The sequence below is a fragment of the Suricata suricatta genome, chromosome 10, assembly GCF_006229205.1.
Source record: "Suricata suricatta isolate VVHF042 chromosome 10, meerkat_22Aug2017_6uvM2_HiC, whole genome shotgun sequence".
Taxonomy (NCBI): Eukaryota; Metazoa; Chordata; class Mammalia; order Carnivora; family Herpestidae; genus Suricata; species Suricata suricatta.
In genome coordinates this window covers 97,923,563-97,983,142 of record NC_043709.1, presented here as the reverse complement: position 1 = coordinate 97,983,142, position 59,580 = coordinate 97,923,563, and the positions used below count along the sequence as shown (strand labels likewise).

The window sequence follows — 59,580 nt, the reverse complement described above, 5'->3', positions numbered from 1 at the left end:
AGGGGATGATGGAATTGGCCATTATGGATGAAGAGAGAAGAACAGAGACCCCTTCCCATCACATGTCACACACACCCCCACAGCAGCACCGAGTGATCACAAAGGCACTGGACTCCAAGTCAAGGTGACATGGGTTCTAGCCCCAGCCCTGCCATATGACGCCGTGTGTGGCAGGGAGATAGGGTGCGTCATAGCAGGAGACCTGGCTGGGTCTGTAAGAATCATGAACTTGGGCAAGTCACGTCACTTGCTAACCTACTCTATAAGGAAAAGGAAGCAACCCAGAGCCTTTCTTCTCTGACACCAATTCTAACTCCTAAACCTTGGGGTCCAGGAACATGTATATAGATAGGGGATGGAGATAAGGAAACTCCACCATGGTTAGTAGGGATATGGGGGACAGAGGAGCTGATTGCCGTCATTCATAATGGAGCCAGCTTCATCCTCCAGAGGAGAGGGGCTGGGGAGGGGGAGGGGCAAGGCCCAGGCTGGACTGTAGCAGAGAGCAGAAAAGAGGGCTCAGACAGTGGAGACTACTGTGACACCACTATTTTCCCCTCATCAGCTTGAGTCTAGGAAAGGGAAGTCAGAAGTCCTCGCGTCAGTTCTTGGTCACAACCTTTCCTACCTCTCCACTCCCTTTACCATCTCCCTCTCTTTCCTCAAGGTTCCTGTGGCCCCTCAGGACAGGGAGATTGTAACTGAGCAGTAAGACCAAGGCAGCAAGGGAAATGTCCCCAAAGATAACGAGGAAGAGTGAATTCCAGATTCCAGGTTTGATGTTAGAGAAAGGAACGAGTGTTCTAAAAACTGGGGTTCTACTCACACATCTATCAGTTTATCAATATTAAAAGCAGGAGGAATTCCTGCTGCTGCTCTCTTGGCAATGACGAAAGAATAGAACATAGCAGGATTTGAGGTTCCAGAAGAAACTGACCTGAGGCTCATCCTCCCATGCCACCTCCACTACCAGGCAGTTGATGAGAAGGTGGGCAGGTGAAGGTGTTAGCTTACAGCTGAGTGGAAGGTGGCACTCAGCGATCACAGAGGAGGATTACTGATGATGGTAAGTAAAGTTGGGGAGAAAAGGAAGTCCAGACAGTGGATGAGGGTGAGTCATCACAAGCACTGCCCAGTAGGTCTCCCAAGGAGAGTAGCACCATTACTTTGCCCTAACATGGTGATGGGCACCTAGCACATGCTCCGCAATGCCCATGGAGGAGTTGGCAGCAAGGTTTGTCTCTACCAGTGCCCCTGAAGAATGGACCCTTCTATAGTGAAGCCAAGGGGTCTGGAATTCTGGGGCCTGGGCAGTGACCCAGGGTCTTGCATCCACTCCCTACCCCCACACAGCCCTCCAGACATTCTTTATGCAACAAACATTTATTGAGCACCTGCCTACTTGCTCCAAGCGGGACACTGGGCTAGACCCTGAGGATACATAAATGAACAAGACTCAGTTCCTGACCACAAGGAGCTCACAGTCTAGCTGGGGAGGCAGACACAAATGAACAAGAAGGTATAATGCAACATTGGCACCCCAAGAAACATTGTGTTGTGCTATGGGAGCCCAGGGGAGAGGGAAGTGATCAAATCTGGGGCAGACAAGAAGGGTCAGAAGGCTTCCCAGAAGTAGTGGTGTCTGAGTAGGGTCCTAAGTGTTACACAGGAGTTCTCCAGATGGTGTGGAAAGCTTCCAGGCCAAGGAAATAGCTTGAGCAAATATGCATGGGAGGCATTGGGATATGACTCCATGGAGGGCACAAGCTAGATGAAGTTGGAAGAGGCCTGGAGCCATCTAGGAATGGCTACGCCTTTACTACATTGGTCTGCTCCAGCTCTTGCCCTGGGAAGGGGAATTGCCCAAGAACTAACAAAGGGGGCTTTTGGGTGGGGTTCCCCACTCAAGTTCAAGAAGAGGAGCAAATGCCTGTGTCACTGGAAAGCAGTGTGGCCAAGCTTAGGGTTGGCTTCAGTCATCTTTGGGTAGGAAACCTGTGCATGCCTTTGTGTGCCCTTGCTTGTGTTTTGTTTCCGGTCGCCAGTGGTTTCCTAGGAAGATTCCTTGTCTGAGCTCCAAGTTTGGCTTGGCTTATCCCAGGGAAAAGGAGACTTGTTGGCACTTGGGTAAGGAAATCTGAGTCTTCTAGAGGCAGGACCAGAAGGTACAGGACAGAAGCCAGGGCAATGCTGGGCAGGTTCCCTGGTGCCTGTTTCCTAGGCAATTTCTATAGCCCCTTCTCCATCCTGCTTCCCTCCCCCACACCAAAGGCAGTTAGGCAGCTCTGAGAGGAAGTCCCAAGACTTTCTTCAATCCTGCCAAGCCTGGTCTCCTCCCACAAGGGGAAGCGCCTGCCTTGGGAGGGGAGGGCACTTTCCTCAGGGCTCCCCCAGAGTATAGGCAGAGGGGCTGGCCCCCACCAAGTTGGATGGAGATGGGCAGGGACTTAGAGTGGCATAGGCAGGCGGAGGGGCCATCAAGGCTGGGGAGGTAGCAGGGACTGGTGGGGATGCTGAGTGGGGGCAAAAATGGGAGGGGAGAGAGGAAGCTGGAGTGGAAGCCACCTCCTGGGCACCCCTGCCCCCTCGGCCTGGAGACCAGTATCGGCTTCGGAACCTCCGGAGCAGCATGAGGAATGTGATGACCAGGAGGTCAAAGATGAGCTCAGCCATCTCCACCACAGACAGCACCGAGGAGCCGAACCACAGGCTCCACTGGCTGCCCAGGTTGGACAGGAGGGTGACCATCTGTGAGGGAGAAAGGCACACTGACCCCTGGGGCAGAGGGCCCTAGTGGGCTCCAGAAGAAGAGCCCTGTCCCTCCACCCCCGAGGTGTTCACCCACCCCTTTCAGCCTCCTGGTGGCCCCCTGGACCCCTTCTGTCCTAGTCCTACCCATCTGACGCACCCTTCCCTCCCCCCACACCCAGAGACTTCATCCATCAGCCAAGTTACCCTTCTTCCAACTTTTGCAACCTTACCTTTGCCCCCCACTTTCCTTGGTCCCCTGACTTCAAGGCCCGGACCCTCTGGCCCCACAGAGGCACCGCCTTGTTTTCGCTGACAGACACCCGCTAAGATCTCCAAGAGAATTGCAGGCTCAGAAAGGACTTACCGTCACAGAGGGAGACTCAGAATTGGTTTTGTACTTCAGCTCCTTGAAGAAGATGTTGAGTTTGGCAACCCCATTTCTTTGGAGATGGGGAGAAAGGAGAAAGAAATGGCAATGGGTTCACTTCTCAGACCCTTACAAACATCCTCCTCTGATCACATCCTCTTACCAGATCAGGTTTTCCCTCCCAAGGATTCCTCTCCCCAGCTGGATCAGGGTGGGACTGACCTTTTGTTGTTGATAGTATAATTGTTCTGTTGGGATAGCATCTGGAAGATCCAGTCCTGGAAAAGAATGGGGGGTGTCAATGGGATCACCTTATACTCTTCAAACTTATAGTTTTGGGGGTGGGATCGAACACATGCATACACATATACCCAGAAAAGACCACAGTGTTACACACACACCCCCACACACACATATGCACATGCACCTACCCCCTCTCCCTCCTATCCCTCCCCTTCCACATTACCTGGGATGTCACTGAGGGCCATCGTGAGTAACCAGCAGAGAGCTGATAGCTGGTCACACTGGGGATGGAGAAAGGAACTCAGTGATGGGAGTGGGGCTTTTCTACCCAGCCAAGTGGCTGCCCAAACAGTGTCCCAGGGGAAGGGGACACTCACCTGCAGGGCTTCCGGCACTTGGTGAAACACCCTAGGCGGTCTGAGGAAAAGGCATCCTGGAGCTTATAGTAACAGTAACCTGTGGGTGCAGAGAGATGTCAATTTTTCTAGGGCACTTCAACCTTCTCCACCCCAGACCCAAGAGGTCTCCCAAAATATGTGAGTTCCCACATCACAAGTAGCATTACAGTGATGTCTCCTGAGTGGCAACGCCAAAAAATGTTTAAAAATTTAAGCTAAGCAGGCGTGCCTGGGTGGCTCAGTTGGTTAAACATCCAACTTTGGCTCGGTTATAACCTTGTGGTTTGTGAGTTCGAGCCCCGCATTGGGCTCTGTGCTGACAGCTCAGAGCCTGGAGCCTCCTTCAGATTCTGTGTCTCCCCCTCTCTCTGCCCCTCCTATGCTCATGCTCTTTCTTCCTCTGTCTCTCAATAATAAATAAAAACGTTGAAAAAAAAATTTTAATTAAGGTAGGTAAGGAAAAAACCCAAAAATGACCCAGGACTCATCTATGTAAAAATGAGCAGGATATGGGCAAAAATCTAAAATTCAAAAAGAGAGGTACCTGAGTGGCCAGTCCGTTGAACATCCAGTTCTTGATTGATGGCCCAGGCCATGATCCCAGGGTCGTAGGATTGAACCCCTCCTAGGATTCTCCCTCTCTCCTTCTGCCCCCTCCCCCACTCATACTCTCTTTCATACTCTTTCTCTCTCAAATGAAAAATAAAAGTCAAAAAGAAAACTGGGAACAACTGTTATGTAAGAACAAGGAGATTGCACTTCACACCCACCAGGATGGCTATTAAAAATTAAATAAATAAATAAGTATTGGTGAGGAGGTGAAGAAACTAGGATGCTCTTGTATTGCTGCTAGGAACATAAAATGGTGTGGCCACTTCAGAAGAGTCTGGGAGTTCCTCAAAATGTTGAGAACAGAGTTACAATATGACGCAGAAACTCCACTCATAGGTATATACCCAAGAGAACTGAAAACAAACATTAAGACACAAAATGGAAACAGGAAATAGAAACAACCCAAGTGTCCATGAACTGATGAATGGATAAACATGTGTAACATATCTGTACAATGGAATATTATTCAGCCATAAAAATGAAGTACTGATCAACGCTACACATTTCAAAGCACAGCTTTGAAAATGCTGTGCTAAATACAAGAAGTCAGTCACAAAGGACCACATATGATATGATTCCATTTATATGAAATGCCCAGAATAGGCAAATCTGTAGAGTCAGAAAGTAGATTAGTAGTTTCTGGGGGTGAAGTGGGGGGCTGCGGGCGCAGGGGATGTGGAGCTCAGACAGTGCTAATGGGTAAGAAGTTTCTTTTTGGAGTGGTGGAAACATTCTAAACTTGACTGTGGCCATTGCTACACAGCTCCATGATTATACTGAAAATTAAAACTATACTGAATAGGATAGAAAGATCTCAATAAAGTTGTTACCTAAAAAGAGGGGGTGGGGCGGGGAATGAGTCTATACACCTCCCTTCTCCTCTATTTGCCAAGTTCGAAGGAAGTAAATTCTATTGCGTCATTCTTGCTACTTTTAGTTGTCCAGTCCAGAAGTCCTTCTCCATTTCTGACCCAAATCCCTCCATCTATCAGGGCTGGGGGTCTGGAACAGTGAACTGTGGGGGGCAGCCAGGCCCTTCCCTCTGAGAGTAGGCAGTCCTTGGGAAAGAGCAGACTGTTCCTCTCCCCATCCCCATGGCTTCTCAGCAATCAGCACTGTTATTTTTCTCTCAGGGATCCTCAAACTCACAAGCACTTAGAAGACATTGTTTGGGGGCAGCAGGGAGCAGGGGGCAGGGAATCCCTGCTCTGCACACCAGTCCTTGTCCTTGGACATGACATCACATCTTCCCCCTGGGCCCCTGAGTTTCCCTCCAGCTCTGATGCACTCTGACCTAAGGTGGGAGAGATAGGAACCAAGCACAGGGCAGGGGAGAGAGCTGTGTGGAGCCGACCCAGGGAAGGGAGAAGGCAGAAGATCCACTGGGACACAACCCAGAGTGGCAGACACTAACCTCTGGGGTCTGCCCCCTCCCTTCAGAGGTGCAGAGGCTCATCTCCTCCAGCAATGGCCACCAGTAGGGGGAGAGCTGGGCCCAGGGGAGCCTGGATAGGAGGACCCTCAGGAGGACCAGTCACCCACACCAGTTAAGAGCCTGTGCACCAGGATTGCCAACCCTGTACTTTCTAGTTTCTCATTTGGGATTTCCTTTCTCCCTCAGCCTCCTAGCACAGAGCCTCCAGGTGGCATAACTCAGTTATAGTGGAAAGGAACAGGGATTTGTCTATTTCTAATCCAGGATTAAAAAGGAAATCTCTGTGCTCTCCAAACTTTTTTGATTGTGCCCTCCTGTAGGTAAAAAGGTCTTAAATAAGCAATTCCAACATATGTATTTGACTTATAAATTCCATACTTGCTACTATAGAACTGATCCATTAGGCATGTTATAAAACATATATAAAATGGAAAATGTTAGGAAAAGAGATAGATATATATACCTTCTAGTATTTTCCTTCTGCACCTGGTGAGCTGTGTGTGAGACAGGGAAGCTACAGGCAGGGTGGACAGGGCATCTCAGCAGGCAGAGCGTGGAGCGAGCAAGCAAACTGAGCGAGCGAGCAAGGGAGATATTCCTCACGTGCTCTTCCTTCCTTTTGCTGCAAGTTATTTTTAAATGGGGCCATTCTCTATAAACACACAGAAGCCAAAGCCCAGAGAGAGAAGCTGCAAGGGAGGAGAGACAGGGTGAGAGGAAATGGAGAGGTGAGTCTAAGGGCTGGAGCGCAGGACAGAGGGAGAATGAGGGTCACAGAGGGTCTGAGAGGGGAGTGCTCCTGCTCCGGGAGAGTCCAGCCAGGAGCTCCCTGTGGTCTCACCCCAGGAATTATGCTTCCTGTAGTCACAGAACTCTGCGTTCTTGGGCAAAGGGTAGAAGATGTAGGCACAGCCACACTTTTTGATCATGCTCTCCTGGAAGCAGGAGTGGATACACACCTGGGGAAGAAGGGAAAGGGGCTTCAGGCCTGCCCTCACACAGCCAGGAAGAGGCAGGAATGGGGAGGACAAACAATGCTCTTCACCATGCATGCACCCCTCTTTCCACCTGTCCCCTCACCTACACACATATCCCTCCAACTTGGACTGACCAAGAGTACAGCCATGGGAGATGGTTGCTATAGAAACAGGCTGGCCTCACCTGCTGTGTATACTTGGTAAGATAAAGGTTCTCCACAGGGACGTCGCTGCCATTCTTGGTACAGTCACCATAGTTGCCCCCAAGTCTGTCCAGGGCTTCCTGCAAGCCCCCCACACACAAATAAGTCAGAGGTCAGAGGTCAGAGCAAGTGGCCTCTTCCTGAATTCTCTATCTATCCTCGCGTCCAGGTGGTTTGTTATTTTGCACCCTGCCAGCCTCTCCTCTCTGCCTCACCATTTCAAAACATGCCCCCAGCAGCCCCCAATGCCAATCTGGGTGCTACTTTCAAGGACGCTGGCTCCAGAGCACCCCCAGAACCCCAAGCACATCCTGAACCCTCCTTAACACGCTCACACAAAGTCCCTCCTCAGGTCCCTACTTCTGTCAGCCCTTCCCTTAACTCCACTCCTGAAGACCGCCACCTGCTTCAGACCCACCCCACATGATCTCCCTCTACAGTCTTCTGGCTGCTGAGTCACCTCCCCTGCCGTCTTCCAGGCCCTCTCCAACCTGCGGCTCTCCTCCCAGGCCTCCCAGGCAGCTCCCTTGCCTTCCTCATGCTGATGGAGGTCTCCACACCAGGCCTCAAGTTAAAGCCGCCATCGTCCATGAAGGCAGGCTCATCCTGCCCATGCACCATTACCCTGGCCCCAGTCACTGTGGACAGCAGCGGGATGAAGTCATTCTGCTCCGTGCGCAGAGTCAGGGACAGACCTGGGGGTGCAGAGGGAGCAGAGTGGGGGAGGTCTTGGAGAAATGTTAAGGGATAGAACCCCACCGCTTCCACCCTTCTAGTTTCTAATGCTCCACAGAAGGCAAAGCCAGGAAGACCTACACAGGGATTTGGTAGCCCCCGGGCTGGATTCAGGGACAGACAGGAAGAATTGGGACAAGATTCCTATAACACCTGGAGAGGACTTTGTAGTGCCCATGGGGGACAAAGAACAGAGAAGACTCCTCTCAGGATGGAGATGGGCATGTTGTGGGATGGCCCAGAGGCACACAGCATCTCTAGGACACGAGCACAGGCTGGGTAAATGTGGGTGGGCAGGGCCGCGAGAAGTACTGATGCACAGGGATTACAGAAATGAGGACTTGCTCACCATTTTTGATCCCAGGCATGGAAGACATCCAGAGGTTAGAGTTGTTCTTGCCATTGAAAGTGTAGCAGTTCCCATATATTGGGTGGTGAAAGTGGGAGTAATTCCTATCCAGGAGAGAGAAAAAGTAGGGTCAGAAAGGAAAGTGGGGGTGGGGTGGGGGTCAGAGAGGGCAGGACTTTGTTTCAGTGACCATTGTTTCCTGATCATCTACTATGTGCTAGAAGCTTTCCCCACGTTCCCTCAGCCACTCCAACCAACAGCCCATGAGGCCATCATCCCCACGTCACAGAAGAGGAAGCTAGAGCTCAGAGAGGTCAAGTAGCTGCCCATGGTCACACCAACAGTGATGACAAACTTGAGACTCAAACACAGGTCATTTACCTTCTAGTACAGTCTCCTCCCCACCAGGCCACCTGACCTCACTGGCCTTGTGAACTCTCTTGTGTCACTGTGTTGCATTATGAAAACTTTGGCAGTGTCCTAGCTTCTCACGTATCTAAATCTTAGTTCCCCATTTGGACTGTGATCTCTTCGAGGACAGGGGTCACATTGCCTTCACCTCTGTACCATCTCTGGGTTAACTGCACAGTTCTTGACATATAGGCCCTACAGAAGATCGTTAATAAACAGTGGTTGGATGGAGAAATGGAAGGGAACGGAGTTAGAGGAGACAGTGAGAGCAGTGGAGAGCCCAGAGCTGATTGGAGGGAGGTCAGATCCCAGGACAGGTATGAGTGGGAGCAGGGTTCTGGTGGGGTGGCCTTGAGCAAGTCATTTTTTCTAAGCTTATTCTCATCTGTAAAATGAGGAGGCTAGATGATCTGGAATATTCTATTGGCCTTGAAGAACAAAGGCCTAGAGATATGAAATATTGGTGCACATTCTGGGAAGTGCTAGGAAGCCAGCATTTCCAGAGGTAAGGCTGGATTCAGGGAAGGCTGGAAGAAGAGGCTACAGAAGTGAACAGAGGCCAGTCCTGAAGGGCCTGTAAGCCCTGCTCAGGGGGAGGCGACAGCCAGGTACAATGTGATGGATGCATACCACAGACGCAATGCAGCAGGTAGAATCAAGCAATTAGATGCAACAACATGGATGGATCTTAAAAATAGAGCTTAGGGAAAAAAGAGGCAAAATGAGACACGACCACTTATGTATCCATGGCAGAATCTATGAGAATGAATATAACATGATGGTTAAGAGCACAGACTCCAGAACAAAACTACCCATACTTGAGCCCTAGCTTTAACAAGTATTAGCTGTGGGATCAACCTTGTTGCTTAATCTCTTCTTGCTGTAGTTTCCTCGTCTGTAAAATGGGGATAAGAACAGGACTTACCTCACAGGGGTTTCTTGAGGATGAAATTACACTTGGAACAGTGCCTAGCATTTAGTAAGAGCTGTATACATTTGCTATTAAGGTTACAGACATCCGTTAAGATGGCTAAAGTGAAAAAGACAGTAACCAGTGGAGGGTGGGGAGAATTTAGAACCCTCATACACAGCCGGGGGATGTAAAATGGCACAGCTACTTGGAAAACCGTCTGACAGTTGCTCAAAATATAGAATTACCACATGACCCAGCAATTCCACTCCCAGGTATATACCTAAGAATAATAAAAACATACATCCCTACAAAAATTTGTATGGGAATATTCTTAACATTATTTGTAATAGCCAAGAAGTGGAAACAACCCAAATGTCTATCAACTGAGGAACAGATAAATCAAATGTGGGATATCCATATAATGGAATATCATCCCACCATAAAAAGAATGCAGTTCTGATACATGCTGCAACATGGATGAGCCTTGAAAACATGATGCTAAGTGAAAGAAGCCAGGAACAAATGCCATAGTCCATTTGCATGAATTGCCAGCAACAGGCAACCCATATAGATGGAAAATAGACTCTTGGTTTCCAGGAAAATGTCCTAAAATGAGATAAGGATTGCATAATTCTGTGAATATACTAAAAATCACTGAATGGTATACATGTAAAGGGTGACTTTTGTGGTGTGGGACTTGTATCTCAATCAAGCTGTTATTGGAGAAAAGATCACAAAAAGAAGGAGAAAGAGTGACATGGGAGAGGAGAGGGATGAGAGAGCCATGGTAAGGAGCTTCAACTTGGTCCTGGAGGCCACGGGAGATGGTGGAGGATTTTAAGGAGGACTAACCAGAAGGGATGCAGAATAACAAGAGGCTCTGGCAGCAGAAAGAAAATGGGAGGTGAAGGGGTTATAATTACCCGGGTGAGAAATGATGAGGCTCTGAGCTAAGGAAGTGACCTAATCGTCAAGACTGAGATGAACTTGTGGACTTTCCGTTGATGGGGAGGTATGAGCACGGGGCTGGCAGAGCAAGAGGACTGGTGGGAAGGTGACAACTCGAGATACTCAGTGGCAGGGTGAGGTCACTGGGGCTCAAGGGCACTGCTACTGGCTCACTTCTCAGCTGGTAGCTCCTGTCTTCAAACAAACAAGAAGACTGGAGACAAGAACAAAATCCTGTGCTGACCCAAGTGTGTGCACCAGGTGAGGGCGGGGCAGAAGCAGGTGACACCTGGCCCTGCTGCCGTTCTGCAGCGACATGGGAGGAAAGAGCCCCGAGAGAGTGGGGAGGCTGCCTCAGTACCCTTCCTCAGCAGAGGCAGGGAGATGGTGCCCAAAAAGCTGAACACCAAGGAGCATAAGTAGGAGGGGAAGGACAATGTAGGAGGGGTCAGAGGCTACAGCCTCAGAGAACTGCCAGCTGCCAAGACCTCCTTGCAAGGGGCAGGGCAGCTGAGCGGGAAAGATCCTTAGCTAGGGCTGGCCTGGTGGCCTAGAGCAAGTCGCATTCGCCTGTCTGCGTTCGGAAGAGCAAGGAGACCCATTTTTCACTGCAGTTTACACAATGCCCTCACGTTTATACCATGAGCTTGAAGGTAGGTGTTATCAACATCTCCATCACTTGAGTATAAGTGCCAGGAGGGCACAGATTATCTATATTGCCCTGTTTTATGTGTCCCAAGTGCCTAGAACAGTGACTGGCACACAGCCCAGACACTAAAAAGTGTTTGTCTGAATGCACATTGAATGAATCTCATTTTCCCCAATTTTACAAAGCAACAGGCTCTGAAGAGTTATATGAAATGCCTAGAGTCACCTGGCTAGAATATTCCAGAGTCAGAGCAGGGGCTCAGTCAGATTCACTCCCCTCATTCAACCCAGGCTATTTCCTCCAAGCCACTGCTGTCCACCTCATCTGAGAAGATGACCTTCCAGGCACTTTTGAGTTTGGTGCTAGTGACAAAGGGACCTTCAAAAGATGGAGAACCATGCTTCCACCCATTGGATTCTCAAAGCCAGACCTCAACTCCAGCCTGGTTCCCAAGGCATCGTGCCAGGTGGCCTCACTCAGACCCAGCCCTGCAGGTTAATCCACAGGGCAGAAGTTGGGACCTGAGGTCAGTGCTTCCCCTCCTCCCTGCAGGCACATATGTGTCCAAAAGCATTTCCTCAGCGCTGCCCTTACGAGCCTCAGGCTGGCTTCAGAAAGGCGACCCTGTGGAGAGCAAGGAGCCAGGCAGGAGGGACTCACGCCTGATTGCAGGAGGCCTGATTGAAGCGGCAGGCGAAGATGAAGTTGTCCAGCATGTCCTCCTCCGAGGCTGGAGAAGTGTCCCGCAGCCGGGAAAGAATGTTGATGTAGTGGAAACGGTACCACTCCCTCACCGCATCCACCCCTGACGAGTATGTCTGGTAAAAGCAGTCCGATTTGTTCTGGTTGCACTAAACACAGAGACCACAGAGTGTCAGAGGGTCAGCAGCAGGGGACAGGCTGCAGGACAGGTTAAGGTCAAAGAATGAGTGGTCTGGGGTCCTGAGGACTGAGAGGGGTGGGGAGCCAGGAGTGGGGAAGAACAGAAGGCAGAAGTTGAAGCCCAGAGGAGAGTGGATCAGGAGAGCCTAGGCTTAAGGCAGTGGTTGGCCAAGGAGATCAGGAGCTATACACACCTTGAGAGTCATTTCTACAGCCTCTGCGAAACGGTGGAGCAAGGATTCGGCTCCCCACTTTACCGATGGGAAGAAGGCGGAATCCAGAGGTTTGCCCTAGCGACTGAGCTAGGACTGGAACCCAGGTCTCCTGGTTGTGCCGTCCGCTCTCACCAAAGGAGGCCTCTCTTTCTTCTTTCCTCTGCTCCTCTCCCACTTCCACTTCCTCTCCCTTTTGTTTTTTATTAAAGCAATTTTTTAAGTCTCTCATTTTACTGATTCTTTATTCTCTGTCTCAGGCAGGCAGAGCCCCAAGTCACTACCATACAGGAGGGTCCCAACGGAGTCCCCACCAGTTGGGGACAGAGGACTCACTAAGGTGCTTTTTCCACAACAGATTTGACTTCCGGACGCTTAAAATTTCCCACAGAGGCCCCAGCGAGGAGACCCCCACAAGCTGGCGTTTCAGAGAGATGTTATTTAGTTATTTATTTTGCCAGCAAGCCGATGAGGTCCCGCCTCCCGTCGCTAAGCAACAGAGGCGGGGTCCGGAAATGGGGGTTCAGTCCGGAGCGTGGGCGGAACACGAGGGCAGGGGGCGGAGCCTCTGGGGCGGGGCCTTACCAACTGGAAGCCAATCTTCCAGTCCTTCCTGTTCACTTGGGGGTTGTTGTCCCGCATGCTGGAGGCGGCGCTGCGGACTCCACGGCCCCCGGAGGGCGGGGCCGGGGCCCACAGGCGCTGCAGGGGGTGTGGCCAGGTCTCCTGTAGGTCGCGACGACCGCGGGGGTGGGTCCCCAGGGTGGTAGAGGAGTTGTATTTGTACAGGTCGTAGAGCGTCTGCTCTGTGATGCGGTCCAACTCCTCCAGCTCCTCTTTAATTTGCGTGTACCTGGAGAGGGCGATGGGAAGAGGGTCGGACTTGTGGGGGCGGCCTCGCGCGAGTCCCTGACTTTTCGGGGCCTCAGTTTCCTCGCCCGAAACCGGGGAGGTCGGTTTATCCTTGAAAAGCCTGCAGGGAATAGCTCTGGCGTCTCCAGGGCTCTCTCGGAGGGATGGGGACGTGAGAGTGTAGACAGGTGTTCCTTGGGGGTAGTGGAGGCGACTGTGAGTCCCGGCGGTGACGGCATTTATTACGGCCGGTTTATCAGAAGGGAGAGGCGGAGGCGCCCGTCGGTAAGGCGCTCTCCTCCCACTCACCCTGGCCGCGAAAGGAACCCGGAACTCGTCTGCCCTTTTCCGAGACGGGAGAGGGTGTGGCCGCGGCCTTCGCCCACAATCTCCTTCCAACCCGGCGTGCAAGTCAGCCCACCCAGGCCTCCTCTGGCTAGGGTGGCCTTTGGCTCTGTCTGCTGCCTAGCACCTTCTAAATTAGGGGTGCTTAACTGCACTTCTAGAATTTCCCCAGTAACTTTACAGATGCTGCACATGGCTCCTCCCCATCAAAGACTCAGCTTCAATGAGATGGGTGGGGCCCAAACACCATAAGTTAAACGCTGGCCAGTATAAGTCATCACATTCCATCTCAGCACAGGGCCTGTTACCATCTCCGTCATGAAAGTCCATGGTAGCAGCGCCTTAGGGATAGAATCTACCGAAACAAAACAAACACACCTAGAACTAATAAATACAAGGTTGTAGCATACAAAACCAATGTACAAAAATTAATTGTATTTCTACATAATAGCAACAAAAGGATGGAAAATTAAATAGCAAAAAAAACACCATATTAAACATCATAAACAACATCAAATACCAGGAATACACTTAATGAAAAAGAGGCAGGAGCTTTACACTGAAAATCATGCTGAGAGAACTCAAAGACCAAAATAGAGAGTTACATGAGTTCCTGGGTCAGGAACTCTGTATAGTTAAGATGTATTCCAAGTTGGTCTTTGGATTCAACACAATCCCTATCAGCATTTCAGCAGACATTTTGAAGAAACTGATGGGCTGATATAAGATATATGTGGAAATGTAAAGAATGTAGAGTGGTCAAAGCAATTTTGTTTTTACCTTTGTTTATTTTTAAGTAATCTCTATGCCCAACATGGGGCTTGAACTGATGACCCTAAGATCAAGAGTCACATGTTCTTCTGACTGAGCCAACCAGGTGCCCCTCAAAATAATTATGGAAAAGAGAAAATTTGAAGTACTTAGTTCTATCTGCTTTCAAATTCACTATAAATCCACAGTTATCAAAACAGTGAAGTGCTTAGGTAAGGATAGACAGTAAATTGATGGAACAGAATAAAGTCCAGATATAAACTTACATGTATACAGTCAACTGAGTTTTGACCAAGACACCTATGGGGAAAATAAATTTTAAACAGAGTATGCTGTATTGAGAAAGGAGAAAAAAAAAAAGGAAACTCAACCTCCACCCCAGTTTCTACACAAAAAGTCAATTTGGATCACAGACCTAAACATAAAATTCAGAACCAGAAAGATTCTAGAGGAAAACATCAAAGATATCTTCATGACCTTGAGGTAGGCAAACATTTTTTGCAATAAAAACTATCTAAAAAAGAACTTATCCTGAAATATAAAGACTTCTTACAAATTGGCAATAAAAAGACAGGTTGTTTAGGGGCGCCTGGGTGGCTCAGTTGGGGTTAAGCGACTGCTTCTTGGTTTTGGCTCAGGTCATGATCCCAGGGTCATGAACTCAAGCCCTGAGTCAGCCCCATGTCGGCCTTCTCCCAGCCCTCCCCTCCGTGTGGAGCTCAGAGCCTGGTTAGGATTCTCTATCTCCCTCCCTCTGCCCTCTCCCCTCCTCCTGCTCTCTCTCTCAAGTAAAATGAAACCAAACAAAACTAAAAAAACCCAAGACAGTTTGTTTTTAAATGAACCAGAAACAAAACAACAAAAAACAACAAAAGTTTAAAAAATGCACCAAAAGACACTAAACAAAGAAAAAGGTGCTCAGCATAATTAGTTTTCAGGGAAATGCAAATTAAAACCATAATGATCAATTCACTGTGGTATATACCTGAAACTAATAGAATATTATACATCAACTCTACTTCAACAACAACAACAAAAATACAGTTTAAAAAAAGGCAAACTTCTAAAAAAAGATAATGAGGTTACCACTTAACATCCACTAGAAAGGCCAAATAAGGGGCGCCTAGGTGGCTCAGTTGGATAAGCGTCCAGCTTCAGCTCAGGTCATGATCCCACTCAGGGGTTCAAGCCCCGCATCAGGCTCTGTGCTGACAGCTAGCTCAGAGCCTGGAGCCTGCTTCAGATTCTTTGTCTCCCTCTCTCTCTGCCCCTCCCCTGCTCACGCTGTCTCTCTCTCTCAAAAATAAATTAAAAGAGATACAGAAATGCTGATGTATAGGAGCACATGTACCCGAATGTTCATAGCAGCAATGTCAACAATAGCCAAAACATGGAAAGAGCCTAAATGCCCATCACCTGATGAGTGGATCAAGAAGAAGTGGTATATCTATACAATGGAGTACTATATGGCAATGAGAAAGAATGACATATGGCCATTTGTAGGAAAGTGGATGGACCTTGAGGGTGTCATGCTAAGCGAAATAAGTCAGGCAGAGAAGGACAGAAACCGTATGTTTGCACTCATAGGTCTAACAGGAAAACAGGAGAAACCTAATGGAGGACCAGGGGGAGGAGAAGAGGGAAACAGGGAGAGAGAGGGATGCAAAACTTGAGAGACTACTGAATGCTGAAAATGAACTGAGGGTTGAAGGGAAAGGGGGAGGGAGTAAAAGAGGTGGTGGTGATGGAGGAGGGCACTTGTGGGGAAGAGTACTGGGTGTTGTGTGGAAATCAATTTGACAATAAAATATTTTTTTTTTAATTTTAAAACAATTTTTAGAAAAAAAGGCCAAATAAGTAAGACATTTGACAGTGTCAAATGGTGAGAATGGAGAACAGCTGGGGTTACAGCTGGTGGGAGAGTTAAATGGCACAGCAGATTTGGAGGGCCATTTGGTAGCTTCTCATAAAGTTAAACATGCATCTACCTTATGACCCAGCAATTTCACTTCTGGGTATTTTACCCAAGTCCACTCCTAACTCTTTACAAAAGCACAATGAAAACATGAAGACTTGTATGTGAATGTTCACAGCACTTTTATTCATAATTGCCAAAAAGTTTGAAACAACCCATATGTCCATCAATACCATTCAGCAATGAAAGGGGGCTGATACAGGCAAAAAGCATGGGAGAATTTCAGAAACATTTAGTTCAGTAAAATGAGTAAGTTGAGCCAGAAACATACAAAAAAAAATTTTTTTTCACATTGTATGATTTCCTTGATGTGAAGTCTGAGAACAGGTCAAACTAATTGATGGTGATAGAAGTCAGAGAATGACCGTGGAGTGGGCGGAGAGAGAGAGAGAGGAATGGGCTGCAGAGAGCCACCATGTAGTGGAAATGCTCAGTATCTTGATTATTAAACTTCAGTGAGGGCTTAAGTAAGATTTGTGCATTTTAGGGGCGTCTGGGTGGTTCAGTCAGTTAAGCGTCTGACTTCAGCTCAAGCCATGATCTCACAGTTCATGGGTTCGAGCCCCGCATTGGGCTCTGTGCTGACTGCTCAGAGCCTGGAGCCTGCTTCAGATTCTATGTCTCTCTTGCTCTCTGCCCTTTCCCACTCCAGCTCTGTCTCTCTCAAAAATAAGCGTTAAATAAAAAGAGGTTTGTGCATTTTATTATATGTAAATTATACCTCAAAGAAAGTCACATACTTGAAGGGGGGGCATGGCACCTGCCAGAGATTGGTGTTTACTGGGAACATTGGTGGGCCCAAACAAGGTTGTTTTACAAGAACCCCAGGGGCCCTGATGTGCAGCTACATTAACTGTCTACTCCACTTGGCTCTGTTTCTTTTCTTTTTCTTTTTTTTTTCCCCTCTTTCTTTCATAAAGTCTGGCTGGCTAGGCCACAGGGATCAGCTCCAGCTGCCCCTCATGCCCTCAGAAAATGTAGCCCAGGTCCAAGGTGTGTGTTTGAAGTTCCAAGAAACTTGCTTGTGATTGGTAATTAAAAGAATGGCAGTGAGGGGTGCCTGGGTGGCTCAGTTGGTTAAGCGTCCAACTTTGGCTCAGGTCATGATCTCACAGTCCGTGGGTTCAAGCCCACATCAGGCTCTGTGCTGACAGCTCAGAGCCTGGAGCCTGCTTCAGATTCTGTGTCTCCTTCTCTCTCTGCCCATCCCCTGTTCACTCTCTGTCTCTCTCTCTCAAAATAAAATAAAGACATAAAAATAAAATTTTAAAGAATGGCAGTGAGAGCTAGTATTTATTGAGCACTTACTATATAGACAGGCCCTGTGGTATTAGAATGAACATTCATTTCATCTTCAGTGTAATTCAGAAAACTATTGGCCACTGTTAGCTAATACTTTTTACAGGTGAAAAACCTGAAGTAGGTGACCTGCTCTAGGTCACACAGCCAGGAACCAGGTCAGAAAGCACTGTATCCATCATACTGTTCCCTGCTCTGTCCCTACTAGCTGTGGCCATCTCAGGAGGTTGGCAAGCTGCTCCAGCAAGAGCACCAGAGCTAGAATTAACTGAAAGAGGGTTCTGGCATTCCAGCCACACACTTCTAGCTGGGGAATGTTGGTAAGTAATTCAACCTTCCTGAATCCAGCCTAGGTTTCCAATCTGTAAAATGGGCACAACACTAGATCTGCACACCATGTGAAGCTCTTAGAGGGTTAAATGAGAAAATAGTGTCACGAAATGAAGAGACTATTGAATATCAGGAAGACATGGACAGGAGCCCAAAGCCCAAGAAACTCAACTTGGTCACATAGGAAGAATCCAGGTCTCCCACCTTGGCTGGAGTGCTTTCCACCTGAGCCACCACATCTCTGCCTAAGTCTCCCTTTGCATACCCCCCTAAGCTGTCTCAAGTCCATCTGTACCCCCTGTTGCCTTGTACACCTCCCTCATCCTCGTCATAGACTCAGAGCTGTCTGTCACCTTCTCTAGCCACACGGCTCTGCCACACAGAGCCTGCTTCAGATTTTCTGTTTCCCTCTCTCTCTGCCTGTCCCTCGTTTGCACACACACACTGTTTCTCACTCAAAAATAAAATAAATATTTAAAAAATTGATGGCTTGCCATGTAGAAATTACTTATCCTCTGTGTCTCTGCTTCATTGTCTGTAAAATGGGACTATTAATAAATAGTCCTTGCAGGGGCTCCTGGCTGACTCGGAGGAGTGTGTGATTCTTGATCTTGGGATTGTGAGTTTGAGCTTCATGTTGGGTGTAGAGATTACTTACATAAATCTATCTTTTATAAATAGTCCTTGTGGCATAGGGTTGTTATGGGAGTGAAATGAGTTGATACAGGAAGAGTACTGAGAAAAATACCTGGCAGAGTAGATGCCATACAATTACTGCTATTGTGCTATCATCAGTACTGATATTGGAGAAAAGCAGGCTGGGGAGACACAGGAGCACCGCCACTTATCTGCCACTTATCTGCCATGTGACTTTGTGGTCTTAAAAATGTAGAACTTAAGACCAGATTCCAATTCGAACTCCTCCACATAACAGCTGGGTGACCTTTACAAAGCCTGGAGGTTCTCAGAGGCTTTTCTCATCTGACTCAGGGGAGTATCTCCTTCCTTATCTAACAGGCTCCTTAGGAGGACCCGAATTCGATGATGGATTTTGGAAGTTACACCGCAGATGCTGCTGTCATCAGTGCACCTGAACTGGTGGCCGGTGGGTGAAGAAGGACATGTCTTTAGGGTTGTGTCAAAGACACAGAACTTCTATAACCATTATAGAAGTTATAATGAGGTCGGCTGCAGCTTTACCTAAGGAAGGACTGCCTTTTTTTTTTTTTTAGTTTTTATTTATTTTGAGAGACAGACAGACAGACAGAGCAAGGAGGGGAGGGGAAGAGAGAGAATCCGGAGCAGGCTCTGCACCGTCAGCATGGAGCCCAATGTGGGGCTCGGACCCATGAACCACGAGACCAGGACCCGAGCCAAAATTGAGTCAGATGTTTAGCCGCCTGAGCCACCCAGGTGCCCCGAGGAAGGACTTTCTAACAACAGCAGCTACAGAGTTAGAGAGGGTCCTGAAAGGAGAGGGAGCCCAGCACTGGTGGCCAAGGAGGGCAGTGCTTAGAGTCTGGGCTTTCTGTCCCTGCCAGGCCTGCCACCGCAGAGCCTGCTTTCCCCACCTTGCAGAGTTAGGCTCAGGGGCACCTGGGTGGCTCAGTAAGATGAACGTGTGACTCTTGATTCTGGCTCAGGTCATGATCCCAGAGTCTTGGGATAGAGTCCCATGTCGGACTCCGTGCTGAGCGTGGAGCCTGCTTAAGATTCTCTCTCTCTCCCTCTGCCTCTCCCCTCTCCCCCACTCATGCGCTCTCACTCTCTCTCTCTTTCTCTCTCAAATTAAAAAAAAAAAGTCCCTGCAGCTTCTCTCTTTAGAGAATTGCCCCCCTTCTCCTCTGACTCCTGTGCCATGCCTCTGCTCTGCCATCTTGGGAAGGGATTCCATGACCTCCTTTGATGTTTCAGCATCTTGAGCTCTTCCTTAGGTCCAGCCTCAGTCCCTCCCAGGACTAGATGAAAACTATGTTCTTGGGCTCTGTTTTCTGTGGATGTGGGTAAGACTGGCCCTCTCTCCTGGGTGAAAAAAGCCCTTGATTGACCACAAATAAAGGGACTGCCATGGCTGACCCTTCACAGTGGATTCTTAGCGCTTCCTTGCTTAGTGTGGCCCCTGCAGCCTCTCTTAGAAGTTTCCAAGCAGCCCAGAATGCCTCCGCCTCTACTGGCTGCGGACATCGGCTGCCAGCCCTGGGCATCCCTGGTCTGACTTTGCCTCACTCCTGTTATCTCACCAGCTTGTCTATCCTGTCCACTGATTTCCACCTCCTCCCTGCTGCTTGGGTAGAAATCACTCATCTGGCCCATCTCCGGCACCTGCCGCAAGCCAGCCCCTGTGATTCACCCTCATGTCACCACCTACCAGGCTGTGTTAACCTGTCCACCCACCCTTGCCTCTCTCCTTGAATAGGAGTCAAGAACCCTGCATCCCTCTCTCCTCCACTCCTGAGAAGTACCCCTCATCTTATTGCTGCTCTCCCCGCATAACCCCCACCATCAGCCGGCAACCCTATGGCGCCTTCTTAAAGGGTAGAGGGAGAAAGGACTTTGAAACCAAACACACTTGGTTTGTGACTCAGCTGCTAACCTGAGAAGCACTGGCTGCTAGGTGGGGTGGGTTGGTGACTTTTGAATCCCAGTTTCACCACCTGTGTGGTGGTGTGAACTTGGACAGGTTATTTAACCTCTCTGGGCCTCAGTCTCCTCTTCCATAAAACGGGAGTAATACTGGTACCTACTTCAGAAGTCTTTTGTGAGAATTAAATAACTTCATATAGAATGTAATGTATCTGGGGCACATTAAGGACTATAGAAGTGTTTGCTATTATTGCTGCTATTTCTTTCTTTTTTTATGTTTATTTATTTTTGAGACAGAGAGAGACAGAGTGCAAACAAGGGAGGGTCAGAGAGAGAGGGAGACACAGAATCTGAAACCGGCTCCAGGCTCCAAGCTAGCTGTCAGCACAGAACCTGATGCAGGGCTCGAACCCACAAACCGTGAGATCATGACCTGAGCCGAAGTAAGCTGCTTAACTGACTAAGCCACCCAGGTGCCCCTATTGTTGCTATTTCTTTATTATTTGCTGTGTGAACTTGCTCAAATTATTTCACCTCCACTTCCAAATCGAAATAACAACTATGTCCACCTCCATGGACTTGTCAAGATTAAATGAGATATTCCTTATAAAGCACCCAGCACAGGGGTGAGCATGTAGCAGGTGTTGGACACCATTCCCTGACCCCCCTCCCTTCCTGGGGGCTCTCTCCCCACTAAGCCCTGTGGCCGCCGGTCATGCAGGAGAGATTCTTTCTGTGGACGTCTGTGGACACCTGTCGCCCAGCCTGCAGGACTCAGGGGCAGGGGCTCTGGTTTCATTCCCTGGGGCTTTTTCCTAGACTGTCCATGGTCCTGCCCTCAGCAGGCCTCAACAGATTTAGCCCTTTGCTCTCCATCTCCCACCCATGTCTTTCAAGCACAAATATTTATTGATAGCCTACTACCCAGCCTATTGTCCTTCCTGCCTACCCGCCATCCCCACCCTGCTGACTCAGCGCCCTCTACCATGGCCCAGGGGGTGAAGAGAAATAAGTGGGGGAAAGATCAGGGTAGGGAAGCAGCAGAGGGTCAAGCCCACAGGAACCAAGGAAGAGAAATGAGGCTGAGCGAGAAAAGGAGAGCTGGGAAATGAGACGTAGCCATCTGATTACAAACTTCACTTATTCCATGCCCCACACCTTGGATATTAAGAAGAGGCAGGGGTTTGCAATCAGACAGAGGGTGAGCCACAGCTCTGTCACTATCTCTGTGACCTTGTGCCTAGGTCTCCAACATGTAAAACAGGAATTACAATAGTCCTTGCCTCATGGGGTTGCTGGAAGAATTAGGGGTGCCACAGAGTACTTAGCAGTGGCTGGTGCATGAAGCAGCTTCTTAGGAAACGGGCCCTTAGCCCAGACAGCATATGGAGGCTAATTCATGAAACGGCCGGCGGTGTTTTCTCTGCAGCACGAGACGTCCCAACCCTTTTTAGCCCACGACACATCTTTGGACATGATAGAACACATGGAAGGCCTCCATCCCCAGTATGTGACCAATCTCCATCGTCCATAATCACACCTATGTTTGCGCACTCACACACACACACACACACACTCTCTCTCTCTCTCTCATGCAATCACACCTGTAGGCACTCACAAATCCTATACTCCCTGAAGGCAGAGACTGACTCTCAAAGCCACATTGTCCTGCTGTTATCTGTGCCACTTGTCTCCTCCATCTTATTTTATTTTTCTGTCCCCAGAACCTAGCAAAGTGCCTGGCCTTCAGTGAAGGTTGGATGGATCATTAATGAACCCATTTGCCAGGTGCCCAGCACAGTGTCGGGCACACTCCAGGTGTTCCCAACGTGTTGCATGACTGAGTAAATACAAATAAGAAGTGCATATAAACACCTGGCTGTGCCCTCCTTTATTCTCCATGGTTACCATCCCCACTGGCTTCTAGAAGAAAAGCGGGCAAAGAGCAATGATGAAACCCAAAACTTCAGGACACACCCGAGCACTTAAAAGTCAGGCACCTGGGCTGGTGAACTGTACAGCCCAGCAGGGGTCACCTGGGTCTTGGGGGGAAGAGCTGGATGGGGGAAGGGGTTGGCTGTTTTCTATCTTGTCTTGGTCTCCTTCTGACTCTACTCTCAGCCTCAGGACTCTTGGACTGCTTTGCCACCAGCCCCCACTTGGGTTTCTCCAACACAGAGTCCCCTTCTACACGGAGACCAACATACCAGGGCCCAGCCCCGCCGGCTTTCACCACCTACTGCCACAGCACCTGCCAAGGGCTTCACCTCTCCATTAGATTCTCTCTAGGTGGAGGAGGCTTGTTCTTCGCTCTCCTCTTGCTCCAGGGAAGGGATGGGAATGATCTCTCTACCCTGCTCTTTGGAGTTACCTGCATCTCACTTCCCTCCCACTTGTGGGAGGAGGAAGGGAAGTCCAACAACCACACTCTGGATAAGCCGTGGGTGCTTGGAGGGCCCCCTCGGCAGAGCCCATCAAGTCGGGGGCTCCCGATCTTGCCCAAAGGGAGGTCTACCTAGGGACAGGAGTACCACCTCCTACCCCTGAGTCTGCAGGTCTGCCTCTGCACCCCCTGTCCCACCCTTCCAGGTGCCCAGGAGGTGACGGAAGAAGGGTCGACTGACCTGTAGGGATTGAGGGTGCAGATGGTGACGGCGGGGAAGACGAGCTTGTCCGAGTTGAGGTTGATGTTGAGGCTGACAGGGTAGCTGAAGTACTCCCCGAACAGCTGGCCGAACTGCCAGTACATCATGCCAAAGGCACAGAGCCAGAGCACAGCCCAGAAGGCCGTCTTCATGCGGTTGTGCCGGGAGCACACCAGGCGGATGGCACCGTGGATGGTGGTGTTGTTGCAGAAGAACTGGAAGAGGTCTCGGTAGGAGCGGTGGAACTCAATCAGGGCCTCCTCCTCCTCTTTAGGCTGCGGGGGGGCCGCAGGCTCGGGGCCTGGCCCCTGCTCCTCGCGCTGCTCTCCTTTCATGAGCCTTGGGGGGTTGTGGAAGGCCAAGGTCAGGGCTGAGATCTGGGCTCTGGTGCCTCACTCCTTGACCCCAAGTGAGGCTGCTTCTGTCCAGGCCCACATCCCGCCCTGCCCTGAGCCCACTCTTTTCTGCCCCTCCCTCCCTCCACCATCCCAGGACCCAGCTGACCTGCTGGAGTCCGGGCCAGGAGACCTGCAGCTGGGCTTGCCTGAGAAGCCACCCTTTGGGGTTCTGTTCCAGCACCTCCCTTTCTGTCTCCTCAGCTGTCAGTCTGCCCTGCTTAGTCAGTCTATCTTTAGTCTCCTTCCTCCAGGACCTCTCTGTCCCAGCTCCTCTCTCTCTCTTTCTGCTTTCTGCTTCTCTTTGAGTCTTTTCTCAGCTCTCGTCTTCCTTGCCTGTCTCCTGTCTGTGTGCCAGGCTCTCTGGTCCTGCCTCTCTTCCTCTTCCTCCCCGCCTTGCTCCCTCTAGAACTAAGTGGGTTCTCTCCCTCGTCTCTGGCCCTGGCCCTGGGCTGTGTCCGTCCCAGGGACTGCAGGGCTCCAGGAGGTTTGGACTGCCTCCTGCTCCCAGCTCCCAGGTTGTGGCTGGACTGGTACTGGTTCCTTTCCAGTTGAATCTGGCAGCTGAGCCTCTCCTCCCCCTCACCTGACAGGTGCAGCGGCCAGGCCAGGGAGCCCGCCCAGCAGGCTGGGATGGAAGTGACAGAAGCCTCATTAGCATCTCAATTAAAGGTTAGCAGGGCAGGGGGAGGGACCAAGGAGGAGTCAGAGCTGAGAGTTCTCTAAAGGGAGGAGGGCTCCAGAGGGCAGGTGTGGGAGTGTCAGACTGCAGGAGGTGGGAGGCCCCCCCAAAAGAGTAACCGCCCCGGGGGTCTGACATGCAAGGAAATCAGAGACAGAAGGGTAGGGGAGGGCCAGAGATCTTGGACAAGGAGAGGGATCCTGAACACAAAGCCAGAAGGGCAAAACAAAGAAAAAGAACCAGCTAGGATGAGGGAGACTAAGGCAGGAGAACAGGGAAGGCAGAAAAAGGGAGAAGGATGGAAGAAGACAGGATGAAGGCCTGGGAGGAAGGGCTGAGGAGAGGCAGACAGGGGAGGATGAAGGGGACAGAGCCAGCCCTGAAGGGACTCTCCCTTCCCTGGCAGGAGATTGTGGGGAGGAAGCTCCAAGTGGGCTTCCAGGAGCTGAGTCCCCTCTCTGGGCACCCATGGTCAGCCTCACCTCCAGGTCTTTAGAAGAAAAAGGGGTGTCTACTCAGTAAAATGAGAACACCTCCTGGCTCCACTGGGCACCGGGGCGCAGAGAGGCCCTCTCTGACTCTCCCTCCAGGTCCATCCTTTTCCTTCCTGACTCCTCACTACCACCCCTTACCTTGTCCAGGCCAGGGAGAGGCCCAGGTGAGGCTGGAGATTGGGTGGGGCCCTGGGACATTCTGTTCTTTTTTACACCATTGGCTGCCAGGCCAGGAATGTGTAATGTCCCCTGTTGTGGTCACGGGGTTGCAGGAATGTGGTCACCGAGAGGCAGCACAGGGGCCAGGCAGGGCACCCGGGCACAGCCCTGGAGCCCGAGGAGCACCAGGGACAGTGGGCCCTGAGCGAAGAGGGAGCGATGTGGGCAGTGCTGGGACGGGGGGGGGGGGGGGGGGGGGGGGGGGGGGGGGGGGGGGGGGGGGGGGGGGGGGGGGCATGGAGGAAGAAGATGGGCATGGCCCAAGTCAGCACGGGCCCTGGGAAGAGGGAAAGGTGGGGGCTGTGTTTTTCCTCCAATATCTCTGCTCTGAACTTAATCCAGCAAGAGGATAAAAGTGAATTGTAAGCAGTGAGCACACAGAAAGGGAAAGGTCAGAGAGAGGGCCCAGAGATGGCCCAAGCAGGTGCAGGAGACCCAACCACACAAGCCAGGCCCCACGCCTGATGGAAGGAGATGGGCCACAGTGGACCCTCACCGGAGGCACCTCCAGGGGAGCAGGCAAGGGATGTGCAGACACAGGCCCAGCCTGAGCACTGATGGAGAGTGGTGGAAGAAGGCCTTACATAAGATAAGGACTCCAGTGGTAGAGATAAGAACTAAGTGCTGAGGGAGCCTCAGAGTGGCAAGCAGAGGCACTTACCCTGAGGAGACCCAGGAAGACTTCCTGGAAAAGGTCGCATCTCAGCTGGGTCTCAAGAAACACCAAGGAGTGTACCAGACAAGTAAGAGGGAATCGAGGTGCTCCACACTTAGGGTGCAGCTGGGCTCTGCGGCTTCCTCTTGGGGTAGAAGGTCTCCTGTGGCCTCTTAAAGTGAGAGCTGCCATCAGCCAGGATTCCAAACCCGGTCCCATCACTTCCCTTGACATCTGCTGGGGACACCTGCCTAAGAAGGGAAAGGCTGGTTTTTCCTTCATTCTTCAAGATGGAGAAACTGACACTCCACAAAGAGAAGCCAGTTTTCTGAGGGCACAGAACGAAACAGCAGCAGAGAGAAACACAAAATCAGAATTCTTTTCCTGCAGGGATATCTACTCAGGGCATTTGCCATTTATTTCCCATGACAAACCAGCCACAGACTCATGGGGAACCGGAGCTCCCCATACCTGATTTTGAAAGCTAGGAGGTTCACACACAGAGTAGTCCACGGGCTCACAGCAATCTGGGTCCTGGCTTATCTCCCCTCTGTGGAAAGCTCTCTACACTGACCCCCACATTCCCTCAGGACTCAGACAGCCCTAGAACCCGTATTCTCCCTGGAGCCAGGTTCTTAAACAAATGGAGTACACAGCACCTTGCCTGTTTGATCTCAAAGGTTAGAAGAGGCACCTCCCTGCCTTTTCTATTTGCTAGCTGGTGTCTGAAATCCAACCACAGGCTCAGAGCAGTACAGCAAATCGTTCTCATCTCAAGGGCTCTGTGAGAAGAATTGCAAGGACGGGTCTGGGCTGAGCCAGGAGCACGTGGTGTCCCCGGAAGTGCCTGTCAGGGTGCCAGGGGGGCAACGCATGCTCAGGGAAAGCGTCCTTCTAGATCTGGAATGGGCCAGAGCAAGTTCATTGTTGTGAGAAACACAGAAACCTGCACTTCTGTCACGGCTCCATTTTAAATATTATTTTTGAAAGTGCAGAAATAATGCCCAAGCACATTTGTGTCACAATGCGACTTTCCAACAAGACAAATATACAGAATAACAAAAGCTTCCCTTTGTTCCATTCCCTACCCACCTTTCAGCCCAAGGAGAGCTGTTGTAATCGGTATATCCATCTGTATCTTTTTGTGGGCTTTTATAGACTTACATGCATTTTTAAAATTATACTTTTTTTTTTAAACAGGATCATATTATAGGTATTCTGTGACTTCCATTTTTGCCTTTAAACTATGTGACTTTGGAAAAGGTACTTTACCTCTCTGTGCTCCAGTGCTCTGATCTGAAAAGTGAAATGGCAGGGAGAAGGTAGAGTGAGGCAGCCCAGATGGTCCCAAAGGCCCTTTGCAGTTGACTGTGCATTAGCTCTTGCTTAACATAAAAGAGAACTGAGGCCCAGAGGAGCAAAGCAACTTGCCCACAGTCACTCAGGAGTTAGGAATGGGGCCAGATGGATAGCTGAGCCTCTCCTTTCCACACTCAGTGCTGCTCCCCTGACTTCCAGAGAAGTGGAGTTTTGCTCCACGAGGTCCCATGGCGTTGTGGTCCTTGTTTTGGGAGCTCCCCCAGACTCTCCCAGGCCCAAGCAGTTCCTTCCCTCCTGACAATAGTCATGCACTAACCCTATGTGGCCATAAAATGTGCAAAGGCTACAGGGAAAGAAGTGAAATAGAGAGTTGCAATGGATGAGGGTCTTGAGTTCAAAAGGGCTTCCTGCCTCTTGCTCTCAGGGGAACAGAAGATGATGGAAATAATCACTTTCTCTTCCACACTGCTAAAGAGAGCCTTGTTGAGAACCTATCATGGCACTTACCACCGTATATGATCACTAGCCTGGTACGTGCGTGTGTGCAGGTGCATATACACAGATCGTACTAGGAGTTTTCTGAGAACAAGCTCTAGGCTCATTCATCTTGGTGGCCCCCCTGTCTAGTGGTCACTCTTTGTTGACCCACTCTGCAAAAGACAGCAGAATTCGTATCTTAAGACTCAAGACTGATCTTTGGCAGAGAGTGATGTGCTATGACAAAGCATCTCCATCACATCCTAATTTCCTCTGATAACTCATTTGTCATCTATTAATTTACCTAAATTTCCTTCACTTTTTCCATTTTAGTCTCTATCTTTTCTAGGGTAAAAAATGAGTCACTCACTTAAATGCACCTCTTTATTCTTACCAGTTAGAATTAAATAGCCTTTCAACACTGGGCTGCACACTGTGGAAAACAGTGGTCTTTCTATCTGCACTTATATGGGGGTAATTTCTCCTTAACCCAGAGGATTCACCAGAAATTTCTCCCATACCACTCCTACTCTAGTCACCTGGCAGGAGACTTAGAAGTTCACCATTAAAAGTTTATTCCTTTGGGTCAAGGCAGGATTTCTCCACCTCAGCACAACTGACATTGGATAATTCTTTGGGATTATTGAAAGGGATGGTTCCCACTGAAAATGCAAAGTCCCTAGAGAAGGATGACCCCCTCACCCGTGATACGTCTCTCTGTATTTACCAGACCCTTTCTGAGAGCACCAGTTGGCTAAGAAGAGTGTGGGAAAGAGAAAGACAGAAGGAGTACCCAAAAGAATCCATTCCTACCAGGCACCCTTCTTGGGATCTTCATGGACCTCTGGGAAGGAAGATCTCTCAGCGGTCCTCTTAGAAGAAAGCCAAACATTCTGGGAATCTATGGGGTACTCAGTCCAGCCCTGGTGCTGCCCAACGGAAATGAGCTTCAAGGAAGCTGGCAGAGAACACACAGAAAAGAAACCAAAACAATGCCCTGCCTACAAAGAATTCATGGATCCCCCTGTGAGTTTCCTTCACCCTCCTGGAGAAGGTTGGGTAGGCATAATAGCCATTTATTGGTAAGATTTATCAATCGTGGTCCAGCTTAGAAACAGCAAACACTCTTAAGTCTTCCAAATGGAAGGAAGTTCACCCAAGGAATCAGTACATGGTGATGAAAGAGATGAGAAGCCAACGGGGGACAACGAGGCAATCCAGAAAACAGCGAAGCAGGAGGCAGCTACATCTGTAGGGCTGAAAGGACAGCAGGGCAATTTAGCATTATAGACCCAGAGGCCTCCCGAATTATTTGGCAGGAAGTAAATAGTGGGGACTTGCCTTACAGGAGATGGGATTATGAAAGGAGGGAAGAAAGAAACACAAGCAAACACAGGTGATATCTGATGTCCGAAAGGAAACTGAGACTGAGAAATAGCCTGGCTTCTTTCCTCCTCCCACCTACCTGTCCTTCACTCACCTGTCTTCCTATTGGCTGAAACTACCCAGAAGCCTGAGGAAAAGGAGGCTGGGAAACGTAGTTCCCAGTAGTGATACAAAACAGCAGAGGAAGAGGGGAGGACAGATCTGCAAGCAAACCAGCAGTTGACTGGCAAAGACAAAAAAAAAGAAGCCCAGAGAGGGGAAGTGATGGAACCAGGATTAAACTCCAGATCTGAAGGCTCTTTGTTTAGGACGCAGCGAGTCCTTGAAGGCTGAAGTGACAGCATGAGATTGGCAGCAGAAAGAAGAATACAGTTCGGCGGCTGCGGTTAAAAAGATCTGAGATAGCGCCTACCTGTGAAGCAAGAGCCTTTTGAAGTGGAGGAAATGTTCTGGGACAGATACACAAGAATGTACAAAAGTGAAAATTCATTGATCTGATTCCGTCAGATTAGTGTCCTTCATGCATTTCATTGTTTATAAGTTATACCTCAGTTAAAAAAGAGATCTCTCTTTTTTATAAAATCCTATAATATTTTCAAATGAAATGATATATGTCTGGGATTTGCTTCAAAATAATTAAGGGGAGATTAGAAGAATGGAGGAGGGCAGTATGGAAGAAACAACACTGCAGTGAGCTGAAGCTGGAGTTCACAATATTATTTTCTCTTCGTGTGTGTGTGTGTGTGTGTGTGTGTGTGTGTGTGTGAACTTCTATAATAAAAAGGAAAAAGGAAAAAGAATCTAAGGCCACTACACGCACATACCTGTATGCATTGAAGAGCTCAGTGGTGAGCCCAGGATCAGCCTCCAATTCCCTTGACCTTGAAAGAGCATCCCCTCTGAGCAGAGTGTGCTGCTCTGATATTTCTTTCCCTTCTGGGCAGCCTTGGAACAGCCATGTAAACATTTGCCCACAGAGTACAGGTCTGAGGTCTGCACCAGGAGAGGAGAGTGAAATGTCTAAACTCAGGCAGGCCCTTTACTTTCTTATGAGCCCTCCTCCCCAGGCACTGCTGTGCCAGTACTTCCCAGCCCCTCTACCAAGAGCCTGTCCAGCCAGTCAGACCAGTCAGTGCAATGATGAGTGCTGGGCCCTGCAGGGAGAGGGACAGGACAGTGCCCAGGTGACCTCTCTCCAGAGGGCAAGTCAGCCCCTCACACCAAAGGAGACATCCCAAGTCACAAGGAGGCAGCAAGGTTGCTGGAATGAGCTTGGGATCCAGAAATCAGGAACTCTGGAGTCTAGGCTGGTCCTGCCACAGACTGGCTATGTGACGTGGACAAGGCATCATCATTTACCTTATAAATATGTACTGGACACTTGTTATGGGCCATATTCAGTCAGGCTCTGAGACCCAGTCTTAAAGATGCAGTCTAGGCCATTGCAGTGCTCACAGCCTGGTGAGACAGGAGACAATAAGCCCAGACCATGGTCTGAGTGGGGTCTGTGCAGCCTGGGGTGGGGGTGTATCCCAGAGCCCAGGTGAGCCTCAAAGACAGATTGGGAGTTCGCCAGGAGCACGGAAACTTGAAGAACAGAGAGCCTGGCATAAGGGCACATGGCAGGGGCTGGTGTTAATGGTTTGCAGGGAAATGGTGGGAAGAAAGCAGGCAGGGACTAGACCAAGCCCCCTGGAATCCTGGTCTCTATGTGGCACCACAGCTTCCGTCTTATGCTTAAGGCAAAGTGGCTGGACTGGTGGTCTCTCAACTGCCTCCAGTTCAGAAAGATTCAGAGGCTCCCTCCTGGGAGAGAAAGCTGGGCTGCCCAGCTCCAGTGCAGCCGCCCCTCAGTCTACACAGTCCTCCCCAGTTGTCAAAGGACAGGGGAGCAGTGACCGCTGTACTCTCTGCAGTGTCTTGTAGGTGACCTGTGCACACTAATGTGTGCACTGGGTTGGATCAGGGGACGGTTGGGCAGGCTGGCTGGCTTGTTATTCCTCTGCAGCTTATCTTTAAAAGTCCCACAACAGGGCAGGAACCCCCAGGAGTCCAGCTGGATGCCAACTGGGACTTCTGGTTCCCAGATGCTGCAGCTGGCTGGCTGTGGGCCTCCTCGGGTGTCTGCATTCTCTGCGTCTGCCAGTCGCAGGCCCTTCCACTTTCAGATCTGGCACCCAGCTGGACCCAGCTCCCTCTCTCCCTGTTCCAAGTCAGCTCTGCACTGCTCTCAGAGGCCCACAGCCAGCACTGTCCACTGGCCCTGCTGTCCATTCCCACCTAGTGGTCTTCCCCTCCCGGCCAGGCTTCCGAAGAAGGGAGGAGGCCTGGTTCCGGCCCTGCTGCCCTCACGTGCTTTCCCGGCCGCCCCCTCCCGCCCTGCATCGGGGCAGCCAAGCCTGTTCCTCTTCCCCGATTGCGACAGCTGCCTCTGCTCCCAGCGCTCCCTGTCCCCGCCCCGAGGCCGGCTCACTCCACTCCCACTTCCTGAGCCCGGCTCTTGGAGCCCTGGAGGCCAGGCCAGGCCGGCCGCTGGGCCCCAGGGGCACGTCAGCCGGAGCCTTGTCCCAGACCCTGGGCTGGGGGGAGGTCGCTGCCACCACTGCCGGGACAGGACGTGCAGGCCTCCCACCTACCTCCTAGGCCTCCACCCAGCTGGCCGACTGGCCGACTGGCCGCCATGCGCCTGCAGTGGGCCGCCTCCCCCTGCGGCCTGGCCTGGGGGCCACTGGTCCTGGGCCTCTGCGGTCTCCTGGCAGCATCCCAGGCCTCGCTGATGAGGAAGGGGCCCGCGCAGGTGGGTGAGGGCAGACTCGGGAGGGGAAGCGGGGTGTGGGCAGCCCTCTCTCTAGTCTCGCTGTCCTCCCCAGCTGCCCCCTGAACAATTCTCCCCCACATCCATCTCCCCTTGAAGGCGCCCCCTTACCGCACGGAGAACCAAACCTGCCAGGACCGGGAAAAGGAGTACTACGAGCCCAAGCATCGGATCTGCTGCTCCCGCTGTCCCCCAGGTGAGACAGGATGGCCACAGGACGCCTGGGATGGGAGGTGGGTTACAGGGCACTCCAGCCCGCCTCCCCGCCTCAGAGGGGAGACAGACACCATCGCCCTGGAGAAGCAGCCAAACATCCTTCATACGCAGCCCCCAAGAGGACAGGGTCACTGGACAAGCAGCAGAGATGAGAGGGGAGCCCCCCGTCCCCCCTCACCCAGGCTGCTTCACTCACATTCTAGGCACACATGTGTCAGAGGAATGCAGCCGCAGCCAGAACACCATGTGTGCCATGTGCCCCGAGAACTCCTATAATGAGCACTGGAACCATCTCTCCATCTGCCAGATGTGCCGCCCCTGTGACCAGAGTGAGTGGCTGTGTGCCCGGGGAGACTGGGATCTCCGGGAGCGCAGCCCTCCACCGAGCTCTCTCATCTGTCTCCCCATCAGTGCTGGGCTTCGAGGAGACTGTGCCTTGCACCAGCAAACAGAAAACCCAGTGCCGCTGCCAGCCAGGAATGTTCTGCGTGCACTTGGACACTGAATGTGTGCACTGCGAGCCACTCTCCGACTGCCCACCTGGCACCGAGGTGGAGTTTGAAGGTCAGAGGCCACTGTGGGCAAAAGGGAGGAGGGAGCTGGGTGCCAGTGATCTTGAATGGGGGCCAGGAGCATGTACTTCATCTGTGGGGAGCGCCCAGGTAGATACCTTTGACATCAAGAGCCTCCTCTCCCTGGACGAAAGGCCCACAGAATGGGTCTGCAGAGAAATGAAACAGGGGCAGGTTCGGGGCCTCAGAAGGAGGCTGCTCTCAGCTCAGGGAGGCTCCGGCCAGAGGGAGGTCAGGAAAGATGCTCCAAAATGAGCGGGGCAGGCAGGGAGGGCCGTCCAGTGGGAATAAAGGAAACTCACAGCGCGGAGAGACTCCCCTTACCCATTAACCCTGGCTGGCCCTGCTTTTCTCTTGCCAGATGATGTCAGGGAGGCTAAGAGAAACTGTGTTCCCTGTAAGGCAGGGCACTTCCAGAACACCTCCTCCCCCAGGGCCCGCTGCCAGCCCCACACAAGGTGAGTGCACCCCCACCTCACACCCCTGCCATCCCAGACATCCCAGCTTGCTGACCACCCTTATGCTCGCATGCAGGGGCTCGCCTCCACTTGCAGCCCTGTGCCCGCCTGAATCAGGCCTCTCTTGCCTTCACAGGTGTGAGGAGCAGGGTCTGGTGGAGGTGCTTCCAGGCACTGCCCAGTCTGACACCAGCTGCAGAAATCCACTCGAGTCCCCGGAGATGCCAGGTGAGGAGCCTGGGGCCCAGGGGCACATGGGAGGAATCCGGGAAGATACCTCAAGTTCTCCCATCTAAGAAGATGCAGAAAAGATGAATCCTTCTCTCTCTGAATTGGGGCAAGCAGAAAAGTCCCCTAAGGAAAAACTGGAGTATCCCTAGGCCAGCTTGATACACATGTTCTTTTTAAGTTATGTATTATACATACAACTTGTAAGTTACATACAATATTATGCCAAGGAACCCTCCTTCCTTGAGGTGTAAATTGGAACTGACATCACTGTCCTCATCTTGGACTTGCCACCACCATATAACCTACTTACTAGATGGAAAATCTCTTTACTAGATTACACACTTTCATTATTAGAGAGTTCATCCCACATTTGACTCTTTTTTTGTTGGCTTGTTTCTTTTCTGTGAAGTTACTGGTTTCCTAGCCTAACAGATGATTAAGGGATATTTCTAATAACTGTAAACATGATTAGCAGGGAAAGAGTTTATTAACTTTTTTTAAATTGCCAAATATTTATAATAATGGCTTTCATTTATTGAGAGCTAGTGCGACAGGCACTCTGCCAGCACTTGACAATCACTAACTCATGTAATCTTTTTAATGACCCTGTAAAGTACAGCTGACCCTTAACAACATGGGTTTCAACCGGGCAGGTCCGCTTATATGTGGCTTCTTTTTTTCAATCAATATAGAACATTACCATACATGTATTTTCTCTTCCTTATGAGTTCCTTGGTAACATTTTCTTTTGTCTAGCTTACTTTATCATGAGAACACAGTATATGATGCATAACGTACAAAATATGTGTGAATCAACTGTGTTATTGGTAAGGCTTCTGGTCGACAGTAGACTATTTGTAGTTCAGATTTTGGGAGAATCGAAAGTTAGACGTGAATTTTCGACTGCAGGGGGATCAGCGCCCACAGCCCCCATGTTGTCCAAGGGTCAACAGTAGTTCTGTAATTGTCCTTACCAAGGGGAGGAGGAAACTGAGGCTGAGAAGTTATGGGACTTGCCCCAGATCGCTCACTGGTATCTGGTATTACCAAGAGCTGTACTCAGTTCTTTCTTACTCCAGGGCCTCCGCCATAATAACATACACCATAGAAAATTAGTAAATTCAGAGAAACGGGGCCACCAGGCTGGCTCAGTCAGTTAGGCGTCTGACTCTTGGTCTCAGCTTGGGTCATGATCTCACAGTTTGTGAGTTTGAGCCCCACATCCCTGCTTCGGATTTCTCTCTCCCTCTGTCTGCTCCTCCCGACTTGCTCTCTCACTCACTCTCTCTCTCTCTCTCTCTCTCTCTCTCTCTCTCTTTCTCAAAAAATAAATAAATAAACACTAAAAATTAAATAAAAAAGAAAATTCAGGGAAATAAAACTAAAAATCACCCACAGGACCATCACTTAGCATATTGACTCAACATTTTTAATACATCCTGCCAGACATTTTTCTATGGATGTCTAGACATAGAATTGGTTTTCTACAAGTGGAGTCATTGGAATATTTTGTCACCGAGTTTTCATTCAACTATATCATAAATCTTTTCCTTTGTCCTCTTATTACTTTTTGACCATGTATCAAATACAGTGGGCACTTCAGAGCTGGAATTTTAGACAGTATGTACATAACACACCCCCCTTCACTTTATCTTTGGGGAAACTGATGCTCTATGAGGTGAAATGGCTTAAAAAAATCACCCAGCTGGACCAGGACCCAGGTGTCTCAGACTCCAGGTCCAGTGTTTTTTCCCATGCCTCCCACTCTGTGCTCCCTCAGGCCCTAGGTTTAGGTGGATCAGAAAGGGCAAGCTCCAAGTATACAAATGTCCAAGCCTTCCTGATCTTTCCCAGGCACAACTGATGGGTGCTCTAGACTCTTCTATGAAAGACAGAAATTATCCACTGCTGTATACCAAGACCTGAGAATCCCAACTCCAGCCCTCCTTTCCCTCCCCTCCTGCAGCCTGCCCTGAGCAAGGGGGCGGAGACTGTGCAACCCCCACTCTCCCACCCCTGTAAACACCCCCACAGAGGGACAGTCTCAGCTTTTGTAGCAGCCTTGCTCTAAGATGGTCTAAGGTGGCTCTACCCTGTGGCCTGAGTCTGCTTACAAACCCAAATCCCACCTTCCCTGTACTGCCTTCCACTCCCCCTTCCAGCCCTGGAAAGCCAAGGGCCCACACTCCTGTCCTCAACCACAAGACTGCTCCTGTCCCTGGTTTCTACACGGTGGCCACCATCCATGCCCCCCAGAGATCTCCACCCATGCTTGAGTCTTCTCCCGGCTGTCAGGAGGTCCTGCCCAAGTCCAACTTAGTTCCCCTTCTCTGTAACCTGGAAGTTTCTCCAATTCTGCCCTTAGGAACTGCAGTGGGTCTAGAAAGGAAAAGCTGCTGTCACCTCTTTTTCCTGAGCTATCCAGAGGACCAGAAAGCTGTTCCTTAGCTCCCCTCCCCTCTGTTTTTCCCGGGGTCATCATGGCTGTCCCCTGTCTGCTGTCCTAGCAGGAACCGTGCTGGTGCTGGCCATCCTGCTGCCTCTGGCCTCTCTCCTGTTCCTCACCACGGTCCTGGCCTGCACCTGGAAGAGTCACCCCTCTCTCTGCAGGAAGCTGGGTAGGAAGGAGCTGAATGTGGACAGGGATGCAGGCCTGGCCGGCTGTCTGTCTTCACCTCATGGGGGAGGGGGTTTGGAGGGAACAGTCAGCTTCCCCAGTGCTAACCCTTCTGCCCCTCCACATCCTTAAGACTCCCAGTGCCTGTCCCCAGCATGGACACCACCATCTCCATCCAGCACCCCCATTCTGAGGCTGGAGATAAGGGCAAAGATAGCTTGTTCCTTCTGGGACCCCAGGGTGGGGAGCCAACATGGTGGTGCGGGGGAATGGTGAAAAACAAGCCAGAGGCTCTACACCATTTTCATTTTCCATTGCAGGATCCCTGCTCAAGAGGCGTCCAGAGGTAACGGGGGAGGCTGAGAAGGCCACAGGGAGGGGCAGACGGGGATATGTGAACAGCTGGGATAGGAAGGATAAGAATGTGCAGCCTTCAACATTCATTCAACCAATCATTGACTGCGCACACCATGTGCCAGACACCATCGTGGGCACCATGGATATAGCAGTGAGCAAAACAAAGTACCTACCCTGCTGGAGTTACATGCCAGCAGAGTAAGAATAAAGTTAGACAATGGGTGTCAGGTAGTGATAATTGCTAAATAAAGTACAGTAGCGAGACAGTGAGTGACAGTGGCAAAGGATAGGGTTATATTATTTTAGAGTGGACAGAAAAGTCCTCTCTGATAAACAGATATTTGAGCAGAGAACTGAAGAAATGAGGGACCAGCCATCAGAATATCTGGGGAAAACACCCCAGGAAGAGGGACATCAAGTGCAAAGGCCCTGTGGCAGGGAGCATTAAATGGAGAGAATGATGAGCTGCCTAAGCATGGGATGGGGTTTAGGAGTTGAAGATGGCATCTGAGGCCCATGTCATTGGTTGGTTCTCTACCTCTCTTCTGCAGGGAGAGGAATCAAATACTGCTGATGGAAATTGGGAGCCTCCAAGGGTCAACCCGCATTTTCCTGACCTGGTAAAGCCACTTCTGCCCTTCTCTGGAGATTTGGCCCCCGCCTCGCCCAGGCTCCCAGTGACCCCAGGTTTGGAGGAAGAGGTGCTACAGCAGCAGAGTCCTCTAAGCCAGGCCAGGGAGCTGGAGGCTGAGCTCCCAGAGCAAGGCCAGGTGGCCCATGGTGAGCCTGGGGCAAGCAGCAGGGAGAAGAGGGGGCAGGGGAGGGTGGGGTGGGAGGGGTGGTGTGCAGGAGGAGAAGATGAGCCTGAAAGAAACAGAGCAAGACAGAGACTCCAGCAGCTAGCCATCGGCCTCTCTCACTCTGCTTCCCTCCCCACAGGTACCAACGGCATTCATGTCACTGGCGGGTCTGTGACTGTCACTGGCAACATCTACATCTACAACGGGCCAGTACTGGGGGGAGCACGGGGCCCTGGAGACCCCCCTGTTCCCCCAGAACCTCCATACCCCACCCCTGAAGAGGGTGCCCCAGGCCCCCCCGGGCTCTCTACACCCTACCAGGAGGATGGCAAAGCTTGGCACCTGGCTGAAACAGAGACACTAGGGTGTCATGCCCTCTAACAGGGCCAAGGACCCAATTTGTCACCCATGCCTCTTGGTGTCTGGGAAAAGCCAGGAGAAGGGAGGTGCAACAGCACCTTCTCCCTGTGGCTGCCCTACCCACATACCCACACAGGACAGACAAACAGCATGGGTAGGGCCCCTGAGAGGCAGACCCTAAGGGCCAGGCCTGAGACACGTCTCTGAGAGCAGGGCCGGACACTGGCTGGGTATGTGCGCACCACGAGACTCTCACCGCCTCATAAGCAGGCCTGAGACTTCATCGCAGACCCTCCTGCCCAGCGGGGCTGCACTGGCTCGACCTCAGGCATGGAGACGGCATGTGATGCTAACTGCTGCCCACTACGGCCTTCTGCACCCTAAGCAGGGCACAGGAGGACAGCTGCATGGCCACTTGCAAGGACATCAGTGGGACCTCCAGCAGATTCGTGGTGCTCATCCCCAAGCTTCAGAGGCCCTTTGAGAGCCCGCATGTCACATGGACTGAAGTGGACCCTGTATGAAGATGGAGACACATGGAGGACCGCCTCTCCCCTCTCCTCCTAGAAAGGGAGTCATTAAAAACTGCGGGCCTGGGTACAGTTACTAGGTAGAAGGGAGAGCTTTGGAAGGAGAGGAAAATGGCAAGTGTATTTATAAATTGTAACCACATGCAAATAAAGAGGAGATCGAGACCTAGATTACTCATTTTCTTGGGATTTATATAGAAACTCTATTGCTTTGGGGCAATGTCAAAGGCAATGATCAAAACATTAAAATATAATCCTACAAAGGTATTTCAGGGAGAGACTGGTGTATGTTAGTCAGGTAATAACCATCTTAGCCAGCCATCACTAACAAGCTGCCAGACGGTGTTCTGAATGTTTTACAATAGAGGCGCCTGGATGGCCCAGTTGGTTAAGCAGCTGACCCTTGATTTCAGTTCAGGTTATGATCTCACAGTTCATGAGGTCAAGTCCCATGTCTGCTGTTAGTGCAGAGCCTGCTGGGGATTCTGTCTCTGCTCCTCCCCAACACATGCACAGGCTCTCTCTCGCTCTCTCTCTCTCAAAATAAATAAATAAACATTAATAAATAAATAAATGCTTTACATTATTAGCGTATGTAACCCTCACGGCATCTCTCCGAGATAGACTCTATTACTGTTCCCGTTTAACTATTGGGGAAACTGAGCCCCAGAGAGAGTAAATGACTTGCCTAACTTGGCTGCAAATGGCAAAACCGGGTTTGTGCCCAGTGAGGTTGTAGAGGCCTCTCGGGTAAGAACTTCACATACTGTACCCTTACAGAGTTTCTCAGAATAGGTGTTAAAAAATGGGCTGGTTTCCTCAAATAATCAGACCTCCTTCATGTCCTACAGGCATATCAATCTCAGTCGCCTCTCAAATCCTGAGCCACAACGCAAAGTGAATGAGTGTTCTTTCCACAAGGCCAGTCAAAAGGAAAGACACACACGTTAGACTCAAAATGTGAGACAGCAAGTTCCCATTCTGTTGGGGAAGAGGTCCGGGCCGGCCTCCTTCGACTCGCGAGGCGCACTCATGATGTTTACGTGTTTATTCCTTTCTGTCTTATTTAATTTTTCTCAAATAGAACATTAAATCTTCTCAAGCTCTATTATTAGAAAGTGTCTGGGGGTGGGGGGCACCTGGATGGTTCAGTAGGTTAAGCATCTGACCGGCTCAGGTCACGATCTCGCGATTCGTGGGTTCGAGTCCCACTTGGGGCTCTGTGCTGACAGCTCAGAGCCTGGCGCCTCCTTCAGATTCTGTGTCTCCCTCTCCCTCTGCCCCTCCCCTGCTCATGCTCTGTCTCTGTCTCTCAAAAATAAATGAAAGTTAAAACATATTAAAAGAAAGAAAATGTCTGAGCCCCAGAATTTGTCTACCTCACTGCCAGGGAGAGACAACCTGAACTTGAACGACTGGGAGGAAAGTGGCTGCCAGCGGACAGCTCCTTCCATAAAAGGCCACCGTCTGGGGCTGATGTTGAGAACACTGTTGCTGGGGCTCATCAAGACAGTGTGGCTACAAAACACATGCTTCAGGAGCCGTCGGATCCGACTGAGTGGACGGGTTACTTAAGGTTGACCATGAAAACATTAGATCCAAATTCCTCTCTTGAGAACTAAGTCATCCTGAGCTGTATCTTCGTGAGTTAATCCCACCCCCACTCTGCCAGTACGCCAGGCCAGACATGAATCCTTAATAATCATTCAAGGTATTTAGATAAAAAACACATTTTACACATTTTTCAACAGAATAAAAAGAGGAAATGTTTTTTAAAGAAACTGTGCAAAGGCCCAGTCCTAGGTGACACCATTCAAATTTAGGACTATATCAGCCTGTGTTAATTTGTTAGGGCTGCCATAACGAAGCACAGCAGACTGGGTGGCTTAAAGAACAGAACGTCATTCTCTCACATTTCTGGAGGCTAGAAGTCCAAGATCAAGGTGTCAGCAGGGCTGGTCGCTTCTGAGGCCTCTGTCCTTGGCTGGTGGAGAGCGGTCTTCTTCCTGAGTCTTCACATCGCCCTGGCTCTTGTATGTCTGTGTCCTAATCTCCTGTTCTTACAGAGACACCAGTCAGATTGGATTAGGGCCCACCCTAATGACCTCGCTTTAATTATCTCTCTCTCTCTTTTTAATTTCAGAGAAAGAAAGAGAGAATCCCAAGCAGGCTCCACGCTCAACTCAGAGCCCGACAAAGAGCTTGATCCTGGGATCATGACCTGAGCTGAAATCAAGAGTCAGATGCTCAACCAACTGAGCCACCCAGGTGCCCCTAATTATGTCTTTTAAGACTATCTCCAAACAGTCACGTTCTGAGGTACTGGAGTCTAGGACTTCAACATACGCATTTCAGAGGACATAATTCGCCCTATAACACTGCCCATGCTTATCTCGCCAGTGCTGATTTAATTAATACATGCTCCCCTTAACAGAGCACACTTTATATGGAAAAGAACAACTGTCTAGAATGAAAGCGGATGGAAAATCAATGAGGACAGCCTCTTGATTGTTATCTTCAAAAGAACCACATGCAAGAGTAGCTGACGACAGGACAATTAAGTCCGAATTCAGCTAGGCTCTCATATAGTATTTTTGAGAATGCCACTCCTATAGCACCTGGAGGACGAGGTCAACACTGAGTCCGGCCATGACAGCATGGGTGCAGGGAGGCGGGGACCGAGGCTAAGGCAGCAGTCCATGAGAGAGAAGGACATAACTGGGTGCAGAGCAGTGGTAGCACGAGATGTGGGGCTATGTTGTCCTGGGGTAAATAAAAAATTTTTTTCAAAAGATGGAGTGCCACAGTCTTTCAAGTATTTTAGCTTTATGTTTGAATATCTATTAGAGCTCCTTTTCATCTCCTTTTTTTGAATGTTCCTAACTATATTTTCTTATTTCTTTTTCTGAATGAACTTTAAGATCAGCTTATTTACTACACTCCCTTCCCCGAAAAAAAACCTCCTATTGGAATTTGTATTGAGCCTCACCAAACATCTAGATTACTCAGAACTAACAGCTTCCTGGTACTAGTCTTCCTTTCAAAAATGTGGTAACATTTTTTTAACATTTATTTATTTATTTAAAAAAAATTTTTTTTATGTCTTTTATTTATTTTTGAGAGACAGAGAGAGACAGCGCGAGCAGGGGAGGGTCAGAGAGAGAGAGGGAGACACAGAATCCGAAGCAGGCTCCAGGCTCTGAGCTAGCTGTCAGCACAGAGCCCGATGCGGGGCTCGAACCCACGAACTGTGAGATCATGACCTGAGCCGAAGCCGGCCGCTCAACCGACTGAGCCACCCAGGCGCGCCTAACATTTATTTATTTTTGAGACAGAGAAAGAGTGTGAGTGGGGAAGGGCAGAGAGAAAGGGAGACACAGAATCCGAAGCAGGTTCCAGACTCCCAAGCTGTCAGCACAGAGCCTGACGCAGGGCTTGAACTCAAGAACCATGAGATCATGACCTGAGCTGAAGTCGGACGCCCAACCAACTGAGCTACCCAGGACCCGAATATTTATTCCTTTTGTGTGCCTCTACAGTATTTTAATGTTTATTTTTTTTAATATGGATTTTGTGTATTTCTTGTTAAATTCATTCCCAGGTGTTTTATTTGTGTAAATGCTACGGAAATGAGGTCTTCTCTGACTTAGCTTTTTTTTTTTTTTTCCAGCTACCTACTCAATTCTCTTCTCATTTATAATAGTTTTTCATTTGGTTCTCTTACGCTATCACCTATAAGAAATAATGTGAAATTAATCTCTGCTGCCTAATTTTTATACTTCTAATATATTTTAATCCTGTCTAAATACATTGCCTAGTACCTTTAGAACAGTGTTAAATAGTAATGGCATTAATGAACATTACTGTCTTGGTCCTGATTTTAAAGGGGATACTTTCAGTATGTCCCCATTCAGCAGAAGTTATAATAAATGTGTTTATTTTATTATGCCAAGGAAATACCTATCCGTATTTCACTGAAGTTTTAAATTAATGATGGATATTGAATTTTTACAAGAGGAAAAAAATGTCATTTAAGACTCTGCAGAGTTGATTACACTCCTTTTCTCCTAAAATCTGATGAATTTCATGAGTCAGTTTCCTAATACTGAACTATCTTTACTTTTCTGGAATAACCCACACTTGATCTTGTTGTATACCTCTGGGATCTTATTTGCTAATATTTTATTTAGAGTCTCATAAATGAACTGAGCCTATACTATTAGTCTATTTTATGTTCCTCATTGCTTTATAATTATACTTATATTTCTGACATAACAGTTCATCCTAAAGGAATTATACCTTAGAGATAACTTAGTTTAACATCTAGGACGGCCGACCTTTCACCTGCCCCCACCCCAGCGCCAACACATTCCCCATCTGCGCTGCGGCTCAGTACAGAGCCGTAGAGCTCCACGCTAGATCTGCTTTTGTTCTTTTTATGTGCTTACCATGAGAAGATTTACTTGCTACAAGTAGCATACCTCTGATATCCTTAAAGTATGGACTGACATTCAAAACACCTGTTTGATAAAGGAGCTTGTCCAGTCAAACGATGTGATTCATGCAGAAGTCATTCCAGAGCGATAAGACCTCTGAAAAGGAAATTATTTTTATACTCAAGGCCTAAAGCCTCTCTTTGAGATTAGTCCATTTATAAAAGCTCTCTCAACATTGTCCAACAGAACCTTCTGGAATGATAAAAATTGTTATCTGTGTTGTCCAATATGGTAGCTACTTGACATGTGATTAGTGCAATCGAGGAACTGAATCTTCAATTTAATTTCATTGTATTTTCTAAAGATTTTTTTACTTATTATTTTTTTAAATATTTACTTAGTTTGAAGAGAGAGCGCCCACATGGCTGTAAGTGAGGAAGGGGCAGAGAGAGAGGGAGAGAGAGAATCTTAAGGGGGCTTCACGCCCAATGCAAAGCCCAACATAAGGCTCAGTCTCATGGCTGTGAGATCATGACCTGAGCTGATATCAAGAGTCAGATGCTTAACTGACTGAGCCACCTGGGTGCCCCTTATTCTTTTTTATTTCACATTTTATTAAGTCATAAGGTATATAAGGTAAAGTATGTAAAGTGTACTGATCTTAAGCGTACAGCCTGAAGAATCATATGTATAGACTCTAGAATATCACAACCCCCTCCCCCCTCAGTAATCCTTACTGCTTGGGTCTCAGTTACTATTCTGGGAGACATATAATACATCTGAGATACAGGATATCTCCAGAGATGTTCATTATTTAACTTATGACTTATCCCCCACCCATGAGTCTTGCCTATCTTTGAACTACATATAAATGGAATCATACTGTATTAACCATTTTGTGTCTGACTTCTTTTAATCAATATCATGTTTTTGAGACGTATCCTTGTTGCTAGTATCAGTAGTTTGGTTTCTTTTTTAAATCGTCCCATGTTGTATTCCATTGTATAAATACACTTGAATTTATCCATTCTCTTGGTTCTTTCTGACTTGTCTTGTTTCAAACTTTCAGCAATTATGAATAAAGTTATTACAAATATTCTTGCTTATGTCTTTTTATAGACACTCATTTCTTTTGAGTATATACCTAGAAGTAAAACTGGTAAATCATAAGATGGACATGTGTATAGTTTTAGTTAATACTGCTAAAACATTTCTAAAATGATGCAAGTTAATTTAAAATCCCCTCTGTAATGCATGAGAGTTCCATTGCTTCGCATATTTACCCAACCTTGGGATTGTCACTCACCTTTATATTAGTCACTTTAGGGGCACCTGGGTGGCTCAGCTGGTTAAGCGTCTCACTTTGGCTCAGGTCATCATTTCATAGTTTGTGATTTGAGCCCCGTGTCAGGCTCTGTGCTGTCAAGAGAGAGCCCACTTCGGACCCTCTGTCCCTCCCTCTCTCTACCCCTGCCCTGCTTGAACTTTTTTTCTCTCTCTCAAAATAAATAAATAAACTTAAAAAAATATTAGCCACTTTAATGGGTATATTCTCACTGTGGGGTTTCTTATAAAATTATTTACTTGGAATAATCATAGAATTACAGAAAAGTTGCAAAGATAGTGCAGGGAGTTTTGATATATATCCTTCACCCAGCTTCCCTTATTTTAATATCTTACATACTCACAATCTGTTAGTTAAAAGTAGGAAATTAACATTGTTAATACTAATTAAGCTGTAGACTTTATTCAGATTGCACCCATTTTCCCCTAATGTCCTTTTTCTGGTCCAGGGTCCAACCCAAGATACTACACTGTATTTAGTGGTCATGACCCTTTAGTCTTCTCTGAAAGACAATTTCTTTCCTTGTTTTCTTTCCTCATTTTTTCCTTTCAGTTTTGAAGAGTACTAATCCATTACTTTACAGGATGTCCTTCAGTTTGGGTTTGTCTGATGTTTTCTCATGATTAGAAACGGTCAAACTGTTCTTCCACATGCCTGCAGTATACCCTTTGGTATTTCTTCCTGCAGTGAGAGTTCCTGGTGCTCCACAGCATTGGGTGGTGGCATCGATTTTTAGCAATTCTGGGAGGTGAACAGTGGTACCTCATCGTGATTCTAATTGCGTTTCTCTATGACAAAACTTGACCATTTTTTCATATATCTTATTTGTTGAAGGGCTTTTTACATCTTTTGCCCATTTTTAAATTGGGTCATTTGTTTTTCTTATCACCTTTAAGAATTCTTTATGTATCTGTTATCAGATATACAATCTGCAAATATTTTCTCCTAGCCTGTGGTTCATCTGTTTACTCTCTTAACATATCTGTCACAGAGCAAAAGTTTTCAATTCTGATATGGTCCACTTTATCAATCCATCTTTTATGGATTGCATTTTTTAAAGTAATCTCTACACCAAACATGGGGCTCAACCCTACAATCCCAAGATCAAGCATCACATGCTCCACTGACTAAGTCAGCCAAGCGTTTTTGATGGATTGCGTTCTTGATGTAGTATCTGAAATCTGATCACCAAGCCCAAGGTCCACACAGAGTTTCCCCTGTGCTTTCTTCTAGATATTTTGCCATTTCACTATTTAAACTTAAGCTTATGAGCCATTACTTTTGGTGTAATGCGTCATGGTATGTGTTGAAGTTCAGGTTTTTGGTGTTGGTTTGTTTTTTGTTTTTGCATACAAATGTCCAGTGATTCCAGCACCACTTGTTGAAAAGACTGTTCTTTCCACATTGAATTGTCTTTGTACTTTCGTCAAAAATCAGTTGATGATATTTGTGTGGATTTATTTCTGGGCTGTCTATCAGTACTTCTGGCCCCTGTGTCTACCCTTTTGCTAATACTGCACTGCCTTGATGACCATAGTTTCCTAATAAGTCTTGAAATTGGGTAGTGTAATTTCTCCAACTGTTTTTAGTTCCTTTCAGTTCCTTCTCCTTTCTGTATAAATTTTAGAATCCACTTGCCAATTTCTAAAAGAAAAATAAAGAGGCCTTCTGTGATTCTGATTGAGCATACATTGACTCTATAAATCAAACTTGGGAGAAGTGACATCCATACAATATTGAATTTTCCAATCCACAAACACAGTATATCTCTCTATTTATTTACATCTTTGTTGATTTCTTTTATTAGGGTTTTGTAGTTTTCAGTATACAGATCCTGCCCATACTTTATGTTTATACTTAGGTACTTAACTGTGTGTTTTGAGGGGGGAGACTATTATAAATCATATTTTTTATTTCAAAGTCCAATTGTCTATTGCTGATATATGGAAATATGATTGACTTCTGTACATTGGCCTTGTATCCTACAAACTTGCTAAACTTACTTATTCTAGGAATATTTTTATAGATGCTTTGGGATTTTTGTACAGAAAACTATGTCATTGTCAAACAAAGACAGTCTTGTTTCTTCTTTTCTAATCTATAAAACTTTTATTTTCTTGGGGCACTTAGATGGCTCAGTTGGTTGAGCGACCAACTCTTAGTTTTGGGTCAGGTCATGATCTCACAGTTGGTGAATTCGAACTCCCATTCCTTTTTATTTTTATTTTTTATTTACTTATTTTTTATTTATTTTTTTTTTTTTTGGAGAGAGAGGGCACAAGTGAGACAAGGGCAGAGAGAAGGAGAGAGAGAGAATCAGGGCCACCCTGAAGCAAGGCTCATGTTCACCCGATGCAGGGCTCAAGCTCACCTGAATGGGGCTCCAGCTCACCTGATGCAGGGCTCAAGTTCACAAACCATGAGATCATGACCTGAGCCAAAGTCACGTGCTTAATGGACTGAGCCACCCAGGGGCCCAGTCCATTCCCATTCCTATAGAGAAAGGTAATATGGGGCAGAAATAGTGGGCTGTCTTGGGACATCTGGGTGGCCCAGTTGGTTAAGTGTCTGACTCTTGACTTTAACTCAGGTTTGTGAGTGAGTTTGAGCCCCATATCAAGCTCCACACTGTCAGTGCAAATCCTGCTTAGGATTCTCAATTCTCTCCCTCTTTCTGCCCCTCCCCCACTTGTGCACACGCACTCTCTCTCTTTCAAAATAAATAAATAATATAAAAATAAATACATTTTAGAAAATTTTTATAAGAAAGAAAGAATGAGCCGTCTTGACCACTAAGCAGCACAGCAGTATCCACTGTTAAACCCTACTTTGCCAGATGTGGTCAAGGCACAGTCCACCCTATCATGCCTTTAAGAATTCTGGCACAAAGGATTAAAGGTACAGTTAATCCCTGCTTTTGGTGCTACACCTGCATCCCTGGTCCTGGGACCACTGCATTGGTACAGAAAAAGAAAACGGTGGTGATATGAGGAACCATATTGTCACACTGACACCTTCCCCTACCCCCTTGCCCCCAGGTCCGCAAGAGAATTGGAGGAATCTATCCACTCTCCTGAGCTCCCCCTCATGTTGAATGTGAGCACACATTCAGGAAGGCATGTACACCAGCCCCTCATGCCTTTATCTCCCCTGCTTTTAGGCAGCAAATGTTTCAACTACCTGTTTCAATTTTCTATTTGACAGTTACTCTGAGGATGAAATGCAACATGATTTGTTCATTTGATGTGATATCCCTTTGCCTACTATTGGATACTACGAGCTATAAAGTCCATCCCTTAGTCTGAAGAAATGTAACTCAGTGGCCCAAACTGGTACAATGTCTTCTGTACCAATCCTTTAATAGCATCTTTAGCATTTGGGTCTACTACCAAGTACGCAAAGCCCAATCCAGCGTAAGTGTCTATTCTTGTTAGGACCCACTTAGAGGCCCCCAGGGGCTACCAGCATTGGCCCAATATAGTCCACACATCAGCTGTGTGCAGGCCCTTCCCCCCGGGGCATCTATCCCAGAGCCATCTGCAGTCTCTATCCCACTTGTTAGCATTTTGTGCTGCAGAGAGTGTGAGAGGAGTATGTCTAGATTCAGTCCACCTCTGCATTGCTGCAGCACCCACATGTCCACTCGCTTCATAAAACTAGGTGGCCATTTCAAGGGAGGTGCACCAAAAGGTCTACCTAGTGGTTTCAATCACCTTCTAAATCTGGAAGGGAGTTTGTCCAATGGGCATCAACTTGCCCTGCTTTAATGTGTTCCTTAAACTCCCAGAGTGATTTCCACATGGCCTCACCCTATTCAGGCATCCTTTAATAGTCCAGTTCTCCCTTGCCCAGCTAGCTTGACCGTATGGCCAGGTCATTAGCTACTGCCCATGATTCCATAAAAACCCAACCACAGGGGCTTTTAACTAGTATTCAATACTTCATCACAGCTAGAAAACAGCATGCCATTCAACCCATTGAGAGATGACCTTCTACCAGTCTTTCTGACAGTCTTAACACAGCAGCTTTTCATACAGGATACTGGCCATTCATTTTGGAAGGACCATCAATGTCCATCCCGACTTTCATTTAATTCCATCAACTACTGCACCTGAATATCCTCCTAATCTAACTTAGCCCCTGTTAAGACTTCACCAACAGGTTTTGGATTTCCAGTGCTCTGGGCTCCTGTGTCAAGGAGCATCCTGTCATATGTGAAGGGTAATGGCATAGTGAGCAGGTAATCCTGGTCATCACAAAGCCAGTCCCATGTGGCTTGTATATGAAAGATACCAACTGCTTCACTGGGGTGTTCCACTTGGCATTTATAGGGGACATTGGGAAGTCGGTCTTCTCAGGAGAAGCACACCTTCCAGTGGTTTTGTTCCAGTCTACCATGCTGCTACTGCTTGAATAATCTCCTGTGTGTTTCTGGATCATGTATCTCCACCTTTGATGGTTCAGTGATGAGCTGCAAGTCCTGTGCCAATCCAAACATGCTCTTCCACTCTGCAGCATTCAAAACCAAGGACACAGCCCCTAAATTAATTACTCTCACAATCCATTTCAGTAAAAGTTCTTCAGGGAGTTGATAATAGCAATCTACAAAAGCTCCTGGTTTCAGTAGTGTCTTGATTTCGTCCTCCCCAATTTTGACAACCTTTGTGGTAAGCGGAGAACCAAAAGCATAATTTTCCTCCTTGTAGGCAGCTTTGAGGCTAGAGGCTGAAGCTCAGACTCTGAGGCTAGTGGCTAAAGCTCGTGATCCAGCATCAAAGGTCCAACCCACCACTTTCTTTTACTTTCACTTTGGCTCCTACAGATAATAACCAAGGGACTGTATATTTAGCATGTTTCTCATTATTTTGTTTTTTTTAAATATATCTAATAAGTCAACTCCTTGCGAATCAAGTCCAGCACCATTTCTAAATTCTCTTAATAACTGATCTCAGCACAGCTGTAGTTTCAGACCATGAGGGACCAGGTGGCCATCCAGGGATCAAAGCTTCCTTATTCCCTGCCCTTTCTTACTTTCTCTCCCCAAACCATAAGCTTCTATGAACCATGGCTGTTTTAGCAAATGCCACTGTCTGACACCAATTAGTAGGACGTGTTTCTATTCACAACACTTATGACACCAAATGTGTGGGTTTCCCACACCAAGAAATTCTCCAATTCTCCACAGACACCAACTTAATGTCCTACAATTTAACTCACTTTTGACACTAACTACACAGAGCTAGTAGGTTACCTACACTTCTGTCCAACTTGTTCACAAATCAGGGGTTCCCAAGACCCCCATATTCAACTAAAATAATTTGCTATAACACCTTAATGGAACTCAAGAAAATACCTTACTTACTAGTAACAGGTTTATTACAAAGAATATTATAAAGGATACATATGAGTAACCAGATAAAGAGGCACTTAGGGCAAGGTCTGGAAGAGTCTAGGCCTTGGAGCTTGGGGTGCTCATGGATGCACTCATCAACCTGGAAGCTCTCTGAACCCCATAGTTTAGAGATTTTTATGGAGGCTTCATCATGTAAACAGAATGGATTGTTAACTCTATCTCTAGCCCCCTCCCCTTCCTGGAGGATGGGTGGGTAGGACTGAAAGTTCCAAGCTTCTAATCACGGCCTAATCTTTCTGGTGACCAGTTCCCACCATGAAGCTATGCAGGAGTCCACCAAGAGCCACCACATTAACACAAAACGCACTTGAGAGGCGCCAAATGCAGGAGGCTGGTAGGTCGGGTGTGCGCACAGGCTAAGGGCACTGCTGACTCCTGCCGGTGGGTCTGCCTCTGGGTGAGTGCGTGCCTTGTGGTGTTTCCTGTTCTCTCCCCTCTGTGGCTGCAGCTCAGGCCTCGACTGACACAGCCACAGCCAGACCATGACTTCAGCTTTGGAAGAACTACAGAAAGATCTAGAAGAGGTAAAGTTGCTGCTGGCCACTAGTAAAAGAGTACATGATGCCCTCGTAGCTGAAAAATCCAAGACTGTGGCAGAAATCAAGAATAAGATGCAGCAGAAATCAGAGAAAAGCAAAAGATGAAAAGCCAGTTGCTGTGGTTGCTCCCATTACAACAGGATATACAGTGAAAATCAGTAATTCTGGATGGGATCAGTCAGATAAGTTTGTGAAAATCTGCATTACCTTAACTGGAGGTCAAGTCCCCGCTGAGAATGTGCAGGTGCATTGCCCAGAGAGGCCATTTGATTGTTTGGTAAAGAATCTAAACAAGAAGAGTTATTCCATGATAACAAACAATCTCTTGAAATACATCTCTGTGCAAGGAAGTTCAAAAAAGCCAAGACAGATGCAGTTCCTATGTAGAAAGAAAGCAGAAAACACGTGGTGGGACTACCTGACTCAGGTTGAAAAAGAATGCAAAAAGAAAGAAAAGCCCTCCCAGGACCCTGAAAGAGATCCTAGTGAGGGATTGAGGAATGTTCCAAAGAAAATTTGTGAAGATGAAGATAATGATATGAAGCAAACCATTAATGAAGCCTACGTGGAATCAAGAGAGAAGCAACCCAAAGGAGACACAGAATTTTGAGATTTTTTTTAAATCACTGGGAAACGGTGATATGGAAATATTGATGTCTCCAATAAGGAAATGTTGGTGAGCTGAACCCATAAATTTAACAAATAATGATTTCCAAAGCCTTCTAAGTAAAGGTAATGAAGTCTCCCAGGATTCTTTTTTTAGAAATTTTTTTATGGTTTACTTATTTTTGAGACAGAGACAGAGAATGAGTGGGGGAGGGGCAGAGAAAGAGGGAGACACAGAATCTGAAACAGGCTCCGAGCTCTGAGCTGGCAGCACAGAACCTGATGCAGGGCTCGGACCCACAAACCGAGAGATCATGACCTGAGCCAAAGTCAGACATTTAACTGACTGAGCCACCCAGGCGCCCCCTGGAGGATTTATTTAAATAAAACACATTTATTAAACATGTCCTCAGTGCAGCCACTCTGGAAAACAGTGTGGAGGTTCCTCAAAAAACTATCAATAGAACTCCCCTATGACCCAGCAATAGCCCTGCTAGGAATTTACCCAAGGGATACAGACGTGTTGATGCATAGGGGCACATGTACCCCAATGTTCATAGTGGCATTTTCAACAATAGCCAAATCATGGAAAGAGCCTAAATGTCCACCAACTGATGAATGGATCAAGAAGACGTGGTGTATATATATATACAATGGAGTATTACATGGCAGTGAGAAAGAATGAAATCTTGGCCATTTGTAGCAATGTGGATGGAACTCGAGGATGTCATGCTAAGTGAAATAAGTCAGGCAGAGAAGGACAGATACCATATGTTTTCATTTATAAGTCTAACAGGAGAAACTTAACAGAGGACCATGGGGAGTGGGGAAGGGGGAAAAATAGTTGAGAAGAGGGATGGAGGTAAACCATGAGAGACTCTTGAATACTGAGAACAAACTGAGGGCTGATGGGAGAGGGGGAGAGAGGAAGAGGGCTGATGGGCATAGAGGAGGGCACTTGTCAGGATGAGCACTGGGTGTTACATGGAAACCAACTTGACAGTAAACTATAAAAGAAAAATAAAAAACACTTCCTCCAAAGATAGCTTCCGTAGTAATGTGGGCATGTTGTTCAAGAAGGGATAACATTGGGGCGCCTGGGTGACTCAGTCAGTTGAGTGGCCGGCTTCGGCTCAGGTCATGATCTCATGGTTCGTGGGTTCGAGCACCATGTCGGGCTCTGTGCTGACAGCTCAGAGCCTGGAGCCTGCTTCAGATTCTGTATCTACCTCTCTCTCTGACCCTCCCCTGCTCACACTGTCTCTCTCTATCTCTCAAAAATACATAAAAGACATAAAAAAAAGAAAGGATAACATTGCATTCATGTACGAAAAGTAAAAAAAAAAGCAAGTCTTGCCTAATAATAATGCCATACTGTGTGTATATTTGTTCAGCCAAGGGGTAGAAACCAAAAGTTATTGTTTGCCTATAAGTTCCTGACATCAGCTTCCACCAATGTGAGAATAAGTTAAAAAAAAAAAAAGCATAAATAAATAGAAATAAAATTAAAAAACACTCCTCTCAGGCAATTACAAGGGTTTTAAGAACTGAGGCAGAAACCAAACATATATTTCTTATTATGTCACAGGAATGGTGAGAGAAGACATCCTGTCTTGTTCTCAATCTTCACGCAATCTGTCACCATTAGGTTTAGTGTTATCTGTACCTTATCTCTTTATTCACAGATATTCTTCCTTAGGCTAAGGAAGTTCCCCTCTACTCTTTGTTTGCTGAAAGCTTTTATTTGAATGAATGTTGAATTTTTGTCAAATGCTTTTTCACCATCTAATGAGATGATCCTGTGGTTTTCCTACCTCATCTGTTAATATGATGTATTTCATTGATTTTTTGAATGTTTAATCAACCTTGCATTCTTGTAAATTTTATTTGGTCATGATGTAGTATCCTTTTTATGTATTGCTGGATATTTTGGTGGGGAATTATGCACCTATGTTCATGAGGAATATTGGTATTGGTAGTTTTCTTTTCCCACAACAACTTGTCTGATTTGGGTATTATGACAATGGTAGTTTTATTGGGTAGGGAGTGTTCCTGCTTCTATTTTCTGGAAGAGATTGTGCAGAACTCTATTTTTTCTTCCTTAACTGTTCGGTATAATTTACCAATGAGTTAATCTCAGTCTGGAGTTCTATCAATTAGAAAGTTTTTAGCTACAAATTCAATTTCTTTTGGGTTATCTATTTTCCCATGAGTGAATTTTAGAAGTTTCTGTCTTTCAAGGAATCAGTTCATTTCATCTAAGTTATCAAATTTATGGCAATAAAGCTGTTCCTGGTTTTCATTTATTACATCTGTGAGAGCAATACAGGTGATCTCTCTTTCATTGCAGTTATTGGTAATTTGTGTCTTCTCTCTCCTCTTTTTTTTCCCCTTTAGTCAGTCTGGTTAGTTGTTTATCAGGTTTATTGATCTTTTCAAAGAACCACTATTTGGTTGAATCAATTTTTTCCTATTGTTTTTACCCTATCAATTTCTACTCTAATCTTTAATTCTTTCTTTCTGTTTGCTTTAGATTTAATTCACTCTTCTTTCCTTTAAGTGTTTATTTATTTTTGAGAGACAGAGACAGAACGCAAGCAGGGGAGGGGCAGAGAGAGAGAGACAGAATCCAAAGCAGGCTCCAGGCTCTGAGCTGTCAGCACAGAGCCCAACATGGGGCTCAAACCCACGAGCCATGAGATCATGACCTGAGCCAAAGTCGGACACTTAACCAACTGAGCCACCCAGATGCCCCTAAAATATATATTTTTAAATACTTGAGTCCTCCTTCAGAGAGTACTCTACTCCTTCACGTGTGGTATAAAGATCTTAGAGCAGGATATTCGCAGTTCCTTTCCTTCCATCCTCGCGCCACTGTTGTCATACATGTTGCTTTTATCTATACTATAATCATACACAATATTATTGTTATCATTGCTTGAAGGAGTTATCCTTAACAGCAGTTAAAAATAATAGAAAATATTATATTCATCTTCATTTATTCCATTTCTGATGCTTTTCATTTCATTATATAGATCCAAGTTGCTGGGTTTTATCATATTTCTTCTTCTGAAAGAACTTCCTTTAATGTTTCAGTAGAGTAGGTCTGCTAGCAATGAATTTCCTGCTTTTGTTTATCTGATAATCTCTTAATTTTTCCTTTATTTTTGAAGGATATTTTCATGAATATAGAATTTTGGGTTGACAGTATTTTTTTCTCTAGCACTTTAAAGACATCACTCCATTTTCTTCTTACCTACATGGTTTCTGATTAGAAGTCTTCTATATTTTTTTATCCTGTTTCCCTGTAAAAAATGTGTTTTCCTCCCTAGATATCTTCAAGACTTTTTCCTTGGTTTTCAGCAGTTTGAATACGGTATGTCTAGATATGGGGATTTAAAGAGGTTTTGTTGTTGTTGTAGTTTTTTTATATAAATTTTTTTAATGTTTTATTTATTTTTGATACAGAGAGAGGCAGAGCATGAGAGGGGGAGGGGCAGAGAGCGAAGGAGACACAGAACCGGAAGCAGGCTCCAGGCTGTGAGCTAGCTGGGGCTCAAACCCACAAACGTGAGATCTGACCTGAGCCGAAGTCGGAGGCTTAACCGACGGAGCCACCCAGGCGCCCCTGTTGTTGTAGTTTTGTTGTTTATACTGCTTCCTGAGCTTCTTGGATCTGAGGTTTGGTGTCTGCACTAATTTTAAGCCATTATTTCTTCAAACATTTCTCCCACCTGTTCTTTCTTGCTTCTCCTTTTGGAATTCCAATTAACATGCAGGTTAAACCATTTGGTGTTCTTGGATACTCTATTTTTTATTCAATTCTCCTTTTGCTTTTCAGTTGGATAATTTCTAAAGATTTATATTCAAGTTCACTGATCTTTGCCTCTATTATGTCTACTGATGAGCCTGTCAAAGGCATTCTTAGTTTATGTTTGTATTTCAAACGTTTCCATTTGATCCTTATAGTTTCCTCTTTTGAAATATCCAGCTGATTTAGCATGCTGTCTAAATTTTCCATTAAAGCCTTGAACATAGTAATCACAGTTATTTTAAGTTCCAAGTCTGATTTTATATCTAAGTCTGTTTCTGAAAATTCTTTGTCTCTTCAGACTGTACCTTATTTTTCCTTTTTGAATGCTTTGTGATCTTTTCTTAAAAGCTGGATGTGCTGTATAGCACAGTAGATACTGATGTAAATATTTTTTATCCTCGAAGATGAGCATTCCTTTCCTTCTGCCAGCATTTTAGTGGGGTGGGGGAGTCTATTCACCTAGTCAGGAGTTGGGCTACATTTGAAGTTTGCTTTTGCTACGGTTACCTGCAGGGTACTGGGGGCTTCAAGTTCCTCTAGTGATTGATACCTTGTGTTTGTCTTCCCTCCTGGCTTTGCATCTTCCCTTTGTGCTGTTCCAGAAGAGAAGAAGTCTCTCTCTTACAAGCTCTCTGAAGTGTAGCCCACTACTAATTTGACTAGATGCCTGTTAATTGCTGATGGAAATAGAGAAGGTAATGTGTTCTCTGGTGTTGATTAAGCAACAGTCCTAGGTAGGCACTATCAACCTTGGTCTTTGGATTGTGGACTTCACATGTGTTCCTGCCTCTCCTCTATGTCTACTGCTAGGCCTAGCAAGTATTCCTATCCTCTCCTGAAGAAAGGGCTCTGTTTCCCCTTTTCCCCTCTTCCATCAGTGCCCTTAGAGTGTGGGTTTTAATGACCTTCTTCTTGCAGATTAAGTCTTGTCCCAGGGGGGTGGAGTTTTGACAGTGGCTGCTGTCTGTTTCCTGCACCTAGCCAGCAACTCAGCAGCTGGGGAGAAGGGCTTTCTCCAAATCCTCACTTATTTCCTCTACTTGTTAGTGACTGGTGGAGGTCCTGAAGGAAAAGCCTGAAAAACAGTGTAAATCTGTCTATGTCTGTAGTTCCCTATGGCTTCACCCACACTAGGCCTTTATTAATTTGTTAAAAATTGTCTAGTTTAATCCTCTCTCAAGTAAGCAAATATTCAAATCCTAGCTCTCCCTGCTGGTGCCTGTCTCTCTCTAGATTCCTGGTTGTTTGTCCTATGGACCTCAACTCTCTAATTTGACTAAGAAAAGTCATTCACGTACAGTTTTTCCAGCTATTTTCTTCTAGTACAGATGGAATAAACACTCTTGCCAGAATTTCAGTTAGGATCAAAAGTCCACTAACAAGTTTTAAGCAGAAAAATGAAATAATAATATTTATAACTTTAGAAAGTTTTTTTTAATGTTTTATTTATTTTTGATACAGAGAGAGACAGAGCATAGAGGGGGAGGGTCAGAGAGAGAAAGAGACACAGAACTGGAAGCAGGCTCCAGGCTCTGAGCTAGCTGTCAGCACAGAGCCTGACTCAGGGCTCGAACCCATGAATGTGAGATCTGACCTGAGCCGAAGTCGGAGGCTTAACCGACTGAGCCACCCAGGCGCCCCAAGATTTATAACTTTAAAATACTGCTCTGGGAGCACCTGGGCGGCTCAGTTGGTTGAGCCTCTGACTTCAACTCAGGTCATGATCTCACAGCTCACGAGTTGAAGCCCCACGTCAGGCTCTGTGCTGACAGCTCAGAGCCTTGAACCTGCTTCGATTCTGTGTCTCCTTCTCTCTCTCTGCCTCTCCCATCCTCACACTCTGCCTCTCAAAAATAAGTAAACATTCGGGCTCTGTGCTGACAGCTAGCTCAGAGCCTGGAGCCTGCTTCTGGTTCTGTGTCTCCTTCTCTCTCTGCCCCTCCCGCTCTCATGCTCTGTCTCTCTCTTGTATCAAAAATAAATAAAACATTTAAAAAAAATTTTTTAAATAAGTAAACATTTATAAAAATAATAAAATAAAATAGTACTCGGACTACAGTAGGGAGAATGGATTCAGGGGTACCCAGAGAGGAAGTGTGTGGAGAAATCAGGAGGAACTCACTGCTCCTCATGAAGGAGATGATGGTGACCTGGGCAAGCTGGTGGCAGTGGGAATAAAAGATGGATTCTAGAGATATTTGAGAAGTAGAATAATTATAACTTGCCAGCTGATTGGATGTGGGAAGTAAGACAGAAAAAAAAGACAAGGATGACTCCCAGAGTTCAGGCTTTAGCAAATGAGTAGGTAGTAATATCATTTTCTGAATGAGAAAATTATGAAGGATTAATAAACTTGATTACATTAAAATGTAAGAATTCTGCCCACTGAAAGAGTATAAACACAGGACAGACTGGGTGAAGATACATACAATTCATGTAACTGACTAAGAATTACCATCCAGAATGTTAAAAAAAAATTAGTAAGAAAAGACAAACAATCTGACAGAGAAATAGGCAAAGAATATGAACAGGCTACTTATCAAGGAAGAAAACCAATGCCAAAAAATTATTTTAAAAAGATACTTAACCATAGACTCTTAACTATAGAGAACAAACTAATCGTTATCAGTGAGGAGGTGGGGGGGTGAAATAGGTGATGGGGAGTAAGGAGGACACTTGTGATGGGCACTGAGTATTGTATGGAAGTGCTGAATCACTATATTGTACACCTGAAACTAATATTACACTGCCTGTTAACTAGCTGGAATTTAAATTAAAAGTTAAAAAAAAAGATGTTCAACCTCACCAAGTGTCATGTAATGCACACATAAAGACTTAGCAACAATTAAGAAATCTGATGAAACCAAGAGCAGGTGAGGATTTGGAGCAAAACTGGTGCTTCCATGCATAAGTAATGGCAAAATAAATTTAAATCATTTTGAAGAGAAATTTGGTCATATCTTGCTAAATGGAAGATACATATTCTTACAGATGATGCACACTTAATATCTAGGTGACTAGATAATCTAGTCTAGAGAAACTCTTGTTCACATGCACAAGGGAACATAAATAGGAAAGTTGATTCAGACGTTGTTTTCTATTAGTTGAAAAAGTGAAAACCACATCCATCAATAGAATGTATATGTACATTGGGGGTTATTTATGTAATGTAATATAAATATAATACCATAGTAAAAATAGTGAATTATTCACTTTGATACATGTAGCTTTAGTTCTTTCATTCTTACTATTACATATATATACATATATATTTGAAATTTACCTATGTTGATACATGACACATGGTATGTGTGTGTGTGAGAAGTGTCAAAATAAAACCAGTTGCTAAGAAGATAGATACAGTTAAATATCATTTACGTGAAATTAAGAAACAAGCAAAATATCAAAGAAGATTATAAACATATTTGTAGAAAAATTATTAAATATGCAAGGAAAGGATTAACTCAAATTCAAGATACTTCTTCTAGAGAAAAGGGAGAAAAGGATATACAAAGGGCCTTTGTTTTACATGCAGTGTTTCACTTTTTAAGTAGAACCATGGATACATTCGTGACCAGTTATATTATTACCTATATTCTTTATGCCAGAAATATTTTATTAAAAATAAATTTTTAAGGGCACCTAAGTGGCTCAGTCGGTTAAGCGTCTAGCTCTTGATTTGGGCTCAGGCCATGATCTCACAGATCCTAACAGCACAGAGTCTGCTTAGGATTCTTTGTCTTCCTCTCTCTGCCCTCCTCCACTCTGTCTCTCAAAAATAAATATACATTTAAAAAAATAATAATTTGGGGGGCGTCTGGGTGGCTCAGTCGGTTGAGTGTCCAACTTCAGGTCAGGTCATGATCTCATGGTTCATGAGTTCAAGCTCCACATCGGGCTCTGTGCTGATAGCTCAGAGCCTGGAACCTGCTTCAGGTTCCTTGTCTCCCTCTCTCTGACCCCTCCCTGCTGGCAATCTGTCTCTGTCTCTCAGAAATAAATAAACATTAAAAAATTTTAATAATAATAATAATTTCTTAAGGAAACACATAGAAAACTTCCAGTTTCCAATAATAACAGACTAACTCTTTCAGTCTAAACCTCTGGCTGAAAGCACCTAAAAATAATGGATATGTTTTATAAATCATGGAAAAAACACCAGAGAGATGACAATATCATAATGAATTACCCAGAAGAGACAGTAAGAATCCAGACATAGAGATGGTAAAAGCTTAAACCCTCTCTTCACCAAAAAGGAAACCCAAATGGCTAAGAAACACATAAACAGATGCTCAGTTTCACAGGACCCCAAAGAAATACAACTAAAACCACACTCACCAGATTGGCAAAAATTCAGAACTCTGAAAGTACATAGTATTAAATATTGATAAGTGTGTGGAACAACCAGAACTCCCATACACTGTCCAAGACGTGGAAATTGGCTCAATCACTTTGGAAATCAGTTTGACATTTTCTGGTAAATCTGACAATAATCTGTGGCTCAGCAAGTCCTCTCTTAGGTATACACCAAGAGAGATATATGCATATTATTACAAGGATTCCTGCACAATAGGGTCAACAGAATCAGTGTTTGTAACTCCAGTTCCAAAAACTAGAAATAAACCCAACATTAATCATCATAAATAATGGTTTAGCCACCATCATAAATAATGGTTTAGCAGTGTGATACTATATAGTAGTGAAAACTGATGCACTATAGTGAAACATGACAATAAGCATGACTGTCATAAATATTTTGTTGAGAATAAGAAGCAATACAGAAAAGAAAACATACAGTGTGATTCCATTTGTAAAGTTTAAAAAACTAAACTACATTGTTCAGGGATGCATACATAAGTGCTAAAACTAATGTAACAAAAAGCAAAGAAATGATCATCACCAAAGACCATGCAGGCATTGCTCTAGGAAAAAGAAAGTTTGACTTTGATTGGAGAGGGGCACATAGATGACTTCTGAGCTTCCAATGATGCTCCATGTCTTGATCTAGATGTTAATTACATAGTCATTTCACATTGTAATTATTCACTAAATTATACATATACACGTAACACAATTTTGTCTTAGGTACATGTCACACATAAAGTAAAATAAAAGGGAACAGATTTGGGTTAAGTATGTTAACAGACCTGAAGGATTCAGTTTTGAGCATTTTGAGTGTAAGATGTCTGGGAAACCATCAAGTGTTGGTGCAAATAGGTTGGAGACATAAATTTTGGAATCCTGGATATATAGATGATAATTGAAGAATAAAAGTAGATAAGATCCCTAGAAGGTGTATGAAGGTAACAAGAGAAGACAAGACCCTGCAGCACTCCCACATCTAAATGGTCAGATAGAGGAGGAAAAGCTGGCAAAGGAGATCGAGAAAGAATAGCCAAAGAAGAAGGAAGAAATCAAGGAAACATGATGTCTGTAGAAAAAAGTATTTCAAGAAGAAAGGAATGGTCAACTATGTCAAACGCTGCTTAGGGGTTAAATAAGAAGAGCAAAAAGTGTCCATTGGGTTTGTTAAAACATAGTCATTGACCTTAGCAAGAGTAGATCCAACGAAGAGATGGGGCTGAAGGGAGATGAAGGCTAGGTGGGAGGTAAGCAGGACTACCACACAGCACAACTATGGAAGGCTCCTTGTGAATTATGCCCCAGGAGGTACCCTTTACACAGACCACAGTGTCCCGGTGCACAGAAGCTGTGCAATGCCAAACCACTGGAGAGAAAATGGAGCCCATGAGTAGAGTGGTTTAAGAGCATTATTTAGGGGCACCTGGGTGGCTCAGTCAGTTGTGCATCCAACTTAGCTCAGGTCATGATCTCGCAGTTCGTGAGTTTGAGCCCTGCATCAGACTCTACTGTCAGCGCAGAGCCTGCTTTGGATCCCCTGTCCCTCTCTCTCTGGCCCTCCCCCACTCATGCATGTGCATGCACTCGCTCTCCCTC

General features: G+C 46.8%; 2 protein-coding genes and 1 pseudogene across 8 annotated transcripts; 2 read left to right on the top strand and 1 right to left on the bottom strand.

Moving 5' to 3' along the window:
- Nucleotides 1-1,364: 1,364 nt before the first annotated feature.
- SCNN1A (sodium channel epithelial 1 alpha subunit) lies at nucleotides 1,365-30,024 on the bottom strand. 5 transcript variants are annotated; one of them, XM_029953758.1, is made up of 15 exons: nucleotides 29,873-30,024; nucleotides 29,338-29,506; nucleotides 25,337-25,581; nucleotides 22,865-23,224; nucleotides 12,671-12,938; nucleotides 11,652-11,842; nucleotides 8,071-8,174; nucleotides 7,518-7,681; nucleotides 6,968-7,066; nucleotides 6,648-6,765; nucleotides 3,739-3,817; nucleotides 3,585-3,642; nucleotides 3,341-3,396; nucleotides 3,116-3,191; nucleotides 1,365-2,748 (listed from the first exon to the last, which is right to left on the bottom strand). In XM_029953758.1, exons 4-15 carry the CDS (start codon nucleotides 23,218-23,220, stop codon nucleotides 2,380-2,382), a joined length of 1,938 nt encoding a protein of 645 aa, XP_029809618.1. In that variant the 5' UTR covers nucleotides 23,221-23,224; nucleotides 25,337-25,581; nucleotides 29,338-29,506; nucleotides 29,873-30,024; the 3' UTR covers nucleotides 1,365-2,379. The 5 variants fall into 5 exon arrangements, with proteins under 5 accessions (XP_029809618.1, XP_029809617.1, XP_029809619.1 ...); XM_029953757.1 differs by lacking the exons at nucleotides 25,337-25,581; nucleotides 29,338-29,506; nucleotides 29,873-30,024 and adding an exon at nucleotides 23,390-24,383; XM_029953759.1 differs by lacking the exons at nucleotides 25,337-25,581; nucleotides 29,338-29,506; nucleotides 29,873-30,024 and adding an exon at nucleotides 23,867-24,383.
- Nucleotides 30,025-30,951: 927 nt separating this feature from the next.
- Nucleotides 30,952-37,640, top strand: LTBR (lymphotoxin beta receptor). 3 transcript variants are annotated; one of them, XM_029953762.1, is made up of 10 exons: nucleotides 30,952-31,310; nucleotides 31,428-31,524; nucleotides 31,748-31,873; nucleotides 31,956-32,108; nucleotides 32,478-32,574; nucleotides 32,711-32,802; nucleotides 35,313-35,423; nucleotides 35,743-35,768; nucleotides 36,331-36,559; nucleotides 36,719-37,640. In XM_029953762.1, the coding sequence occupies exons 1-10, from the start codon at nucleotides 31,194-31,196 to the stop codon at nucleotides 36,958-36,960; spliced, it is 1,290 nt and encodes a 429-aa protein (XP_029809622.1). In that variant the 5' UTR covers nucleotides 30,952-31,193; the 3' UTR covers nucleotides 36,961-37,640. The 3 variants fall into 3 exon arrangements, with proteins under 3 accessions (XP_029809622.1, XP_029809624.1, XP_029809623.1); XM_029953763.1 differs by having other exon boundaries at nucleotides 30,953-31,310; nucleotides 35,316-35,423; XM_029953764.1 differs by lacking the exon at nucleotides 35,313-35,423.
- An 11,505-nt stretch (nucleotides 37,641-49,145) lies between these two features.
- LOC115305704 lies at nucleotides 49,146-49,812 on the top strand (annotated as a pseudogene).
- The last annotated feature ends 9,768 nt before the right edge of the window (nucleotides 49,813-59,580 follow it).

Coding starts and splice junctions, on each gene's coding strand:
- LTBR (XM_029953762.1), top strand. CDS start 31,194: ATGCGCCTGCAGTGGGCCGCCTCCCCCTGCGGCCTGGCCTGGGGGCCA. Junction 31,525..31,747: donor CTGCTCCCGCTGTCCCCCAG/GTGAGACAGGAT, acceptor CTCACATTCTAG/GCACACATGTGTCAGAGGAA. Junction 32,803..35,312: donor CGAGTCCCCGGAGATGCCAG/GTGAGGAGCCTG, acceptor CTGCTGTCCTAG/CAGGAACCGTGCTGGTGCTG.
- SCNN1A (XM_029953758.1), bottom strand. CDS start 23,220: ATGAAAGGAGAGCAGCGCGAGGAGCAGGGGCCAGGCCCCGAGCCTGCG. Junction 12,939..22,864: donor TGCACCCTCAATCCCTACAG/GTCAGTCGACCC, acceptor CGCCCTCTCCAG/GTACACGCAAATTAAAGAGG. Junction 7,682..8,070: donor CATGCCTGGGATCAAAAATG/GTGAGCAAGTCC, acceptor CTGCACCCCCAG/GTCTGTCCCTGACTCTGCGC.